Below are 72,089 nucleotides of genomic sequence, written 5' to 3'. Positions count from 1 at the left end.
TGGCACATGCTTATAATCCCAGTACTTGGGAGGCTGAGACAGCAGGATCACAGGTTCATGACCAGCCTCAGCTACTTAGTGAGGGCTTCTGCAACTCAATGAGACCCTGTATCGAAATAAAGAACTAAAAAATGTGGCTAGGGGTGTAGCTCAGAGGTGAAATTAAACTCCTGGTTTCAACTCCTAGCACCACAAAAAAAAAAAAAAAGTGGATGTTTGAAAACAAAAACCAATGAAATATATAAAACTCTGGCAAGTCTGAGAAGAAAAGGGAGAGCTTATGTGTCATAATGATAATTTCTTTAATATGTTCTTATCATCAGAGATAATTAAGCAGAGTTATTTGGGGGGCTTCTGGTAGCTACTTCTGTATCTTTTTTTACCCTGGAGACACTTTCCCCTAACTTTTGGAGCTAGCCACTTTCTTGAGATAGTAAAGCACACCCCTGCATGCATGCCTTTTGTATGCAAACCAGCCATGCCCCCTATCTGTCTCCCTTATAGGGTCCTTATACTCCAGTCCTCTATCTGCCTTCCTAATGACCTCAGAGTCAGGTAAGAGGCAACTAGGGACAGCCTCTGTGTCCCAGAGCTACTGAAGTTGTTTAAACTACTCTGTCCTAAGCCTATCTATTCTGCTTCATCTGTTTCTTCCCACGGAAACACCAATAAAGGGTCCAGCCCAAGCCAGGCGTGGTGGCGCATGCTTGTAATCCCTGCGCTTGGGAGGCTGAGACAGGAGGATCGCACAGGTTCGAAGCCAGCCTCAGCTACTTAGTGAGGCTTTCAGCAATTTAGTGAGACCCTGTTTCCAAATAAAAATATAAAAAAGGTCTGGGAGTATAGCCTGGAGGTAGAAAGCCTCTGGGTTCCACCCCTAGTACCACCAAAAAAAAAAAAAAAAGGGTCCAGCCCAGGTTTCCCCTGCTCCCTCTGCCTCCTGACCAGAGATGCTTCTCCAAATGCACCCCCCAACACACACACACACACACACACACACACACACACACACACACACATGGAGAGACCCCGGCGCAGGCCAACTCCTCTTGGGAACTGTGATAGTCTTTTCAGTGGCAGTCATGGCCTCACCACACCCAAACAATGAAACTGACATTTTAGAACAACTTCCTCACACCATTCCAGAGAGAGAAAAAGAAGCAAATAACCCAAAGGGAAAACATGAGAGATGGACAATTATCTTTAATCATAGGCGCAAAGGGTCCTGTGGAAGACCAAGACTGTTATTAACAAGAGAGGAGCCATACTTAACTATCTCCTGGCGACACTTTGGAGTGCTGGTGGTGAGTTTTTAAATCCTCCGAGTGTTGGGGATGGAGTAGTTTACATGTCAGGGTGAGGAGGATTTACCTAGAATCAGTCTTCTCCTCTGCAACCCTAAATACAAAAGGAAATATGACAAGTATAATAATATTTACAAAGTTCCAAAAGGAAAAGATTCTCAAACAAGGGAACTATCATTCACTTGTGATAGCAATTAAAAGACATCTTTCAAACATTTAAGCATTCAGAATGATACTGCTTATTCAAACACAAAGAAAAATTTGTCCAAAGTAATGTTCCAGCTGAGCAAGAAACAAGAGGAAAATAAGATAATAAATTGGAGTTCATTTATTTTTAAAAATTGATACTAATGTGATTTTTAAAGTATTAGGTTCATCAATGTTAGAAACAAACTTATAATAATAATCCAAAATGTCATTATATCAAAAAGAAATAGGAGGTAGAAGTGGGGAGAAAATTCAAAAGCTTTTTGATATTGACAAATAATGTGTATCCTTGTGTATGTATATATTTATGTCTACACACACATATATGGAGAGAAAGAAAGAGAGAGTTTAAAGGAGCCAGTGGTAAACTAAAAATAGAAAATATGACTTTCGTGTGTGTGTGTGTGTGTGTGTGTGTGTGTGTGTGTGTGTTATACTGAGGATTGGACCTTGACCCAGGGGCATTCTACCTCCAAGCTACACCACCAGTTCTTTTATTTATTTATTTTGAAACAAAGTCTTCCTAAGTTGAAGCTGAAATCCTCCTGTCTCAGCCTCCTAAGTATTGGGATTACAGGTGTGTGCCATCATGCCTGGCTAGCTAATTTTTAAGTACAAGAAATCTTAAGCCAAGAAAACTTGAGCAACTGGGCAAAAGAAAAAGGAAAATGTAAGAAAGAATGAAAAGAAAAAATCATTATTTTTGTATGAGATTAATGATTAAATTCCCTCAGTCTGAAAGCTCAGGACTAAATGATGCTGGGAACTCAACACCATTAGGATTCTCCCTTTCTCTCATCTCTGGGTTTCTTGTGTATCTCCTTGATTCTCCACACTGTTACAATTCATTTCTTCTCTTTCTCAGTCTACCTGTAGGATGATGGCCCCTTTAAATCTAGAAAGAGCCAAAGCTCAGTGACAGCCACCAGTCCCAATTCCAACATTCCAGGAGGATTCTGATTGTCCCAGTGTGGATTGGATGCTTATCTTTGGAGCAAAAAGATAAGCATCTGATCCACTGGCTGGGGTCAGGTTCTTACATGACTTCCTCTAAAGTAGACCACCTTCTAGGAAGGGGTGGATAGTCTACTCGGTATCTACTAACCCAAGGTCCAAAGGAAAGTATGAATTCAACATTAATATCAAAGTAGAATTCACAGCCCACGCCCCAAAAAGCAGTAAAAGGGAGAAAGGGTTAGCCTATTTTGGTAAATATTGCAAACCAAATGAGAATAGAATCATGAATCTGTGCGCCAAATACAGCATCAAACATGCATAGCCCAAAGGTTGGAAATTAAAGAGAAATTAAACAAAACCACAATCATAACAGGACTCACCATTTCTGAGATATCAAGTAGACACACATTAAGTAGAAATATAGAAAGATTAAAATTGTTATTAAGATTTTGACTTAATAGAGCTATATCAGTATGTGTTCCCTAGAAACAGAGACTATTCAGTTCAGATGGCCAAGGAGCAGTTATAACATTTGATCATATCTTAGGCCACAAGGAAAATCTAATTTAAATCCACAAAGGAAAAATAGCACAATACATAAACTCAAACCATAATGTAACAAAACTAGAAGTTAATAACAAAAGGAAAAACAAAGAAACAATAAAATGAAGGCACTCTGGAAGGGGTGGGAGATGGTTTTAATAGCCCCATAGTCAAAGAGGAAATCAAAACTATAATTAATGATTGTCTAGAAAACAATGGGAGCTATAGCAAAGGGAAAATACAAAGCTCTAAAAAGCAAAATCCATGTAGTCTGTGTTTTCCTCATGAAACAGAAGAAATAAATTAAATTAAGTGCTCAATTCAAAAAACAAGTAGAAGAACAGAAAAGCAAACCTATTAAAAGCTAGAGAAGGATTGGAAGATAATGGGTGAGTAATAAAATAATAAAAGTATACAGAATAGATACGAGAAATGCAAGAGTTGAATCTTTGAAAAGATTATAATTAGGATAATCATAGCCACCATTTATTGGGCATTCAGCTAATGGTCTAGCACCACGATTAATATTATTAGAGAAGTGACCCAGGTTGCTCTGCAGAAACAGGAGAGAAGGAGGGGGAGAGAGAGAAAGGGAGAGAAAGAGAGAGAGAGAGAGAAATAGATATTGATTATAAGGAATGAGCTCACATGATAATAGAGGCTGAAAAGTCCCACGATCTGATCTTTCCTCCTATTACAGGCAACTGTAGAACAGGGTTCTGAGGTAGATAGACCTGGGTCAAAACATTTAACTCCCCGTGCCCATTTCCCCTTTCTGCCAATAACCTTATGGGCAACTATGAAAAACAAAGGTGCGTAGACATTATACAACTGTCTTTAGCAGGACAAATCAAGGGAAAGAAAGATGCACAGACACATGGCACAAGGGAGAGAAGCACGCACTGCACACAAGAGAATTTAAAATTAGGAGAAAATACAGCACCTAACTCAATGAATAAGAGTATTCTTCTTGTTGCTCTTTATTGGAAGTTTGTGTTTGTTTGATATAGTCAGGATCATTCACGTCATCCAGTTTTCTATATGCTCTTTATATCTTTTAGAAATATTGAAACTTGAAGAAAGTCTGCAAAAACAATACAAAAATCATAAACCACTTAAGGGCAATTTGCCAATAAAATGCCCCCTTGTTCCCCAGGACTTGAGTATACCTTTCCTTAAAGCAAGTTCATTCAGCCCACATAATCACAGTATAACCATCTGAATCGGGAAAATAACACTGATACACCACTACCACGCGATCCACAGACCTCATTCAAGCTGCCTGTTGTCTCAGGAATATTCACAAACAAGAGGTTTAATCCAATCACGTTTTGCATTTAGTTGTCGTGTCGCTTTAGTTCCCTTCAGTCTGAGATAATTCCTAACTCTTTCTTTGAATTTTGGCCAATACAGGCCAGCCACTTTGTTGAAAGTTCCTCAGTTTGAGTTTGTCTGACATTTCCTCATGATCAGATGCAAGATACATCTCATGCTATTTCTCTCAGTGCGTCCTATCAGGAGTCACACAATTTCAATTAGACCCTAATCACTTAATTAAGCGAGTGTCTGCCACTGGCAGTGATCCTTTGTCTCTTTGCAACCTACGAGTATTTTATAGCTCCATACTTTGAGGCAGCTTTAACATCTCCGATATTTCTTGGCTGAATCTTTTGTTACTATGATGGCTGTCAAAGATGATTTTCTAATTCTATCATCCCTTCTACATAGCTGGCATTCTACTCTTAAGGACAGGTTTCTTTATTGTCCCACTTATATATTTACTTATTTATTTATGCCAGTATGGACTCATGGATTTCTGGCACAATAATATGTTCCAGTCTCACCACGTGCTTTTCCTGCCCCAGTCCTAGAATCTTCCATTTCTCCAAAAGCCACGGTTCTTTTAATGGTAAAGGTAATTAAAAACAAAGATGTGGGTGTTATATGTGTTCAGTGCTATTAGGGTGTTTCAAGCACACAGAGTAAAGACATCTATCTAGCTATCAGCTGACCTGAGACAGGTGGTCCCAGGATCGCCCCAATGATCCCTACCTCCGGGAATTCAAGTTCTTATCTAATCCCCTCAAGTGCCCACTGGACCTGGTGCCTCACTTCTGATAGAAGACAGTAAAAATGTTGGGATGTCAGTTTCAAGTTTATATTTAAAAGATTATGGTATTAAACTTTGATGTTCTCTCTTGCCCTGGGGAAGCCAGCTGCCATATTATGAGTCTTCTAAAAGGCTCACATGGCAAGGAACTGAGGGTACCCTGAACCAACAGCCAGTGAGGAATGGATCCTGTCGACAATCATGTGAGCGAGCTTGGACACAGATCCTCTCCTCATAGATCCTTCACATGAGACCACATCCTGGCTGACATTTTGATGGCAGCCTTGTGAGAGACCTCAAGGCATCTAAATAAGCCATTTCTGGATTCCTAATACACAGAAATTATGAGAAAACATATTCTATTGTTTAAACCACTACAGTTTGAGCTAATGTATTATTCAGCAATAGAAAACTAAATACACACACAGATACATATATTTATTTCTATTTGTATTCTATATATTCAAAACTATGACTGCATACCTATGCCTCCAACCCCAATTCAACATCGCAGGATTAATTCTAGTTCTCTTACTTTGACTTTTTATAGTTTAAGTCCCTTTACTAACAATGTGAAACCTGTATTTCATTAATATTAACATACTTATTTTTGGGGTCAGTATCCCCCACCACCTTATAAGTAATTTCACTCCTTCCCAACTCAGGACAGTCTAACCCAACTCAATTCTTCCTCACCCTGCTCAGATCCTGACATCGCAAAAGACAGCCATGTTCACATCTACCAGGTAGGAGCCTCTACCTCTTCCAGGACTACCCAATGGATTCTAGAAAAATCATTCAAGAAGAAAAAGAGGCAAGGGGGCTGAGAGCAGGTGATATAGAATCCCAAGATTGATTCTGAAAAGAACAGAAAAATAGTAGAGAAGTAAACTTGGGGGAAAAAAGTGAGAAACTGTTAAAGACTTACTCTCCAAAAGGTATTTTAGACTCTAAAAGAGTAGTAGATTGTTCTCATATTATTTAAACTATTCCAAGACCCAGAGAAAGAATTAGGTATTATCTCATCAGTAAATAATTATCAAAATCCAGCAGAACTTGAGACAAAACCCCAGTAAAGAAGCAAAAATTTCACGTAAATAATAGTAAAATAAATTTGGCAATATATTTCAAAAGTAATGCATACCCAAGTAGCCTTAACTCCAGGAATGCAGAGATAGGTCAATGTTAGGAAATCCCTTTACTTTAAATTAGAGGTAAAAGGCCAGGCATGGTGGTGCATGCTTGTGATTCTAGCATTCGGGAGGCTGAGACAGGAGAATCACGGTTTGCAGACAGCCTCAGCTACATAGTGAGGCCCTTTGCAACTCAGTGAGATCCTGTTTCAAAATAAAGAATAAAAATAGGGCTGGGGGTGTAGTTCAAAGGTAGAATGCCCCTGGGTTCCATCTCCAGTGCCACACGCACACACAAAAAAAAATTAGAGGGAAAAGTAGATAAATGGGTATAGCAATTGATATCAAATGAATTTCTAAATTCAGACCCTTTTCCAAGTGTATGTCAAGGCTTTTTTCCAACACAAGGGAAAGAATCTAAGTCAAAGTTAAGCAGACAGAGATGTCTCCTGCAGGCAAATAAGTCAAAGACAAAAAGGAATAATCAGGACAGGAAAAAGCATATCTATCCATTACAAAATGAATATTCTAATCAACAATTTTCCCACAAATTAACAATAATCAGCTTGAAAAACCAATAGGAAAGATCCCATTTAAAATTTCAACAAAAGGCTATCAAGTCACTAAGGAATTAAGTCTAGTCAGGTGCATGGACTGAAAAAACTTAAAACACACTGCTGTGGACATGAGAAGGAGAGGTGAGTAAGGGGGAGACACGCTCTGTGCTGGGAAAGAAGATACGTATCGTAAACATGGCGTTCATCTGCCTTAAGTAAGTCTGCAAACTCAACGCATCCCAATTGAGTATTTTAAAAAATTGGTAATATAAGCCGGGCGTGGCGGCGCACACTTGTAATCCCAGCATTTGGGAGGCTGAGACCGGAGGATCTGGGTTCGTGGCCAGCCTCAGCTACTTAGTGAGGCCTGCACAATTTAATGAGACCCTGTTTCAAAATAAAGAATAAAAACTAGGGCAGCGGGTGTAGCTCAGAGGTTGAATGCCCCTGGGTTCCATCCCCAGACACCCACACACACAAAAAAGTGAGCAATATAATTCCAAAATAAACTGGAAAAATCAACAGAAGCCTCGACTATTTATTTGTTTATTTATTTATTTACTGCTGGAGACTGAACTCTGAGACATTCTACCTCCAAGCTATACCCCCAGCCCGATTATTTTTCTTTTCTCTTCTTTCCTTCTTTCTTTTGTTTTCTTTCTTTCTTTCTTTCTTTCTTTCTTTCTTTCTTTCTTTCTTTCTGGTACTGGGGATGGAACCCAGAAGCATTCTACCGAGCTACAAAATATTTACAAAATAAATATTCTAATGAATAATTTTCCCACAAATTAATAATAACCCCCTGGCCCAACTTTATTTGAAAACAGACTCACTAGGTTGCTGAGAGCTTCCCTAAGTCATCAAGGCTGCCTTTGAACCTGTAATCCTCCTGTCTCCGCCTCCCAAGTACTTCGGTTACAAGCATGCGCCATCATGCCTGGCTCTGATTTTATTTCTTATTTGTTAACAGGGTCTCTCTAGGTTGCTGACAACCTCATTAAGATGACGAGACTGGCTTTGAACCTGTGATCCTCCTGTCTCAGTCTCCCAGCTACTGAGATTACAAGCGTGCGCGCCACCAAGCCCAGTTCGCCAAGAATTTTTTTGAAAAGGAAAATACTTGAGACGTTGCCTACCACCTCAAGAATTTAACATCTATTAAGTGCTTATGCTGTACACACTTAACACTGAGTTAAGAGTTTCTACCACATTTTAGATTTTCTTTACTCCTCCCCAAAACTCAATGAAGCATATCTGCAGCCTAGAGATGTTAAAAAATGTTTTCCAATATCACAAAAGTACTAAGTACTGAGAGTCTGTATTTGACCCCAGGACCCATTACTTCAAAGGTTAAAGTTTAACCTCAGTGCTAATTAAGCATGTTACAAAGCTAAAGAAATTAAAACAACATGGCCTTGAGAGGTCTTAACTGATCTCCTTAGCAGTATATGTATCTAACTCTCAAGACTAAAATTAAATTTTTTTTCTCATGCTTTATTTCATCCATGATTTATTATAGTGAATGGTGTGGGAGATAATTTATTTTACTACTTTTCTCAAAGAAAGAGTTATTGACTATATATATAACAATTCTATTATTTTTCTTCTTGTAATTCATTGTTTTCTTTATTATTTTTTCTCTCCTTATTTCCTTTGGTGCGTTTTTGTTCTTCAGTTCCTCGAGTTGAATGCTTATTTTTTTGTATTTCATAATAAAGCACTTCTTACCCATTAATTTTTCCTAAAGAACTTTGTATTCTCTTTAAGTTCAGGGGAAAAAATCCTGTGGGGCTGTTTATCAGACTTTTATTAAAAGTATAAATTAATTTGTGGTGAAATGCCATTTTTACATATTGAATCTTCCCAACATCGTGTCTCTCCATTTACTCCAGTTCTCTTTCATGTCTTTCAGTAGCACTATAAAAGTTTTATTCCTGCGGGTCCTCCACAGTTTTCAATTGTTCGTGCCAAGGAAATTTCTCCCCCAGTAGTTAATGCTATTTTATATAAAAGCTCTTGATTTTACTGAGTTCATAACTGTTTCCCTTATAAACTCTTCTTCTGTAGCTTTCCTAGTATTTCCAAGGTAAAAAAAAAATGCTGTATATAAATCATGATAATTTCATTTCCTGTTTCCTAGTTTGTTCTTTTTCCTGCTTCTTAAATAACTGCATTAACTAGACTTCCCAGAACAACATCAGCCAATCCTGGTTATAGAGAACACCTTTGTCTTACTTCTGCCTTTAATATAAATGTTCCAGTGTTTCATCCTTTAAGATTACACTTTTTATTTTAAGAGAATGATAAATTCACATGCATTTGTGAGAACATAGACAAAGAGACCTCATGCAGCCTTTACAAAGTTTCCTATAGTTACATCTTACAAAAGCTATATCATAATTAGGATATGAACACCGATCTGATTCATAGTAAGATCTGCTCATTTCAACTTGTATTGTGTGTGTGTGTGTGTGTGTGTGTGTGTGTGTGTGTGTGTACATCTTTTAATTATGTGGGATTTTTATGTGTAGAATGTTACAGCCACCGGCCAGGCGCGGTGGCGCACACTTGTAATCCCCACGCTTGGGAGGCAGAGACAGGAGGATCGCGCAGGTTCGAAGTCAGCCGCACTGGCTTAAGAGACCCTGTTTCCAAATAAAAAATATAAAATAGGTCTGGGAGTGTAGCCCGGAGGTAGAAGGGCTTCCAGGAACCCCAGTACCACCACCAAAAAAAAAAAAAAAAGAATGTTACAGCCACCAATATAATAAAGATGCAGAAAAATTCCGTTGCCACACGATGCTTCTTGCTTTCAGAGCTACACCTTCTTTCAGCCCATCATCCCCTATACTCTATCCCTGACCCCTGACAACCACTAACTATTCTCCCCTCCTATAATTTTGTCATTTCAAGAAAGTTATATAAATGGAATCATACAACATGTAATCTTTGGGGATTGGCTTTTTTCATTCACCATAATTCCTTGACAATTCATCCAAGTCATTGTGTGTAACGATGATTGTTTCCTTTTTGTTATCAAGTGGAAGTCCATGGTGTGGGTATGTCATGATTTTCTTAACCATTGAAGGACATCTGGGTTGTTTCTACTTTGGGTTATTATGAATTGACAGCTAGTGATGTTGAATGTCTTTTTGCATGTGCTTATTTGCTGTCTGTATATCCATTCCATGTGAAAGGTCTGTTCATGTCTTTTCCTCATTTTCTAATTGGATTTTTTTCTGTTGAGTTTTGAGAGTTCTTTACATATTCTAAATACTGAGCATTGTCAAATATGTGATGTGCAAATATGTTTTTCCCAGTCTGTGGCTTGTCTTTTCATAAAAGTGTTTCATTTTAATAAGGTCCAATTTATTTACATACCTACTTACTTATTTTATTGTATGGATTATGGCCTGGTACTAAATTTAAGAACTATTTGCCTAGCTTCAGATTGCAAGATCTTCTTCTATTTTTTCTGAAAGTTTTATAGATTTATGTTTTACATTTAAGTCCAGGATAAAGAATTTGATAAAATCTAGCATTCATTCATAATAAAAATTCTCAGCAAATTAGGAATAAGGGAATAACTCAACCTAATAAAGGGCATCTATAAAAACCTATTGCTAACCTTTTACTTAATGATGAAATATTGAGTGTATGTTCCCTAAGATCAGGAACAAGGCAAGAAAACATTGGTTTGGTTTTGTTCAGTATGGTACTACATGGTTCTACTTCTGAAATAAGGCAAAAAAAGGGAAAGAGGCATATAGTTTATAAATAAAGCTGTTTCTATTTGTAGATGACACAGCTGTCTATATTGAAAATTATATACAGTCTATAAAAGATTATAATAATATGTGAATTCAGGAAAGCTTCAGGATAAATGGTCAACACATAAAAATAAATGGTATACATAAGTAATATATAATACATAAGTATTGTATATAATACATAATATAATACATAAGTCTATGTATTAACAATGAATATATGGAAACCAATAACATCATATCATTTACAATCACTCCAAAGAAAACTGAATACTTAAATGTACATTTACCAAAACATAAATGGTAAAAATCATGGGTCTGTAATTAAAGACATATAGATGCCAAAAATTTTTAAAAATGATAAAAGAAAACCCCCAAACATACCATATTCATAGATTAGGGGACACAGCATAGTAAAGAGATCAGTTATATTTCATAATGATTCATAGATTTAATGCAATTCCTATTAAAACTCTAGCAATAGACAAGTTTATTCTAAACTATGTATAGAAGGTACAAGCCCTAGAGTAATCTTGAGAAGGACAAATGGAGTGAGACTCGTTCACTAAGTTCCATGTTGAACATCTTCAAGTATCTTTTTTGTTTTAAGAAAGAATGTAGGTCAGACTTTTGCTCACAAAACTGAAAAATATAAGTATTTGCTCACTTTCTTTTGGGGAGTTAGTGTTGCATATGAGAAGTATGGGGCTGAGAGTAGCCCAGTGATAGAATACTTACCAAGCATGCACAAGGTTCTGGGTTCATCCCCAGCTTCAAAAGAGAGAAAGAGAAGTATGAAGTCATCTTAACTTGTAGATAACCTACTTTTTCACCTCTTGATTTCTACAGAATATTTTTATCCTAGTAAATACAATTATTCCCATATGTCTAGGTGAGGTCATTTTATTATCTCACCTGGAATACAGTAAAGCATTTCTAGATACATACTTGGATTCTCTTTTGGCTTCTAAGAAGCTAAAAAACAAACAAAACAAAAGTCTGATCATTGTCTCTGTTCCAATTATTCTGTTTTCCACTCAACAATGATACCTATTATTCTTTGTTCAGGTCCTTGTACAAGTCAGGGATCTGAGTTGTACAAGTTGTACAAGGACCAAGCAATGCAAAATAGCTTCTTAAGTGTGAAAGCATTTGTTAAAAGGATATTAGGAATCATACAAAAATATCTATAAGTCCAAGACTGACTCACACTCAGAAAACAGGCAGCACAGAATGAGGCTCAGCAGTGGTCAGAATGTCACCCAAGTTATGCCACAGAACATGCCCAGCGAGGACTCCAGGTGTATTACCACCAGAGCCTAGGGGCTTGGCTCACAGCACTGTGGCTGCTGGCTAGCACCAGATGCTGGAGGTGGCAGCGTCCAGGACTGCTGCTACTCTGGACCCAACACTGTCACCCTCAGAATTAATTCTTCTCATCCTTTTCCTCTTTGCCATAATCATCCTTTTCAAAGTTTTAGATGGGTGTGCCTGATAGCTGCCAAAGGTTATGTACTGTACCTAGAGGCCTGAGAACATGCAATTCTGGCCTTTTCAGATTATATGTATTGGGCAATTTCTGTTAACAAGACACAGCAAGAGGAATTCCACAAACAAGGAAATGGGATTGCAATGACGTTGTTCTCTGGCCTCCACCTTCTCACTCTTGATTTCAGCTCTGTTCTCACTCATACTTTCTCTAGGAGAACTACTCATGTCTGTCTTCTGCATCCCTATTCCAGTTTTCTAGAGTGTTATTTCTGCTTCTTCTCCCTGCCTCCTTTGATGTGAATATTAATTCTTCCAGTCTCTTTCTCGTTCTTCTTTGAATCTTCCATTCCTGGGTAGGTTGACCACAGTGACAATGGCCAATTCCTCCTGTATGTTCATGCACCTCCTCCCAAGAAATAGAGACTATTTCCCTCCCTTAAAGTCTGGGCTGACCCCAGGACTTTATTTAGCCAATAGAATGCAACAGAACTAAAGTTAGAGGACTTCTCATCCTAGGTCTTAAGAGGTCTGGCAGCTTCTACTCTCTCACTTTAGGGATCCAGCTGTCATATAAAGAAATTCAAGCCATATTTGAGAAAGAGGGTCCCATGATTCTCTTGCCACCAAGTGGCAGATGTGCAAGCGGACCATTTTAGGTGTCCCAGCTCCAGCCCAGTTCCTATCGGAGTGCTATTGCCTCATACCACATGGAGCATTGCCCACTTGATCCTGCCCCTATTCCTTCCTACAGATTCTGAGCAAATAAAATGGTGTGTTGTAAGCCATTACATTTTAGGGCAGTTCATTACGCCATGATTAGTAGCTTGAGGCACTCTGGCATCTTAGCTGGTTCCCTTTTCATCTCACTTTATTTTATCTTGGTCTTCTTTCTCCTTATGATTTTCTTTCGTTATTCACAGAGACCACATTTCCCCCCATTTAGTTAAGGTTCCAAACAGTTTTCTAAAATTGTATTCTAGTTACTCTCTGTACCTCTGAGTCATCAAGACGAAGTTTCCTTTCTCATGCTCTACAGTTTCTGTTTTTTAATAGACCAAGTTGAATGTTTTATTTTCTTAAATTCATTTTCAAAATAAAAGATATATGTGATATGTATCTTTCTATATTTATATATCTCAAGATGCTTTTTAGTAACAGACAAATGTATGATTTCCCTTGGTCCATCCCTATTCATTTGGAATCAGTGAGTCTCCTTTTCATAGCAACAAGGTGGGTTCTATATCCTATAGAGATTTTATCCCAGTTCCCAAGGTCTGGTTCTCAGAATTTCTTTTATTATATGGACTGCTAAGGTTAGTACACCAGGTGTTTGTTTGTTCGTTTGCCTGTATATGGTGCTGTTTTGCCATACTGGAGTCTTAATCCACTCCTAAAACTTCCTGAAGCTTGAAGTCCATGGTTCCCAGCATGCATTGCTACCAGGTCTGACAATACCACTCTTCTCACATGTGAGAGTTCTGTACTTCTTTCAATGCAAACCACCACCAATGGGGTCACTGCACAAAATCCTGTTGTTTTCCATCAGTTAAAGACTCCTAATGAATCTAGAAGCATAGGGAAGCAAAGTAAGCAGCTCACACACAGTAGTGAGATAGCACCCCAGTTTCTGAATTAGTCTCAGGGTGTGTTTAGGCAACCAGAGAAGGGAAGAAATGCTCTGCTTTCTTTCAAGAGAAACATGAGTATGTCACTTGTTTCTAGTTTTGTGGTACAGTTTTATCATTGTTGTGTTTAGTAAATTCCTCTTATGGTCTAACAGTATGTTGCTCATCAGCTTTGGTTTTCAATGATGTCATTCATACATTTTCTTCTCTAAGTTGTCATGGGACCTAAAAGGAAGGTTATAAAGGCCACAGCAGAGATTGCCCATTGAAAGTCCAAGTTTACTCATTTAAGGTAATTAATTGTAATGGGGGCTGGGAATTCTGCCTCCGTCGAAATCATTGGCAGTCAAGAACAACTCCGATAGAGATCCATATTAGATCTACGGGAGTTAATTGTGTAAGTGGAAAGATATTAAGGAATTTAAGTTCCACTTTCTTAAAAATATTTAGAGAAAATGATGAGAAAGAACATTTACTAGGTATGGGAGAATTCCGATGGAAATTTTTTCTAGCAAAAGTCAAGATCATGAATCAGAAAATTATGGATTATGAAAGGGCCAAGTTGTATGCTTGCACTATTTCAGGATAGCCATCTTGAATGCCATAGTTGGAATGTTGAAGTCAGTATCAATTGTTAAATATAGGCTAATAAATTCCCAAACCGCTGAAACTTTGAATCCAAGAACAGAGGAAAAAAGAAATAAGTAGTCATTCAGAAATTAGGGAATTGAGTGGAATGAGATTAAATCATGTGATACAGTCCCAATTCTCTTCCACTAATGTTTTGGTTATTTATTGCTGCATAATAGCCACCCCCAAATTTTATGTCTTAAGACAACAAGTAATTTATTGCTTATTATTCTATAAGTTTATTGAATCTATCTAAATAGTTCTTCCACACGTTAATGTCGGCTGGGTGCCATAGTCACCTGAGGGTTTCACTGGGCTGGAACATCCAGGTAACCAACTCACATGTCTGATGCCTCAGTTGGTTCCACTAGAAGGCTAGGCCTATCTAAGGTTGTGGGATATCTATCTATTTATCATCTATCTATCTATCATCTATCTATCTCTTCATTTAGTCTCAGACCATCTCCTATATACTTGGCCTTTCCACATAATCATTTTCCACAGAATCCACAAAAGGTAACTAGACTTCTTACACGGTGTCTCAGGACCACTAAAAGTAGAAGAGTAGACACTTCCAACCTTATTAATGCTTAGTCTCAGAACTATCACGGCATCATTCCCACCATATTCTGCTGGTTAAAGCAGTCACAAAGATAACTCAGATTTAATAGGGGTGGGAAGGGTAATTCTACTGTTGCAAGACAATTACAAAAACAAAATCTCAGTGGCCATCGTGTGTGTGTGTGTGTGTGTGTGTGTGTGTGTGTGTGTGTGTGTGTGTTACAGGGGCCTGAATCCAGGAGCATTCTACTTGTGAGCTACCCCCTAAGCCCTATATTTTTACTTTGAAACAGGGTCTTACTAAGTTGTGGAAGGGCTCACTAAGTTGCTGAGGCTGGCTGTGAACCTGTGATCTTCCTGTCTCAGCCTCTCAAGTACTGGAATTATAAGTGTTTGCCACCATACTTGGCTCAGTAACCATCTTTAATGCACCAAATCCACCAAGTTATAGAACACTGGCATCATCTATGTGTGATATAAGCTCAGTGGTAGAGTCCTTGCCTAGCAAGTACAGGGCCCTGGGTTTAATCTCCAGCAGTAAACACACACCATGGGCTTTGGCTACTGTAAAAAATATCCAGGTTAGATACTGGATATTTGGTTACTCTGGCTGGACCAGAGTAACCAAAAGAAGACTAAGTCTCACTGATGAGGGAGTGAACAGATGACTTCAGAGGGATCACACACTAGACCTAAAGAGCAGAGTTCAAGCTCCTGTGAGACCCCATCCAGCACACAGAGACCTTGCCTGTCCTGACGGCCACCCCTCCTCCCCCACCTTACCACCACCTTTCCCTCCTCCTCAGCCTCCAAGACAGAACTGGCAGTCAGTTCCAGGGGCAGATTTATGGCTCACTGAATAATGCAGCAGCCCAGCTCTCAGGCAGAAGCTCTGGACAGCCCATAAATCAGTGCAGACACTGTGCCAGGCTGCTTAATCAGCTGTCCCGAGGGCACCTCAGCCGAGGAAAGGAGGGCATTTGGTGGCATTCAGGACCCCATTAATAAGGCCCACAGCTACAGCTGTCGACCTTTTCCTACCAGACCAGACCCACAGTCTTCACACCATGGCCCCAAAGAGGAAAGACCTTCTGGAAAGAACAGCAGAAGGACAGAGAGGGAAGAGACACAATTCTTGGTCCAGGAAGCTCCAGCATGCACACACACACAATAGCATGTCTGCTCCAGAGCTCAGGGCCATTGTGCAAGATTGAAAAAGTCACATGTTCATTGCACAGGAGGTCCAGCAGAAGGAGTACAGGTGTTCATGGGGTTTGAGGTCTGGGGCTGAGGTCCAGCCCACAGAGCCCAGCGCCAGCTCAGTTCTATACCCAGCCAAACAGGGCCACCTATTTGATTTGTTCAGCGCTCCGATCCTTGCTTATAGCAGCAGTGACGGGCATCCACCTCAGCATCCACCTCCTGTCTGGCGCCACCTTCCCTAATTGAGGACTCTGATCCTGCTCCTCCTAGAACCTCAATTTCCCTAGCTTCCCTGGCTCAGAGGTTAAGGCCCTATGCCCCAATGGCCTACCATCCATAGGAAATTTTAGAGCAGTCTGCCCTAGACTCTGAATTCCCAAGCTGTTACAAAAGGGAAGTCCAGAGCTGACCATTGCTCACAGTTTGCTGGTCTGTAGATACACAGAGCCCCGGACTGAGACAGCTTGATGCGGGTCATTCCAAGTCTCCTTGGAGACAGGGCAGCCCCTTGCTATGAATAAGTAGACAATAGATGAACCCCAAACCACTAGCAAAGTGTTTGCATTTCCTCCAGTGTGTTTATATTCCAAATAGTCCATATTTCCCACCAGGGTTCCTCAGGCAAGTTTTAACCATAATCTAGTTTAGACCTCAGATTAAAGGATCATTCTCAACCCACTAAAACTCTGACTCATACATCTACTAATGACCCTTATTCTGTACTGGAGTGGAGCATATTGCTCATAATAAAAGGGTATGTTTGGGGCTTGGGGGGTGCATGCACAGGGGAGCAGACATCTGAAAATAGCGTTAGGAATTTTAGAAATGTACAAAGTTCCCAAACCATGTCTCCTGTCACATGACCTATTCGGTGTCTCCGGAAATCCCACACGGAAAATTGGACCAAAGCAGGGAGACACCGCTTCCCCAGGGAGGCTGGAAGGCTGGGAGGCTGGGAGCAGAGCCTCTCCAGGGATGGTGGTTCCCTTAGACATATGGTTTAATGAATGAGCCAGGTTGTGCCCCGGGAAGAGCCGCTGAGGCCCCACAGGTCAGAAGCTGGAGGGGCCGCCTGCCCTGACCACAGCAAATCACTTCCTGCCTTCTTGGCCACCCTCCCTCCTTAAGACACCACTGACTCCAAGCGTGACATGACTCAGCGCCCAACCCAGAGCCTCTGACCAGCGTTTATCGGCAGCTCTGGGATGCCTAGGTTACCAGAAGACACCACATTTACTAATCCCCACTGGCTCCTCATGAAATAATGTAACCCCTGCCCTCAAGGAGTACCTGTCCTGTGGCTGCACCGTTAGACACTATAGCCAGACCCTCAATAGCTATTCACCCATAACCAGGGCGGCTAGGACTGTGCGGAGAAGCCAGGTCTATAGTCCCTTCTTTAACTGAGTCAAACCATAATTTTGTTGCTAAATAGATGCATCTGAAGCCTACTGTGTGTGGAGGACTAGTAATGTGTGCTGTTCGGGGATCAGTGATAAGGACCACCACTGAGGGATCCCAGCAGGATCATGTGTCGGCCCATGTCAGCCTGAGGGCAGCCTTGAAAGGCAGGTGTTATATTATTTATATTATTTTTAACTTACTGACATCTGAAGCATGGAGAGGTTAAGTAACTTGTCCAAGGCCACATAGCAAAGTAATAGACCCCATACTGCCTGAATCCAGAGCTCAAGTTCTAAGCAATGGCATATCTTCCTTCTCCATCTACTGGTCCCCTCTCCCAGGAGTTCACTGTCTATAGGAGAGAAGGAACCCAATTAATTAGACTACTGAGCACCCAGCACTAAGCATGCTAACTTTGCGGGACTCTGGGGCCTGGCCTGGAGCTGGTATCGGTTTAGGAAATTGCTAAAGGAACCAGGACCTTCCCCAAAAGGAAGAAGTCTGTGAAAAAAGATCTCAGAGGGATGAGAGGGTGGCAAGATGCTCTCCATAGCTGTTGTCTAGAAGCAGGTGGTGAGCAGGCTGAGGCCGAGCCTGAGCCTTTGGTGCCAGGCCAGGGTGTGTGGGCTCTGTCTTGTGGGCAGTGGAGAGCTGTGGGAGGCTTCAAGCAGGGCCATGACATAACCCCTCATGCAGAGGGAGGCTCCACATGGGAGGGGGCATCTGCAGTTGCAGAGGCTGAGGCTCCAGTGGCAGCTTCTCCAGGGCCTGGCCTGGCCTCTGCCTGCCCTGGGCCTGGGACAGGGCTGGGGGAGCCGGCCGGCTGTCTCCAGATGATTAAGGAGCTGGCTGCAGCTCCCTGGTCCAGGGAGGCTCCAGCCAGCAAAGCACAGTCTTCTCTCTTTCCCTTTTGGCACCAGATGCGCCTATTGATGTTTATCAGCCCGTGTTTATTATTCTTAACGCTGTTCAGGATGTTCCTCCCAGCTAGGGAGAGTGAGGCAGGCCAGCGGGGACAGTGTGGGGCAGAGACCTTGAACCTTAGCCGCACTGCCACCCGGGGTGGGTGGATGTCAGGTCTGGAAGACTCAGAGCTCCGTGAGGCCCGCTGCCTCGTCAACAGAGAAGCTGAGGTCAGAAAGGGGATGTGATTTCCCAAGATCGTGAGCAACTTAGGTGTGGGGGAATCTCTGTGAGAAGCACTAAACCCAAAGCCAGCTGCCTACGTTCTCAGAGGCCCTGGTCAGCACTGTGTGTTTTGTTCAATGAACCTTTTTCACGTGTGGGCTCAGAAGGACTGAGTAGGAGATGTTCAGGAGCTGGAGGCTGAGATGGGGTAGGGAGTCAAGATGCTCTGGGAAGAAAAGGAAAAAAAGGTTGGGCAAGAAGCTGGAACATGGCCGGGCGTGGTGGCGTACGCTTGTAATCCCCGCGCTTGGGAGGCGGAGACAGGAGGATCGCGCAGGTTCGAAGCCAGCCTCGCTGGCTTAAGAGACCCTGTTTCAAAAATATAAAATAGGTCTGGGAGTGTAGCCCGGAGGTAGAAGGGCTTCCAGGAACCCCAGTACCACCACCAAAAAAAAAAAAAAAAAAAAAAAAAGCTGGAACATGGAGGTACTTTCAAGGCTGGGTATGTGTGGAACACAGAGTGAAGTGGGCCGAGGCAGAAAGCATAGCACAAAAACAACAGTGCCGACTTCCTTCCAAGCTGGAGAACTCCCTGTGCGTGTGCAGTGTGCAGAGGTGAGGTGACCAGGCCACCTTCGTTCCTCCAAATTATGCTGAGGCTCCTTCCTGCTGCCTAAAACCCACCCACAGAGCCATCCTTCTAACACTCTCAGTGCACGCACAAACGCAGTGGATCCTGATTGCGGTAAGAGGGAAAGATGGAAATACTGTTCTAACTGCTTGCTGAGAGATCTCAGGTCTCCCTCCAGAGAATGAGGCTAGTGGGTGTCTTTATCTGTCTGCTGCTGTTGCTATAATGGAATACCTGAGATTGGTTTACTTATGAAGAGCAGAAGTTTCTTTCTTACAGTTTTGGAGTCTGGCAAGTCCAAGAGCAAGGTGCCGGCAGCAGGGGAGGCCTTCATGGTGCAGCCAAATCTGCCTTGTGCCCGGCACTGGTAGTTTGTGGGGTGTGAAGATGAGTAATAAGTGTCTCACATGGGAAAAGGCAGAAGGGCTGAAGCCATTCCTGTAAGCCTTTTACAGAGGCACTAATCCATGACCTAAACACCTCCCAGGAGGACCCAGCTCTTAATACTGTTACAATGGCAATTCAATTTCATTTTACTGTTGCAATGCGATTTCATCAAAATTAACATGAAATCTGGAGAGGACAAACATTCAAACCAGAGTGATGGGGCTGAGACACCAGCTTGAGAAGAAAGCTGGCTTGTGAGGTCCATGTCAGGGAGGTAATGTCCATCTCAATCCTAGGATAGGCAAGACAAAAGACTCCAGCCCAAGGGCTGCAGCCCAGGGCCCCAGCCCCTCTAGGCTGAATCCAAGTCCCGCCCCCTCTGCCAACAGCCTGAAGTCTCCAGGCAGCGCAGTGCTCCACTCCCTGAGGGAGCCCAGTGTTCACCACAGTCCCAGGACAGGGGCACCCTCCCAGCCTCCATCCCTCTTCTCCTCCCAGGCTATCTCCGCCCTGAACCTCCCTAGAGTTGATCTCCCCTCTAGAGTCCTCCTCAAGCCGCCCCACTGGACTCTGAGAACACTTAAGTGGTGAAGCTCAGGAATCAAACACAGAAATTGTGTCACATTTTTTCATACTTGTCTCTCACCTGTCTGTGGCCTGGGGCTGGATGTGTTCTTCCTTTCTGATCTGCGAGTGGCCATTGACCCCTCTGAAACGGGTGAGAAGTAGTGACTCTGCCCTGCTGGGCTCTTCCTAGATCTGTCAGAAACTGGGACAGGTTTAGCTAGGCACTGGGATGACCTTCTGCCTTGAATCGGTCCCAAGAAGTCGATCCTAAAACCCTAGGGTTCTAAAACCCAAACCCATCATCCTCAAGGCTGAGGGTTTTTTGTTCTGTCTCTCAGACTCTGAGTACCAGGTGCTTGATAGGAGGCAGAAAATTATCTGTCAAGAGCAATGACAAGCAGAGCTGGAAACCAGCAAAGTTGGCATCAAATGTGGAGAGGGCCACAAAGAATGTGGGAAGCACGGGCTGAGTGTCAAGGAGCTGGACCAGCCCAGATCTCATGGGGCATTGAGAAGAGGGGTAGTGGCAAGAGGAGACAGTTGAGACAATTGCCAGTGACAGAGCACACACTGGTGAGCACTGGACCAGGAGTCAGGAGCTTGGGATTCACGGCTGCCTCTCCCACCAGCACCGAGGACTGTGGATCAAGCTTCCGCCTCCCAGGACCTCATCTCAGCGAAGACTTTGGCTCAGTTTTCCTAGGAGACTTCCCAAGCCTGACCATCTGGGATTCCACTGTGTTTCAATGTTCCTGCTTCACAATTGCAGTACATGAGGAACCCAAAGGAGAGAAGGTGCATTTTCAGCCTCAATATCTCAAAACCAGGCCCTAGAAACCCACATTGATAAATATTCATGACTCTCAGAGGACCTGAGATGCCCAGTGTAGGACAGAGCAGGAGCAGGAAGTCTCCCAAGTAGCCAAGGTAGCAAAGTTCAAAGAGACCCATGCACGGAGCTTCAGACAGTCATCTGTGTTGGGTTCCAGAAGAAGGCAATGAATATGGGGCAGAGCTCAGAGCAGGGAGGCAGCCCCAGCACGTGTTCCCACCCGTGCCAAGGGCTGTTATAAAGGCAGGATTCATTCATTCTCTCTTCATCCTTCCATCATTCACTCCTTTGAGTTCTCCCCGGCTGTCATTTGCAGGCCAGGGTCTGTGTGGCCAGAGAGGATTCTGTGCGTAAGATAGCCCCTGCCCAGAGGAGTGCACAGCCAAGCTGGGGATGAGCACAGCAGGTGGGAGCAGTTAAGGGCCACCAAGAGTTCAGCAGACTCAAGTGGGTGTCTGCACTGGCAAGGTGGTTCTGGGGAAGAAGCTCATAGGACAAGCCGGCAGGTCTCCTGGTTAGAACAGCACCAGGCCAGCAAAGCCACGGGAGGGTTGTAAATGCCACGGGCTCTGACCGGTGTGATGGAGAGGGGGATGGCAGTGCCCTGAGCCAGCATAGTGGTTGTACGTGCCAGGACCTAGAAGACATGGGAAGAGCGTATACAGCCTTTGGTCGCTGCTGCTGCTGCTGCTGCTGCTGCTGCTGCTGCTGCTGCTGCGTGTGCAGGAAACCCAGGCACCTGGCTTTCTGCTTGGAGCAACTAGGGAAGTGGTGTGGAACACACAGGAGTAGGTTTGGGGGAGATGATGAGTTCAGCTTTCTTTGAATCACACCCAGCTGTGCTTTCTTCAAGCATAAAAGGTTTCATCAACAGTCTGTGAGTGATTTATTGTTCCCCACTTCTGCATCTATTATCCTTTGGAGCCTGTGCTGTTTCTAGGTACCCAGTGGTAAGGAGAGCGACTCGGGGAAAGGCAAGGAGAAATCCAGAGAGGAGGAACCCTTCTCCTCTCCTTCCTTTTGCCCCTAGAGCATGCCGCTCACAGCCGCGAGCTCGCTTCCTTCGAGCTCCCCCACCTCATTCCAATGACCGGGAGGTTTGCGAAACAGAGGGCCCAGGAGGAGCCTTCACTTGCCAGAGGTCACACTTCCAGACACTGAATGATTCCTGATGCGCACACTATGGTGGCCACGAGGCACTCTGCTCTGCCTCCCCCGGTATCATCGGACGTATCAGGGCAGAAGGGGCTTCATGGGTCTAAACCACATTGCCTCGTCTTAGCCCGTGGAGCTGGGTGGCCAGGGGATGCCTCTGGTGAATGCATCAAGGGTCTCCACTCTACCCCAGGGATTAAGAATATGGAAAAAGAAAGTCAGATCTGAGCTGCTGTGGAAGTGCCTCCTGACCTTCTCTACCGTGGTGTGGTTTGAGTTTTCCGGAAACCAAGCCCCCGACTAATGGTTCCACTCTCTTTTCTAATAAATACGTGGCCCTGGGCCCGGCTCCCTTCTCTGCTTTGCCATGAGGGACCCGTTATTTATGACTCGGGGATGAGTCATAGGCCTTGGCAAGGAGCTCAAGGCTCTCGGCCCAGTGTATTTTTCCACTCGGTAGCAAGCGAAGGAGGACGCTTGTAAATTCTCCCTTCAAAACGGCTGTGTAGGTATCTTCACAGGGATGCTTCTTCTGGCTTCACCATAAATCTTTTCCCTGTTGGGTGTTCGTGGTGGTCTTCAGCTGTTACCCTCGAGAGCAGATAGAGGCTCTTATGAACTCTGGACTCAGCTCCCACCCAGCCCCCAGGCCACACAAATAACTATGTGTCACAAAACTGCCACATCTTCTCTGGGGATTTTTCCCAGGGATGCTTGGGGCACAGTGAGTTGGAAGAGATAAGGGGTTCACGACAGTGAGTCCCAGAGAAGGAAACGGTAGAACATGAGAGAAAGAGGCCACAGGATATAGGAGTTCTGAGGACTCCCCATGAACCCCAGGGCCCAATCCAAATTCCTCAGCCTGACACCCATGACTCTGTGTTGCAGCCAGACCTCACCTATCCCAGGACTGCCCTGATGCCTTGCGCTGACTCTAAATCCCTGCTCTTCACTTGTGTGAAGGACCCTCCACTCCCTCCCTCAGAGCCCCTGCTCAAGGACTGTGCTGTTATGTATCGGGGGGAATTACAGGTGATTCCTTATGCCCTACTCATTTGTCTTACTTGTCCAAATGGATCTGGAGCTCCCGGGAAGGGAGTCTTATGTTTCGTTTCATCAGTTACACAATGACTAGGCCCTTGACAGGGATGTAGGAAAACTGTCAAGAACTATAATGGGGCTGAGATTTTACCCGACTTGCCAGCTAGTGAGTTAGCCTGCCAAGTCCATTTCATGGGTAGTGGCGGGAGACCCAAGATTCTTTGGTTCGGAGATAAAGGACAGTTCATTAGTCACAGAAGTAAGCAGTAAGTCTACATTTGTGCCGGTTCCGTGAATCTCAGTTCCTATAGCGGAGGCAAAGAGAGCCAGGTGATACTGCATACACAGTTGGTTACAGTACAGGAGAGGATCCCGGAGCTTATGGAGCCTGAAGCTTTTATAATAGGCAGTAAGCATGCCTAAATTTTGATCCAGGAGAAGACTTTATAGTTAGTGTTTTGAAGAAAAAAAAATTGTCCTTGGTTCCTGAGGCAGACACCCTGTCTATCTTCCCAAACGGTTAACTATACAAACAACCTTGACAGAGCAGTTAGGAACAAAGGAAGCCCGTGCTGGTAAGATGAGCAGAAACATAAGAAAAGCATAGACATTTATCTCCCAATAAGGGACTCGACTCATTTTTTTTAATTCATCTCAAATAACTATCTCTGGCATGGTCTGAAACCCGATCATAGTGCACCAGCCCAGTGATCCCTGACTCTGAATTGCATATCACAGTCTGGGGGGAAAAAGGTCATCTATAATAACAGACTGCAGCAGGCTCGCACGGCTCCCTGCCGAGTCCACAGCACTCACAGGTACAGACTCGGGACTGCCTGATGCACACCTGGCCCTCGGCTCTGCATAAGACAAGCCAGAAGTGCTGGAGAGTGAGTGCTCCTGAAGGCAGCCCACAGCCAAAGAAAGATGGCAAGATGATGGGCAAGTATCCCCCATTCGCTGGGATAACCCCAGTACTCACACTGACTGCTACTGAATAGCACTCCCCTTTGTGGCTGCTTCCCTTCCCCTTTCTTACTTCTGCACTCACTCCTGGGTGCTTTTCGGGATCACTGTTCTACTTGCACTCAAATCTTTGCCTCAGTGACTGCTGCTCATCCTAATTAGCCTCATACTAAGCCGTGCTTGAAAGTAAGACCTCTATTGTTCTCACAATACAAGGTAGAGAAAGTAAAGCTTCATATGCTTCTCTTGAGATATGCAAAAGTTATCAATTATTCCCTCTAAGGCTTGGACAGACCCTTGGGAGACAGGAAGGGAAATGCAGGATCAAAGAGGCCAAGATGCCCTCTCATGCAAAAGGGAGACATATCAGGATCATTGGCCATGGGAGTATTGTCTGTCTTCCTCCTGTGAAACTCTCCTTTTATCCAGCTCCAGGTCTATCCTTTCTTAGTCCAGACTCTTCCCTTGCAAGAACCTCCTTCATACTTAGGTATGAGTATCCAAAAAGAGCTATGAATGGAATTTCTAAAGCCTGGACTCTACAACTAGCCTCAAAGTCTTGAGCTAGCATGAAGACCACCTAAGGAGAGGAACGGGGTAGGAGGGAAGAGCAGCCGACAGTCACTTGAGAATTTCGTCCAAATCACACACCTAATGATTCTGCATGCTTCAGTTCAGCCACATTTATTTTCTGCTCAGGACCCTCTGCCAGCCTTCCTCCTCAGCATGTGCACTGGAAATTCTCTCTGCAACTCTAAACAAGCACACGGAAGCATACTAGGAAAGCACTAGCATTAACACTTAAACCTACGGCTCATCGTCATCACTGGCTCCTAAGTTAGCACATCTCTTTATACTTTTCACGCCGGCCATGTGTCATCTGAGCCTCCTCCTGTCCCTCCCCTCATAAGATAATTAAGGAAACAATATTATCCTCATTTTACAGATAATGAAAGTGTGGCTTAGAAAAGAAAACTTGATGGAAATGGTCTTAATTAACAGATGGGAAAACTGAGGCTCGGGAGAGCGGCTCCCCCAACGTCGCACAGCCTGTTAGTGTCACAAAGAAGCACCTCATTATACGGTTCTAGTAATAGCTACTGTTAGTTGGATTTTGCAGCGTCCGGGCTGTGCTTGTTAAGTACATTCAATGCATAGTCTTTGTAATCCCCCAAATAACCCTTCCAGGTAGATGAGATTGTTGACCCCATTTGACTTGTGAAGGCATCAAGACGCTCCTCAGGAAGGAGCCAGTCTTTGGGTGATGTAGGCTGGGTGGGCTATGGTCGTGCACAGAGGCTTCCTGGCCGGCCAGCTCCCTCCAAGCATGAGCTCAATCAGACCTGACAACCAGATGTCCGGGCTGGTGACGTCAGGGCTTGGGGCAAGGCCTGGGGCACAGCCAAGCTCTGGTTGGTAGCCCCCACCCAGAAAGTTTCCCATGTGCTGGGAGCCACATGGGAACCAGAAGGAAAGATCATGGCTCTTCCTCCCTGCTGAGGACACCCTGCTGATGGGCCTGGGGGGTTGGTCTTTGTACATCAAAAACAGCTTAGTATTTATGGGTCCCTGGATGGAGTAGGCCCTTGGGGAATGTCCAACTCAAGTCTCTGCTGTTCCAGTTCCAGTGAAGGCAGCTCCACCTCCTCGCCTCCTCTAGAAGGAGCCCCATGACTGCTCCAACCCAGTGGTGCAGCTACCACCATGGGGCCATCCCCTTCTTCTGTGGATCTGCTCTATGGTGTATACCCAGGGGACATCTCACTCCTCTCCCGGGACTGCCCCCTGCCTCAGGACATATATCCAGGCCAGCTTCACCACTTATAAGTGTTTTGGTTTGGGTACCAGGTGAAGTCTCGGGTCACTAGCAATGAAAAGTCTCCTGCAGCGTCCCTTTTCCCAAGCCCTGACACGTCCTTTCCAGCAGCAGCCCTTGAAAGCGTCGTCTCAGTATCCAGATGTTTGGTGTCCTACAACCTGGCTGATGTCCAGCCACACAGCGGCTGCATTAATGGACCGTGTAGGCAGAGAGGCTTCTGCTGGGGAAGATGGTGGTCAGTTTACTTAACTCAATTATAAACAAAAGCAATAATTAGCCTGGGCAAGGGAGGGAATAAATCAAACCCAGGCTCAAGCAACACCTGCGGGAAAGGGCTCCCCAGCCCAGGAAAATAGCGGCTGTAGTAAACAAACCATGAGTGACCTTGGCTCATGGACTATTAATTTGCTGATTGTTGATGGGTTTACACAGCCTAAAGTGGGAATAAAGCCACGGTCAGGCAGCAGTCCGGTTTTCGTGCATGTGAGCATGTAGTCATTGAATTAGCAAAGGTGGATGAGCCCTCTTTTATCTCGCCCTGGTGGAGAGAAGAGACATAGGCCCTGTCCCCACAGCACAACACCCAGTGGGGTCTGCACCCTCTACAGACTTGGAGGCATTGTGGGGAGGGGTCAGATTTGCTCTCAGATAGCTACACTGCTAAGCAGAACCAAATAGAGGAGACAGAACAATCGCTTACAACTAGAACCAGATTGGGGAGGGATGGGTATTATTCACTCAGAGAATCTGTCTGAGTCATAGCAAGAACAGGGATGCATTTGGTCTTCAAGAAAACTTCAAGCACCTCCAAAAAATACTTGCTCTCATCTTACACACATGTCCTTCCCTATTGCACAACAATGGCTTCCTTCACCCAGAGAAAACAGGACCTCCACCAGCTTTCAAGTTTTATATCATACTATTTGTATATCACTCATTGTTTAGCTCCTTTTTTGAAAAAAAAAATCTATCAGGGAAGGAATCTGATTGGCTTGGAATACAGATGGCTGATCTTGAACCAATGAACTAGAATCCAAAGGGTGAGGAAGAAAGAAGATGGTCCTGGTTTGGAAAGTCCATTGGAGGTGACCGTAAAGGTAAAGCTGCCCAAGACCAGCGAAGTGTGTTCTCTTCCCCAACATGGGTGGTAGGAGCAGAGAAGGGAGAGGACTTGGGATGAAAGGAGAGGTGCTGGGTGTTAATATTATAGTTAGTTGCTGTGCTCTATTGATAGGAATGAGAGAAAACTGAAAGGCAGTGTAAGAAGTGGGGACCCAGAGAGAAGAATATGCAAATGAGATGGGTGGATCAAATAAGGAGGCATGCAAATGAGGCCCCAGGATGAGCAGGCCTCCCACAGGTGAAGGAGGAAAAGCGCTCCAGGCTGAGAGAAGTGAATGACAAAAGACACAGAAGCCCAAGAGTGGGTGGATAGTTATGGCAAGAAATGGCAGGCCCAGGTGATGATGGAGGAGTTGAGCCTAAAAATGCTGATGGCCATCCCCTGAGATGTCTTGGAAAAGGGCCTGCACGTCATTATATGGTCAAGGGGAAGCCACTGAGGATTTTGAGCCACTGTGACTTGATCATTCATTTATTCAATAATCACCTCATGGACACTTGTTATAGTCCAGTCATTATGCTAATTCCTGGGACAGGATGGATTGAAGTGTGTGGTCCTCTCCTCAAAGAGCTCCAGGCAGGTGAGAGAGAGATTCATAAGTGGATTGCCCCAATTCTGGTATGGGAGAGACAGAGTGTGCCAGGGAGGCCAGGGGCTGGAGCTATGTCTGGGCCCTCCAAAAGGCATGGGCGGAGGTGAGAAAGGGTTTCCAGAGGGCTTGACACTCAGGCCAAGATTCGAGGGCTGAGCAGATGTTTGCCATGTGCTGGGGGGAGATGAGATGGGGAGGGGAGCCAGGAGGAACGGGATGTGCAATTTTTAGAGGTCACGACCAGAAGAAAAGCAGAAGGAGCTGGGCGGAGAAGTAGCAGTGAGCTGGGAGGCACACTGTGGGCAGTGGGGAGCCAAGGAGGATTACAAGTAGGAGCATCACTATCAGATGCACATTTTAGAGCATCTGGCTGTGACATAGACTGAGGAAGGCAAGGGATCGGCAAGCAAGGGGCTGCAAAGCCAGAGGATAAGAAGACATGAACTGTGGCAGGGAATATGGGGAGGAAGGAGCCTGGGAGATGGATTACACGGAGGGTACTGGAGAGAGACTAGGGATACCAGGCACAGGAGTGAAGCCACATGAGATGTTAGCAAGTTCTCCCAAGGTCCCTAACTGGGAGGTGAACATGGGTGCAGAGTCAAGAGGCAAATGAGTGCTAAGAATGGAGACTTGGACTCCATTACTGAGGGGAGGGGCTGGGACATACAGCCCACAAAACACACTGACCAGCAGCCATCAGAAGTGGTTGCCGCCTGGAATCTGTCCCTCCTCCTTGCAGGGCAGTGGGACTTGACACAGGGCTACCTGGCCACCGTGATAGTCCTTGGCAAGAGGTGCCATGCACTTGTGTGCTGGCCAGTGGATACCAGCCAATGTGAGCAGAAGGGAAGACAGACCTAAAGAAGGAAGAAGGAACCATCTCTTGGACCTGAGCTTTCCATCCCTGGAACAGGAAGTGCAGAGTGGAAAGGTCTGGTTCGGGAGGAGGTACAGGCCCATGGCTGGGGACGCACTGGTCCTGAGGCTACCCTGGAGAGTAGCCGGGAGACAGAGGCTCCAGTTCTCATGTCACCAGGGCTGAGGGGAGCATGGCTGGAACGCACCACAAGCCAGCGTCCATTCCCTGGGGTGACCAGTGGGGAATCTCGAGCCCTGAAGTCATCGCCACCCGAGCATCCTGGACCCCGCCATGGAAAAAGGGTCCCACAGGGGCGCCCGGCGCCAGCACGGATGAGCTCATAGCTGCTTGCTGTCTCTTCCTTCTTTTCCAGGCATCTCAGATTTCTAGAAGTCAGAAGCGTGTGACACACAGGGCAGAGGACAAGGAGGAGGCTGGGACATGGACTTGAGGTCGGATGTGTGGGGCAGGGCTTTGTCCTGGGCCAGTTACAGGAGTCTGCCCACCCCCACTTCCCATTACGGCACCAGAGGAGCCCTAGTTGATACTGCCTCTAAGAAAGTACACCTGTACCTGTGCTCTCCGATCGGCCCAGACTACTTGTCACGTCGATGTTTTGGAAATGGGAAGCATGGACCCAAAAAGGAATAGGAGACAGAAGGGGTAATGGGGGGCAGGGCCCATGGCGCTGAGGACAAGGAGTAGTCATGAAGCACTGCAGTCAGAGCATGGTGCTAAGGCTGAGGGATGAAGCCCTACCTCCTGCTTCACCCACAATTCCTTGCTGTGTGACCCTAGAGAAACACTTTTTTCTTAGGGTCTCAGTTTCCCCTCTCTGAAATAAAAATGCCACCTGATCTTTCAGAGTTTCTAGGATCCACTGGAGGCACGGAGGTGAATGCTTTGAAACCATAAAGCTCTCAAAGGAGACAGATTAGCAACAAGAAAAGGATTCTGAAATAAAAAGTAATAAATAAAAGGTCATTACATCACACAGCACCAGTGGTGCCATTCCCCTGGTAGCCTGTAAGCATGGCACTCTCCGGAACACAAGTTTGTTTACAGATGTCATGTGAACAGTGCTCTCAGAAGTGGTTCAGATCTACAAACCTAACCCTCTGGATGGGGAATAGCACTCCAGAAGGTTGCCTGGGTCGGGGATGGGATGGCCCTGGTCAGCAGAGCTTTCAAGTGGCTTTCTGGGAGTCAGGTTTTGGTAGCAGAAGAATCCTGATCAGGACATTCTCATCTAAACAAGTTCATGTTGCTTCCTAGTGGTGGCTGCAGCAGGAAGATGGCCCACTACCAGCCCAGTGTATCTTGTAAAGCTGAGACAAGAAGTAGCAATAAAGACATGGGGACATCAGATCTGGCACAAGAGGAGCTGAATAAGACACCCCTGGAGCACCTTCAGTACAGTGAGGTCAGTCTTGAGCTATCACCTGAGCTGTACTTTCAGGAATCCAATCTTTTAAAGGCTGCCACACTGGTGTCCCTACTATGTGGTATGAAGAAATTTGAGGTATGTCAGGTGTCCATCAAAGAACATCATAGTTTATAGTCCAATTTAGATCAATGAGTTGTGGAGAAAATTACGGAGGAAGGGGGTTGACTAATGGGCACGAATACCTATCTGGATAAACTTATTTACTCTTGCACACAATTTTGTGTGGCTTTACTGGTCAACACTTCTAGCCATCAGAACTTTTTGGAAATGGAGCGGGCTGCCCCGACATGGAGAGTGTTCCATGGCCAGATGTCTCTAAATAGAGTTCTTAGAAATGGGTCTCAAACTTCAGAGGAGCATTGGACACCCAGGTAGGTACTGCCAATCCTGATAGTCTATGATTCTGTTAAAATGACCTAAAAAGTCTTTTCATTCATATAGCCAATCTATGTCTCTCTATATCTTCCTCTCCTCTGAAGCAATACTGATAATGTCTTTGTACTCATTCACACATGAGTCCTTCAAAGATCAGAGGAGAGCTGTCACAGAAAGACTACGAGCTGTCCTCCAAAATCTCAAGTTTCTTGATTTGGGTAAACATTGAGATTATATTTCCCAGCCTTCCTTGCCAGTAGGGGCATTCACACGACTAAGTAATCTCCAAAGATATCTGAGCAAAACCAACACGCACCACGTCCTGGCCTGGCCTACTAAACACATACCGTACACCGCTCCTTGTTCTTTCCCTATCTGTTAACCAGGCTGTTGATGCCCAGGAGGACTTTGGAAAAGCATGTTGAGGATAGCAGAGTTATCTTCAGTGGTCTTCCTCATGTACAAGAGGCATGCAGTATTCTCCAAGCTTATTTGGCTATGGCACATTTTATTTTATGTTCCAAGACGTCTCAGTGAGGCATTCAAAGCCCTCCAAACTCTGTCTCTACAACCTTCCATTCGTATCTTCTGCTCATTCTCCATGTACTCTGAATAAACTTTCCAAATATCCATTCAATTTTGGGGAGGTCTGAGGACCACTGACAAGCAGGTGTGTGGACTTTGCCATGACTTGTCCTGCCTCTTGCCCTTCTTATTTCCTCCCTCTAAATTGTTTTCTCCTTGTCCCTAGATCTCTCCACGTTGAACAAGTCTTTCCTCCTTGACTGTATCAGTCTGCCATGATCTCTCTATTGCTATTTCGACCTTCTGTACCCTGTAAGCAAATAGTGATATCATAGTCCTTAATATATTCGCAGATACTTTAATTCTCTTTCCAGGCAAAAGAGAACATTACACTTCTCTTCTTCTGAAATTAGTTTTGAGAGCTGGGGCTATAGCTGTGACACAGTGCTTGCCTAGAAAACATGGGGCCTTGGATTTGATCCCCATTACAGGAGGAGGAGGAGGAGGAGGAGGAGGAGGAGGAGGAGGAGGAGGAGGAGGAGGAGGCAGGCATGGTGGTGCACGTTTGTAATCCCAGCATTTGGGAGGCTGAGCCAGGAGGATCAAGGTTTTCGGACAGTCTGGGCTACTTATTGAGGCCCTTTGTAACTCAGTGAGACACTGTTTCAAAATAAAGAATAAAAAATAGAGCTGGGGATGTCACTCGGAGGTAAATGCCCCTGGGTTCCATCCCCAGTACCCCCACAAAAAGAGAGAGAGAGAGAGAGAGAGAGAGAGAGAGAGAGAGAGAGAGAGAGAGAGAGAGAGAGCGAAAGAAAAGAAATTGATTCTGCTTTGGCTAATAAAATGTAGCCAGAAACGATATGTTACTTCTGAGTAAAAGCTTAGAAACACAGGATATATTTAACCATATTCTCTTTCCCTCTGCCTCAAGCCTGGCAAAATTACAGATAAAGGCTACATCATCAGCCTGGATCTTAGAGTGGAAATGATGTAGAGCAAAGCCACAGCCAACCCGCAACGTACATAGAGTGTGAGTGAGCACTTCTGTTATTGAGGGCTATAGGAATTTTGAAGTCTTTCATTACCACCCTTAACCTAGCCCAAGCTAACCAACATAGAAACAATGCATAATTCATCATATTTTTTTTCTTACTGCCATGGTGATCCTAAAAGCACTTAGAATTAGATCATCCATCAGTGCAGGTCTATGGAGGACTAAGAGAACAGATCCCCTTGTAACCCATTTTAAACATCTAGAATGAGAGTTAAACTTTTGCTGTAGAAACTCTCTAAGGTAGGGGCCTATTTGTTACTGCCCCAAAATCAATCTGTTCAGACTGATATCTTAGCTACCATACATATGTGTCCATCTTTTGATCTCAACAATATTCTTTATTGCTGCTACACCGGCCTTTCCCAGTTTTACCATCCCCACCACTATAAAATCCATGATCTCGACCAACATTCCCACCACGGCTACATGCAACATCAACATCACAATTATTCTCATTATCACCATTAAGGATCACCACTCGTTTTCACCTTCATTGCCATAATTATGAATTCCATTCCCATCGCTGTCATCTCCTCTCCTGTCACCCCATCATTGCCATCAACCCCACTATTACCATCTCGCTCACTGTCACCACTATCGCCTCTATCTCAACCCCACAACTGTGGCTAATAACCCCCTCTCTCTCATCTCCACCTTTGCGGCCACTAACACCTCAACCATCAATCACACAATTGCTTTCATCACCTCACTACGGTTATCTCCATCAACATCATTATTTTCTCTGTCATTAGCACCAGCACCGCCTCTACTACTTTGCCCACCACTTCCTCTATGCTCATTATTTTGTAAAAACTCTATTATTCTCATTATAAAAAGTATCGTTTGTCACTTTCTCTACCTCTATCAGCTGCACCATCCCACCACCACCTCCAGCTTCACAACTGCCATCACTGTTGGATTCTAGGAGTCATTCACAGCCCTCCCCTCTCCCCAGGATTTGCCCCATGCTCACAAGGAGTATTGCAATAGTTACTCAGTCTAAGAATACCTGATGCTACAGTGTGCTGGTGAGGGAAATAATGTACCAGACTGAATGTCTGGCTCACATGGGTGCAGTATGAGGGCTGAGGCCCGCTCCCCTAGGGAGAGGCCCAATCATCTCTCCTTCTTTTTGGCTTGAACCTTTGTTCCCCACTCCTCTCTCTTCCATGTGGCAGCCACATGGTCCTGGAAAGGCCTAGCAATGGAGCAAATGTGAGATGTTCCTGTGTTTCTCGAGCTCCCTTTTGTGGCTTTCTGCTGAGTATGGACACATCCAAGATTTGGGTTTGGACCTTGAGACAGTAGATGGAGCAGGTCTTTTAGCTGATTTTGGTACTGGGCCATTTGGACTGATTTATTTGGTCAAGACATTCTCCACATCATCTAGCAGGGCTCACTGGAATTGTCATTTTTATATTCTATTTAAATCTTTATTTTTTTATCAAAGTAATACATGTACATATTTTGAAAGTAAAATGCTCTGCAAGGTTTATAATGAAAAACACCAGACTTCTGAGCCAATTCTGCTTGCTAGTCTTTATTTCCACATTTCCAAAATGACATAGAAATGCTAATAGTTCTTGCACATTTTAGCTTTAGATTTTCTCTCTTGACCTTATGCTTATGGAATATGAGTATACAGCTCTTAGACCACCACTCACCCACACACATCACCTCTCCAACACACAAACACCTGCATGAATATTGATAGTGATCACAGCCATTTTCAGGCTTTACATTACCATTACTATTAACTCTCATTCACAGTCAAGTCACTTTCTTATATAGCTTTTTGGTTCTCCCAGAGTTAGTGGTTGCCATTTTGCCATTTGCTTACTTTTCCATATGTTATTTACTAATTTACCCCAAACTCTTTGGCAGAACTGAAATTTTCTTTTGACTGTATATTAATATCAATTTAGTTTTCTTTTGGGGACCTCCCTCCAGGAAGCTCCATCTTTATGGCCAATCTGGACCAACTATTTCTGCGTTCTGTGTATACTTTGATGGCTGCCATCTTGAAACTTCCCTTCATCATGATCTTAAACTTTCCTTTGAATTTACCCTGATTTCTAGATTCTTTGTCTCCCTTCTCTTTCTTGTTCTACTTTCTAATTAAGGCTGATAATGTTTCTCAAGTCTTTCTGGAAAAGGGTGATTAGAAAGAAGTTTTTGAAGGCCATTTATGTCCAAAATGATCTTTATTTTTATTGTCACGCTCAATTGCTAATTTGGCTGGGTAAAGAACTCCACCATGAAAAGCATTTCTTTCAGATTTTAGAAACATTGTTCATTTTTTTCTAATTTATATGGTAGCTGTTGAGAAAACTGACACAATTCTGATTCCAACAATTTGTAAAATAAACTATTTTTCTCCGTTCTGGAAACTTTTAATGTTTTCTTATCCAAAGTTTGAGATTTCACTGCAGTGTACCTTAGTGTAAGTTGTTTCTATTTCTTTATTTTTAAGTTTAGTTTGCCATGATCTCAGAAAATTGAGCCGGGCACGGTGGTGCATGCTTGTAATCCGAGCATTTGGGAGGCTGAGATAGGAGGATTGTGGTTAGCAGACAACCTCAGCTACTTAGTGAGGCCTTTTGCAACTCAGTGAGACCCTGTTTCAAAATAAAGAATTTTTAAAAAATTTTAAAAACGAGCTGGGGGCATAGCTCTGAGATAGAATGCCCCGGGTTCCATCCCCAGTACCAGAAGAAGAAAAAAAAAAGAAAAAGAAAAGAAAAGAAAAGAAAGTAATAAAATAAAAGAAAATTTCAATCTATAAATTCAGGTTCTCTGCTTTTAGGAAATTTTCTTGTATTTTTCCTTTGGTAATTTCAACCCCTTACATCATTTTATATTTTTCTAAAATTTAAATTTTTAGATGTTACTCCTATACTGAACATCTATATTTTTCTTTCAGTTTCTACTCGTTAGAGTTTCTATTTTGGGAAAATTTGTCTTGACCTTATCTCCCAATCTTTGTTTTGTTTTCATTTGAAAAAAAATTTTTTGGTACTGGGGATGGAACACGGGGGCATTATAACTCCTAGCTCTATTTTTTTAGTCTTTTTCTTTTTTGAAACAGGGTCTCACTGAGTTGTGAAGGGCCTCACTAAGTAGCTGAGGCTATCCATGAACCATGATCCTCAGGTCTCTGCCTCCCGAATGCTGGGATTACAAGCGCACGCCATCACCCTGGCTCTTCATTCTTCTTTATGTTTCGTGTGTGTGTGTGTGTGTGTGTGTGTGTGTGTGTGTGTGTGTGTGTGTGTGTTACTGAGGATAGAACCTAGGGGCATTCTACCTCCAAGCTACACTTCCAGAACTATTTTTTTCTCTATTTTGAAACAGGGTCTCACTAAGTTGCAGAGGGCCTCACAAATTGCTGACAATGGCTTTAAACCTATGATCCTCCTGCCTCAGCCTCTCAAGTACAAGGATTATAAGCATGTGCCACCATGCCCAGCTTTTATGTTCCTTTTTAAAATAATAATCTCAGCCAGGCGTGGTGGTGCACGCCTGTAATCCCCGCGCTTGGGAGGCAAGATAGAAGGATTGGGCAGGTTCGAAGCCAGAGCTGGTTTAAGAGACCCTGTTTCCAAATAAAAATATAAAAAATAGGTCTGGGAGTGTAGCCCGGAGGTAGAAGGGCTTCCAGGAACCCCAGTACCACAATAAATAAATAAATAAATAAATAAATAAATTCTTGTTGAAAAGAGGCACCACTTTCTCTTATCATTCTGAAAATGGTAATTAGGTAATTACTATTTATGTGTTGTTTTTGTCTTCGTTGTCTCCTCAAGAATCTTTTTTGATCTCTTTCTCTTATCTTGAAGGTGTTGCATAAACATTAAGTAATTCTTCTCTGTCCATATTGAAGGGTGAAGCACTAAAATGTTGATTGAAAGAGGTGGGAGGAGAAGGGAGAAAGTTGTTTTCAGGCGGGTTTCATCATCAGGTAATTGAGTGTGTCTGGTAGTTTTATTGATAGGCCAAGAATCAGTACCCGTGAATCTTTTTTGTGTGTGTGTGGTACTGGGGGTGGAACCCAGAGGCTTTCTACCTCCGGGCTATACTCCCAGACCCATTTTATATTTTATTTGGAAACAGGGTCTCGCTAAGTTGCTGAGAGCCTCACTAAGTAGCTGAGGCTGGCTTCGAACCTGTGTGATCCTCCTGTCTCAGCCTTCCAAACGCGGGGATTACAAGCGTGCGCCACCACGCCGGGCCTGAATCTTTTATTTTATTTATTTATTTATTTTTATTTTTATTTATTTATTTTTTTTTTTTATTTTTTTTTTTTTGTGGTACTAGGGTTCCTGGAAGCCCTTCTACCTCCAGGCTACACTCCCAGACCTATTTACATTTTTTACTTGGAAACAGGGTCTCCTAAGCCAGCGTGCGCGGCTGGCTTCGAAACTGGGCGATCCTCCTGTCTCTGCCTCCCAAGCACAGGGATTACAAGCGTGCGCCAGAACACCCGCTGAATCTTTTATTTTAGAAAAATCAGTCTTCTCAGATAAGTCTCTACCAATATCTTGCCATATAATATTAACATGGCTGCCAGTGTTCTGGGACCAGAACAAGGATAGAGCTGAGAGTCTTGGCTTTCAGGAGACAGACTTATCCTTATTCCCCCTGTTTTTAGATTGGTTTTGCACCCCTTCCTTAGCTATGCCTGGTGCCTTTGTGTCCATAGCCCTTCTGGATCAACATTTCAGAGTATCAACCTTCTGTTTTCTGCCAGTATGGAAGAGGATGACTACCTGGATGCAGAAGACAGGTATAAATCTGGGAGGAGGGGATTCTTACTGCTACTTTTAACAACTTATAACCAGCACTCCCATTTATTCAGCCCCATTCTAAGTCTCTGCCTGTGGAGTGACCTGTGCCTCCCATTCCCAAGTCTTTCTGAGATTCTGTGGCTAGAAACACTCGTGACCCATTGGCTCCTGCCATCTATGCCCACACCCTTGCAGGTTTGGATTTGGGTTAGATGTGGTCTGCTAGGTTAGGTACCACTCATCCATGCACTTTTGTTTTGGTTTGGTTTGGTTTTTTTTGCAGGTCTGGGGATGGAACCCAGGGACATTTGACTTCCGAGCTACACCCCCTGCCCTATTTCTTATTCTTTATTTTGAAACCGGGTCTCACTGAGTTGCAAAGGGCCTCACTAAGTAGCTGAGGCTGTCCACAAACCACGATCCTCCAGTCTCAGCCTCCCAAATGCTGGGCTTACAAGTGTGCGCCACCACGCCCGGCTCACATCCATCCACTTTTGAATTTCCAAATCGCTAGCTTCCCTTGCTTGCTGTTGTTTCCTCTCTCATTCTTTTTCCTGTTGGCTTATGCCTTTAAAAAAAATTTATTAATGACATTTTCATGGGGCTTCTGGAGGTAACCAAAATAAACATGTGTGTTCAATCAACAATGATTAAAAAGTCTAACGTTCTCCATTGTAGTTTAGAGCCAACGTAAGAGTTAATCATAAAACATTCTTCTACCTTGCTTTGCTTGCCTCTTCTGTACCTTATCTACCGGATGAGAACTGAATCATATCACCGTATCTCCCCAGGATGCTAAATCAAGTGCAATATAATGCATCACCCTAGACAACGAACATTGTCACTTCTAACCGGCCTTCTTCACCACCATCATCATCACTTTTATCTCCATCATCACCACTACTCTCCCCTCCTCTTCATCATGACCTCCATCATAGCCTTCATTACCATGGCCCCCACTAACCCACAACACCTTAACCACCTTTTCTATCAGCTCCTCCGTGGTTTCTATCACCCTCATTGCTCTCACATCACCACCACACCCTCCATCATTTCCTCATTATCATGAATACCATCAGTTCACTGTCACTCCTTCCCTTCCACCATCCTCTAGCATCATCTTCTCCAGAAAGGTTTTTTTATATTGTGTGTTAAATATATTTTCCTCCCATAGGGCTTGCAGTCAGCCAGGTTCAGTGGTATGTGCCTGTAGTCCAGCTACTCGGAGGCAGGGGAGGATCCCTTGCACTCAGGAGTCTGAAGGCAGCCTGGTGACACAGGAAGACCCTATTTGGAGGGGTGTCGTGTGCGTGTAGTGGGGGGAGAAAGTACAAGGGAGAAAGAGAGTTGCAATAATGATTTTCAGTAATGTGAAAATGGGTGATTTCTACCTCTGAATGCACAACATTCTTCTTTTGGAAACGAGAAGCTGGAAAAGAATTGACTGGTTTCTCCAGCTCAGGCAAGGTACATGCAGAGGGGGAGGGGCAAAGGGACCCCACGGAGCCCTTTTAAGGCAAATAGGCATTATAATACCCACTTTAGCATATCTTTTCAGGAGAGAAAAGATATGCTTGCCCCAGTTTTAAAGGAGGAAACTGAGATTCCCAGATGCTAAATAACATACTCAAGGCCACACAGTAAGTGGTGGAGCCAAGATTCAAACCCTGTGTGACTTCAAAGTCCATATTCTTTCCATTACACTATGCTGGCGAGAATCTCTGGAGCTTGGTGTAAGCACAATGGGATATGACTTTGAGCAAAAAGAGCTGTGGCCAGGGCCCCTAATCCCAGGAAGATCTGGTCTGGTCTGATGAGGCAGGAAGAAATCTCTCTCTCTCTCTCTCTATCTATCTATCTATCTATCTATCTATCTCTATCTATCTCTCTCTTTCCCTCTCTCTCAAAGAAATATCACCATTATCTGATTAAGAAGATTCAACCCCAGTCTCAGAGAGCCTCCACCCTGCTTGAAAGCCCCAGTCCTGTCACTCTTCATGGTACCCAAGCCCTGCCACCTCTCCCTGACCCCGGGCTCCCTGAGGGAAAGGAAGGGAGTGTGGACATCCAGTCCTGGGAATGCCTGGGGTCGGGAGAACTAAGTTATTTTGGGATTGTTTACATTTGGAATCTTCCTGATCTTTGGTCCCAGAAAAACACCCACATGTTGGAAACTCTTCCGAGTTATTCACTGTTGGGGTTTTTCTTCATCTCCTTCAGCTTTTTCTTCTTCTGGATGGAAAAAAAATCTGCTAGTGATTAGTCACAACCTGTGAGGCTCAGCTTTTGACAGCCCCACTGAGAAGAGAGAGACAAAGAGGCTCATAGAGGGTCCCCTGGGCAGATGCTTCTTGGAAGAAAATGTGGTTCACAGCATTGACCTCCCAGGGTGAGGGATGGTCTGTTCACCTCAATCTACTGAGGGACAATCAACCCCTCAGGATGCAGGGCTCTCTTTGGCTGTTCCATTCCAAGCCCTCACCCCAACTTCACTGGGGAGCACAGCCCAAACATGTGTTAAAAAGAAGCCAGGGGGTCAGGACCCAGGCAAGCAGCTATAAAGAGAGGAGAAGAAGAGCAGGTGCCAAGTACAAAGGATGCCTGTCCTGTGGAATCCTTTTGGCCACCACCTCTACTGACAACACAGAGCGCCCGTTTCAGTGTGAAAGTACAACCTGTGAGTGCCAATCCCAGGCCAGTCCTCCATGGACAGTATAGGATTTCTGGCAGGTTTTATCACATCATTGTTATCCTGGAAATCCCAGGGTGTGAGTCGGCCTCCTGGTTTTTTTGTTTTGTTTTGTTTTTTGTTTTTTTGTTTTTCTTTTCAAGAAGGCTAAACGTTGGGTGGAGCTGAACACTGTCCACTGGGGCCAGGACAAAGGGAGATTGTCTTAGCTAAAGCACTGGGGCTTGGAAGTCAGATCTGGTTCCAATTTAAAAATCTGAAGATTGTGAAACATGGTGGGGAAAGGGTAATAAAGGGAATTTGGGAAATCTCCCTTGGTGTAGGTCTTTTTAAAGAGGCTTCAAGGCAACTAAGAGAAATCAATTAACACAATAAGCAAAAACACAGCAAGATGGCTTAATATCAGGAGATGACAAAGCCATCCCAAGGGTGGGTGGAATCTGGGCAAATATTTTTTTGCCAGGCTCCTGTCTACATAAACAATTTGAGTCCTTCAAAATTAACATGTCAGCACCATTCTGAAAGCCCAGACTTGTGCGATCCCACATTAAAAATACTTCACCCATGAGGGGAGCAATGTACTCACCGGGTCACCTTCCTGGAACCAAACGCGGCTCTGGGGCTTCAATATGACAGAGGTCTACCGCTTCCTGGGGCAACTTGTCGACGCCATGCATTGGCTTAAGAGTCAGGGAGTAACTTTAGGAGGATAAACAGGGAGTAGGGCCCACATAGGTCCCATTCCAACCTAAGGGGGCCCCAGCCAGGTGACACTGCCAGCTCTGGTCAGTCCTGGCCACAGAGGGGGACCCATAGCATTTCAAGGAAGACATTTCAAGACATGGGGCCCTTCTTTTCTGGGTCTAAGGTTAGTACTGAGGTTGGAGGCAGTGGTCTCTCCATAAGGCATCTCTACTCTACAGTGGGGAAGCAAAGGGGCAGGTGTGACACCTGGTTTTCAGACCCAGCTCTGTCTTTTACTGGTGTGACCTTGGGCTACTCTCTGAGCCTCTCTGTACCTCAGGTTTCTCATCTAGAAACCAGCAGTGATAATGTACACCCAAAAGCAGAACTACTGTGAGGATGAATGTCCAGTTGTGCTTTGGCTATGAAAGGTGGATTTAAGGACTAATGGTGCAGGTCGGGTCTATAATGTTCCCCTGCCTCCAGGCCCTCAGGGCAAGGGTCCTGGCACCCGTCCTCTTTGCCCTTCAGTGCTAGTCCCAACTGGGGCCATGGATCTTTATCACTTGAGAAGCAGGGCCACTGGCCAGGCAACCTGGGGGAAAGCACAGGCCAGCAAAAGCCTCCCGTCCAAAGTAAAATGTTGAAGTCAGAGGGCCCCGGGTGTGCGTCCCACAGGAAGGGAGGAAGGCCAACTTTGGGCCATCAGAAGGACGTTCTTAAGGATGGTATAGAAATGCAGACACTGCTAGCTTGGGCTGAGAAGGACAGAGAAAGGGGGAAATAAAAGAAGGTAGTGTAACAACCAAAGGAGGAGGAGAAACAAGGAAAACATTCCCCCCAGAAGAGACATGAAAGTGGGTTTCCCTACAGGACTGCAGGGCCAGCCAGCCGAGGAAGACTGTTGGGTGGAGGGACATTCTGGTTTTGTCCTAAGAAAAGAAGGTGGCAGCGGAACCCTCAGGAAACAAAATGCTCCACCCTCAATTCAGTCCCACGTGCGACTGAGTCTTGGCGGCCGCTCAGAGCAGGTCCACACACCCTCCCCCAAGCTGCCGTGAGCCCGCGGGGTGCAGCGGGGGCGAGCAGCTGGGGAAAGTGGGGCTCAGGACTTGGATAAGTCCTCTCCACCTCTCTCTCCACTGATTACCCCCACCCCACTTCTATGCTCAGAGGAAACTCCCCTCCCATGACACCTGTTTTTGCCGCAGAGACAGATTGAGATGCTGGCAGATGATCGCAACCACCAAAGCAAGCTCAACAGCCCAGGGGCAGAGGTGGAGGAGGCTGGGTGCAGGAGCCCCACAGGGATCCCCAAGCACCTGTTGTGAAGAGCTTGGCATCCCCACAATTCTACCTCACCAGGCAGCTAGGTGATCCGCACCCCTGCTCTCCTCACACAGGAGCCCTCTGAATCCTCAGCAGGGAGGCGGCTCCCTGCCTAACCCCTACCTCCCTTTGGGTATGTCCCATCCCTCCATCTGTCCACTTTTTTAGAAACCAAAATGTAGTCTATGGCAAGACTTTTTTTTTCTTCTTTGCACATTTAGTTGAGAAGTCTTTTCGAGATACAAAAGTCAAACCCATTTAATTACAGTGCATTTTTAATGCATTCACATTATCAGAAAAAGGCTTCCCTGCATAATGGTGGCTCCAGAGGAGGGGCTAACTCTACAGGAACAATGGCCTAGCCGACTACGCAGCCCCATCCCAGTGACAGAATGTGGAACTGATACTGACCCCAGCGTGAGGAGGAAGAAGATCTAAAAATCTGCCAAGCCCAGAAATCTGGAGGTGGAGGGTTCTCTATAACTGTACCAGAGCAGTCACCCATCACTGAGATTTACAAAGTCAGGGGCAGGGTGGAAAGGACCACTAAGAAAGCAGGATATATAAAACCTCTACCCGAGGGACGGACTGAGACTCTGTGTGTGGGGAATGAGGCCACAGGACTGATGGGCTTAGCTAAATCTGGTGATATCAAGCAGCTGAGACTGCTCAGGCCAACCAATGTCCTTCCACCCAGAATGTCATTCTCCTTTATGGGAACAATATCCTTTTAGACCAGTCTCAGAGCGCACAACTCCAGAGAGGAAGGTTGGGCATTATTCCTGCTATTCTACAGATAGAGAAACTGAAGTGGAGAGACTGCATCATGTCCTCCCCTGATCCACCATGCAGGAGGCTGCAGGGAGCCCAGGAGAGCAGTATGGAGGCCTCAGGGGCTCCTGCCTATCCCCCACCCCCTAGTGGGGTGGAGGGGAGCCAGGGATGTCTGAGCCAGGTCTTGAGAAGATGGCTCTTGGCACGTAGAATGGCCCTCTAGTCACCAGGAAGCAGCACGACCCTCTGGACCAGGCACCTGTGCCCACACTCCCGAGGCCAGGGCGTCTGGCCTGGACCTGTTCTCCAGGAGAACTTGGGAACCAGCGCACATCCTGTCACTCTTGTCCCGGGTACCTGTGCCCAAATGTGTGCACTTCATTCTCCTTGGCGCTAGATTAAGCCCGGGCCCGGCCTTCACCATCAGACGGGGAGCTCACTAAAGGTAGTCTATTTTTTTATTTTTATTTTTTAGTGGTACTGGGAATGGAACCCAGGGACATTCTACCTCCAAGGGACACTCCCAGCCCTATTTTTTTTTCATTCTTTATTTTGAAACAGGGTCTCACTGAGTTGCGAAGGGCCTCACTAAGTAGCTGAAGCTATCCGTGAACCGCGATCCTCCTGTCTCAGCCTCCCAAATGCTGGGATTACAAGCATGCGCCACCACTCCGGATTCTACTTTGGGACATTTACTCCCAAGACTATTTTCTTCCTATTCTTTTCTTTTTAATACCCTGGTTATCTATTTCCAAGAAAGACCTGATGTTTGTCAGCTGATACTTTCTCCTCTTGGGTATTCTTTCAACTAACTTGGATTTCTTAAGACTGTCTGCCCTGACTGGGTCCGGGTCTGGGTCTTCCCATTGCCTGGACAAAGCTCAGAGAGGTCATGTGACCTGCTCGTCAGCGGTGTTCTCAATCCCAGACCTCTGGCCCACAGCCTGGGGTCTTTTCCTCCAGACAACCTTGGATCTGCCACCTCTTGCGGCGGCCTCATGGTGTTCGCTCCCAGTGAAATCCCAGGGCTGGGACAGGAACTGGGACAAAGAGGAGGAGGACACTGGGGCCCAGGCTTTGACCCCAAGTTCCTAATTATAATCTTTATTCCGGAGACGGCCACTTAAACACACATTCCTGATAACTGAATAATCTTTGGCACCAAGCAAAAAATAGCCTGTGGCCCAGACCACAATTGCACAGCTGGAGCAGGGTGAGCAGGGGCGACACGGGCACGACGGTGCAGGACAGGCCACCGAGGGGGGTGGCAGGCGGGGCTGGGTTGGGACAAGTGAGTGGGGCAGAAAATATAGCCAGTTAAATATAGCCTTGACGACCTGGACATGGTGCCAGACCTCTCTGCTGTGAGCATTTCCCAAATCGGTTTGGATCTCCTGCTCCCAAAAGAAGTAAGAACCAAGCCCTGGACAGGAAGAGCCAGAGGGACCTTGGTGATGACGGGTCCAGGGTTCTGGAAAAGTCTGCAACAAACCGGAGACCAAGAACAGCAGCTCTTCTGGCTTCTTCTGGAAGTGCCAGTCCAGTGGAAGAAGCATCACCATATCTTGAGGCAGATAACAGAGGGCATCTCATTCCCCAAACCAAGATCTGGATCCCAGGCCGTCTCCAACCTCTGGAGGACTGAAGCCAGAGGTCCCAAGAGGTTAGGAGGTCTCAAGCCAGAGACGGAAGTGGAAAAGCCCCCAGGGTGTCTTCTGAAGCAAACTGGGGCCTGATCTACAAGGGGGCCTCAGAGAAGGCGGCTCTGGCCTCCTTTCCTATGGGCCTCCCCTCCCCCGGTGGAGGACCCTGAACCAGAAGGCTGCATGGTCCAACACTCTCAGAAAACTTTGCTCTGCTCCTAACATTTCCCTGCCAGAACAACTCAGGGGCGACTTTGGGGCTGGAGTTTGACTCTGAGTTCTGAGGTCTGGAGAGTCGACAGTGCTCCCCACTTAAGGAGTTTGTAGGTAGTAGTCAGTGATGCAGACGACTCCAGACTTCAGCGCCTTCTGTCTTCATGGGGTTGTCTCTACATTCCATGCAGATCCCAGTGATGGTCTGAGCCATGGTGGAGAATAAGCCCCCCTCATCCACGTCCACTTAGCAGAAACCACCAGGGGAAATCTCACCCCGGTGTCTGCCGCTACTCGTCGAAATGGAGTCGTTAGAGTCTCATAGAGAATTAGTGAGAATGTTTCTGTGCTCGTTACTTAACACAGTCCCAAAGCATCATCACCTGTGCCTCCAAATTCCACAAGCTTCAGCACTTCCTTTCTATCAAGGAAATGATCCACACGTGGCAGACTTGCTTGACCTGTCTTTGACCTCCTTCCAGTTTGGAGGAATCCCCTTTGGATGTTTTTATAAAGATACCAGTCATACTGGAGAGTGCCCCACCCTAATGATTCCATCTTAGCCAATTACATCTGCAAATAAGTTTCCAAATAAGTTCACGTTCAGAGGTACTAGAAGTTAAGACTTCAACGTAAGAATCTGGGCTAGGGGATCACGGTTCAACCCATTATAAGAGCCATTCGCCCTTAAGCTTGCAAAGCATAATTTGATGCTAGTGATCTTCGATAGTTATACTGCTGGGTGTCCAGTGAGGATCTAGTGAGGGTGACACTCTTGCCCCTCCCCCTGCTTCTGTCTCTTTTATTTTTCTAGACGGGGTCTCACTAAGTTGTCCAGGCTGGCCTCAAACTCAGGATTCTCCTGCCTCAGCCTTCCAAATAGCTGAAATTACAGGCTTGCACCACCACACATGATTGATAATGTTGTGTATGAGGGGGTAACACTGAGAAGCAGGTGCGGAAGGAAACGATGAGTTCTGCTTTGAATGTGATGATTTTGCGGTATCTACAAAAGGTTCAAAAGGAAAACCCAGTAGGCACTGGATATACCCTGGGGAGCAAGGTGATCTCTGGCTAGGGATGTTGACTTGGGAGCCATGAATATCCCAAACAGTCATGAGAGTCAAGAAAACAGCTCATTGGAAAATATGCAGATGGGGAAGAAAAACAACAGATAGGGTCTATTTAAGGCTTATATTTAAGGTTTGGCCCAATGAGACTCTGAAGTAGAAATGAGAGGGGCCAACAGAGACAGGTAGAAAATATGAAAAGAGATGTCACGTGAGTCGGGGGAAGGCAGAGTTTTGAAAAGAGCAAATCAACTTCTACTTCTGGTAGTGGTGAGCCAAATTATTGGGATCAAACCTCTCACTGAGGACAACTGAAAGTGATAGTGGATTAAATTTAAGAACATAATCTTAAGACCATTGACAAGCTCATGGCGAAAGGAGAGATAACAAGGCCAACATTTAGAGGAAGGAGATGGCCCAGAAAGTTAAGGGAGCCCCCCAACCCTAAGAACACTTGCCCGTCTATAAGAAAAGGCTTCATTAACTGAGTTGTGATTGTTTATACATATTATGGGGACAGAATAAAAGTCCAGGACCTTCCCAAGTTCTAACAGACCACTCTGACATTATGCTGAGATTCTGAAGAACTGTACCCTTGAGGTAAGGATGAACTGGAAGTAAATACCTGCTCCCTCCTTCCCCTCCACTCACCACCAGCACGTACACCTGCCAGGATTGTACAGACAGGTGACTTGATGTGGGACAGAACGAAGGAGAAGAGAAAGAAACTGAATAACCACATGCAGAAAATTTTTAAAAATCAACTCAAAATGGATTACAGGTTTAAATGTAATAGCTGAAACTAGTAGAAGAAAATGCAGGGGGTCTCACTCGCGGCCGGCCGCTCTCTGCGCTCCTCCATCGCTCCGCCGCCGCCTGACCAACGCCAACTGCCATGGAAGAAGAAATCGCTGCACTCCTCATTGACAATGGCTCCAGCATGTGCAAAGCCAGCTTTGCTGGCGATGACGCCCCTCGGGCCGTGTTCCCCTCCATCGTCGGGCGTCCCCGGCACCAGGGCGTGATGGTGGGCATGGGGCAGAAGGACTCCTACGTGGGCAACGAGGCCCAGAGCAAGCGGGGCATCCTGAACCTGCAGTACCCCATTGAGCACGGCATTGTCACCAACTGGGACGACATGGAGAAGATCTGGCACCACACCTTCTACAATGAGCTGCACGTGGCCCCTGAGGAGCACCCCATGCTGCTGACAGAGGCCCCCCTGAACCCCAAGGCCAACCGCAGGAAGATGACTCAGATCATGTTCGAGACCTTTAATACTCCAGCCATGTATGTGGCCATCCAAGCCGTGCTGTCCTTGAACACCTCTGGGCACACCACTGGCATCATCATGGACTCCGGCGACGGGGTCACCCACACGGTGCCCATCTACGAGGGCTACACCCTCCCCCATGCCATCCTGCGTCTGGACCTGGCTGGCTGGGACCCGACAGACTACCTCATGAAGATCCTGACCGAGCGAGGCTACAGCTTCACCACCACAGCCGAGTGGGAGATTGTTCGGGACATCACCCTGGACTTGGAGCAGGAGATGGCCACCGCCGCGCCCTCCTCCTCTCTAGAGAAGAGCTACGAGCTGCCCGACGGGCAGGTGATCACCATCGGCAACGAGCGCTTCAGATGTCCCGAGGCCCTCTTCCAGCCCTCCTTCCTCAGTATGGAGTCGTCCGGCATCCACGAGACCACCTTCAACTCCATCATGAAGTGCGACATGGATATCCGCAAGGACCTCTACGCTAACACTGTGCTGTCCGGCAGCACCACCATGAATCTCGGCATCGCCGCCAGGTCCAGAATGAGATCACAGCCCTGGGCCCCAGCACCATGAAGATCAAGATCATCGCCCCTTCCTGAGCGCAAGTACTCAGTGTAGATTGGTGGCTCCATCCTGGCCTCGCTGTCCACCATCCAGCAGATGTGGATCAGCAAGCAGGAGTACGACGAGTCGGGCACCTCCATCGTGCACCGCAAATGCTTCTAGATGGACTGAGCAGGTGCCAGGCATCTGCTGCATGAGCTGTTTCTGAAGTATAAATTTGCCCTGGCAAATGTATGCACCTCATGCTGGCCTCATGAAACTGGAATAAGGCTTTGAAAAGAAATTTGTCCTTGAAGCTTGTACCCGGTGTCAGCACTGGATCTTGTTGCTGATTTTGACCTTGTATTCAAGTTAGCTGTTCCCTTGGTCTGTGTTTAATACCCTGTGCATATCTTTGATTTACGCCCTTAGTCCATCTGGCTCGGTCACCTGGTGGCTGAGGTGAGCGCACACCTGTGGGACAGAAGCCTGTGGCTTGGTGATCTGAGGCCGCAGAGCAGCGATCTGTGCAGGGTATTGCTGTCAGCGGACTGACTGCTCCAGGATTTCTCAGGCTGGCAAGAGTCCTGGACCAGCGGTCCCTTCCATCTTGCCGGCCTAACAGGGTGGGAAGGTCCGAGCCTTAGGAGCCAGTTTATATAAGGTTTTTTTTTTTTGTTGGTTTTTTTTTTTTTTTGGTGGTACTGGGGTTCCTGGAAGCCCTTCTACCTCCGGGCTACACTCCCAGACCTATTTTTACATTTTTATTCGGAAACTGGGTCTCCTAAGCCAGCACGCGCGGCTGGCTTCGAACCTGCGCGATCCTCCTGTCTCTGCCTCCCAAATGCAGGGATTACAAGCGTGCGCCACCACGCCCGGCTATGAAAGGTTTTTTGTACTCAATTATTTAAGAGATGACACAAATTTTGGTTTTCTACTGTTATGTGAGAACATTAGGCCCCAGCAACACTGTCACTAAAGAAAATAAAAGTGCTGCAGTACAAAGAAGAAGAAGAAGAAGGAGCAGGAGGAGGAGGAGGAGGAGGAGGAGGAAGAAGAGGAGGAGGAGGAGGAGGAGGATGCAGGGGAAATAATACTTCAGAACATTGAAATGGGCAAAGACTTTTTGGACAAGATCCCCAAAACATAGGAAACAAAAGCAAAAACATACAAATGGGATTAGATCACATTAAAAGCTTCTTCACAGCAAAGAAACAACAGTGTGATGAGACAACCTATAAATGGGAGAAAATATCGGAAAACTCTGTACCTGGCAAAGAGTTAATATCTAGAAAATCTAAGAAACTCAAAAAGTTTATACCAAAAACATAATTCAATTAAAAAAATGGGCACTAGACCTAAATAGATATTTCCCAAAAGAAGACACACAAATGGCCAACAGATATATGAAAAAAAAAGGCTCAGTATCACTTAGTTATCAGGGAAAGACAAATCAAAACCACATGAGATATCACTTCACTGCAGTTACAACTGCTACTATCAAAATGACAAATGATAACAAGTACTGGTGAGGATGTGGAGACAAGGGAACGCTTGCACATTGTGGTGAGCGAGGAGAGCCACTACGGAAATCAGGATGGAGGGGCCTCGAAAACTTAGAAATAGGATTACCCTCCGATCCATCAATTTTATTTCTTTATTTCTTTTTATTACTCCATCAATTTCATTGTTGTGAATTGTCTGGTGGGTGAGGTTTTCTATATTGTCTAGGTTCAATTTTAGTCGGTCTTATATGTTTAGAAATTTATCTATTTTTTCTAGATTTTCAGGTTTATTGGAGTATACATTTTCAAAATAGTTCCCAGTGATGCTCTGGATTTCTGTGATGTCTGTGATGATATCTCCCTTTTGGTCACTAATTTCACTAATTTGGGTCTTCTTTCTTTTTTTTCCCCTCCCCTTTGGTTATTTTGGCTAAAGATTTATCAATCTTGTTTAAATTTTCAAATAACCAAGTCTTTATTACATTAATCCTTTGTTTTTAATCCTCTATTTTATTAATTTTGACACTGATCTTAATGAATTCCTTCCCTCTTCTGGTTTTGTAATAGGTTTAGTCTTGTTTTTTAGGACCTTCAGATGGATTATGGGGGTTGTTCATTTGGTATCTTTCTGGCTGCTTATTTTAATTTTATTAATTCTTACTGTTGCATTGTAATTATACCTAATAGTTAGATTCATGGTGATGCACTCAATACATGCACACTCGCTTGGTTTGTTTTCTTGGTCACATCTCCCCATACATGAGAGTGAGATTCATATGACACATGTGTGTGTGCACATAACATTATTCTACACCCCTCCCCTTCCTCCTACAGAAAACAATCCTCCCTCCCTCCATTCCTTTCCGCTATTCTACTGGTCTCTGTCCTGATTTCCATGAGGTCTCTTTTCTTTCCTACTTTCTCTCTAGCTCCTGCATATTAGAGAAAACACGTGGCCTTTGATTTTCTGAGTCTGGCTGATCTCACTTGGCATGGTGTTCCCCGCTTCCATTCACTTTCCTGCACATCATACAATTGTGTTCTTCCTTATTGCTGAGTAAGGCTCCATTGTGTATACACCAAATTTCCTTCATCCATTCATCTGTTGGAAGACACCTGGGTTGGTTCCATAAGTTGGCTATGTAGGCACTCATAGTCATGTAGCCATAAACTTTCCTGTAGGTTCTCCTCTAAAGGTTTTAGTGTGTGTGTGTGTGTGTGTGTGTGTGTGATATATGCACACACTCTTGGTGCCCCCCCTCCATGTTTCCCTCCAATAGGGAGTACCCAGATTGACATTAGTATATATTCTCATGTATACATATAGTCTATGGTAGTATTTCTATTAATGCACCTAAGTCTTCCTCCACTCCTAACCTTATATCTCCTCCCTGGATCCCCTAAGGTTTCTCATCACCATATGGAGTTTCTCTTGTATCCTGATTATTTCCTATCCTGAACATCTTAAAGAAAACATATAACCCTTCACTCTCTGTGATGGGCTAATCTTGCTTAACATAATGTTCTCCAGGTCCTTCCATTTTCTTGCAAATGATGTAATTTTATTTTTATTTATTGCTGAGTAGAATTCCATTGTGTGTATTTCCCATAATTTTGTAATCCATTCATCTGTTGATAGACACCTAGGTAGGTTCCATAGTTTGGCTCATGTGCATTGCGCTACTGTGAACATGGGCATGCATATATTACTGTAGTTTTATGGTTTCAACTCCTTTGGAAAGATACCCAGTAGTGGTATGGCTGGATCATATGGTGGATCCATTCCCAGTTCTCTAAGGACTCTCCACACTGATCTCCATAGTAGCTTGACTAGTTTAGTTTTTTTTGTTTGGTTTGGCTTGGTTTGGTGGTACTGGGGTTCCTGGAAACCCTTCTACCTCCGGGCATCACTTCCAGACCAATTTTATATTTTTATTTGGAAATAGGGTATCTTAGGCCAGCGAGGCTGGCTTCGAACCAGTGCCATCCTCCTGTCTTCGCTTCCCAAAGCACGGGGATTACTAGCATGCACCACCCCGCCCAGCCTACTTTAGTTTTTTTTTTTTTTTTTTTTTAATTTTATTTTATTTTATTGGTGCACTGTATTCATACATCATAGTGGGATACAAACTTTTGTAGACATACATGCACACATTGCCCAGTCAGCCCCCACCCGATCCCCACCCCATTCTCTCCCCATCCCTCCCTCCCATGCTTGGCTTAGTGGTTGACATCTAGTATTATAGCAATTTATCCAAAATTAAAAATGATAATCTCACATAACAGTTTCATTTGTCTGATACCAAGCGTTTGATGATTTAAAGATAGTATTTCAATATTTCTTTTTGCTTTCTTTCTTACTAGAGCATATTTTTTTCTGTTTTTTTAGGTGAAACTATCATATATTTATATATTTATGTTTCAGAAAAAAATCTATCCTAATATGGAATATGAATTCTAGATACCCAAAACGATCTTGAAAAAGAACAAAGCTAGCAGATATATATTTTCTGATTAAATCATATAAAGCTATAATAATTGAAACAGTGTAGTACTGTTCTAAAGGCAGATATATAGACCATTGGAGTTAAATACAAGCCTAGAGCTAAATTCTTCCCTATATTGTCAAGTTATTTTTGACAAGGTTTCCACGAACATTTGGTGGTGGAAATAATAATCTTTTAACTAAATATTGTTGAAAAATAATAATTACATGGAAAAGAATAAAATTGGACCTTTACCTAATTCCATATACAAGTATTAACTCAAAATAGATAAAAGACCTAAATATAAATCTTAAGACTATAAACTTTTAGGAGAAAATCTGGGTCATAAAACCTCACAACATTGAAATTGGCAGTGATTACTTGGATATGATTTCAATGGCACAGGCAACAGAAGAATATACAAACTCCCTAAAAAATAAAAGAAAATATTGTATATCCAAAGACAATGTAAACAGAGTTAAAAGTTACTAATAGAATTGGATAAAATATTTCCAAATGCTTTATCTGAAGGTATATTAATATTCCAACTAGAAATCCTAAAAATTAACAACAATAAAGGCAAACAATACCATTTAGAGATAGGTAAAAGACTAACATAAATAATGAATCTCCACAGATAACCAATCTTAGTTGTCTGTTGGATGGAAACTCTTGTTTCTCTGGTTCTGGTGAGTGTTACCTATTTCTTCTTTGTAGTTAATCTCTTTAAGTATTTTCTCTAGCGCTGGTTTTGAAGACATAAATTCCTTCAGTTTCTGTTTGTCATGGAAGCTTCTTATTTCTCCATCTAATTTGATAGAAAGTTTTGCTGGATAGGACATTTTTGGCTGGAAGTTGTTTTCTTTCAGAGTTTGGAATATGTTACTCCAAGCCCTTCTGGCTCTCATGACTTGGTTTGGGAAGTCTGGAGTAATTCTAATTGGTTTGCCTCTGAATGTCACTTGGCCCTTTGTTTTTGTTGCCTTTAAGATTCTCTGCTTGGCTTCCACATTGGTCATTTTGACAATGATGTGGCGTGGGGATCCTCTTCTCTGATCCTGTCTAAAGGGAGTTCTATAAGTTTCCTGGATCTGTGTATCAACCTCTTGCTCTATATTTGGAAAATTTTCTGCTATTACTTCCTTGAAGAGATTGTTGATCCCTTTGGTATCACTTTCTTTTCCCTCCTCTATTCCAATTATTCTTAGGTTAGCTCTCTTAAGATGGGCCCATATTTCTTCAATGTCAGATTCCTGCTGTTGGATATTTTTTTCTAGATTAGAAACTATGCATTCATTTTTGGATTGCTCATCTTCTAAGAGCGAGATTCTGTTCTCCATGTGGTCTAATCGGTTGTTTGTGCTTTGAATTGAGGCCTTTACTTCATTAATTGCATCCTTTATCTCTTTTTGGCTCTCTCTGAGTTCTTTTCGAAGCACCTCCAGTATTTCTACAGTTATTTTCCTGATTTGATCTTCTAGAAATCTCTGATTTTCTGTTTTATCAGGTTCTGATGTTGTGGGGTTGTGCACATTCATTACTCCAGTGTTATTCCTCTTTCCCATGATTTCGGAGGTTTGTGCCTTCTCTGGGTTCTTCCCTTGGGTCACTATGGCTTCACTTAAGGTGCTCTGGATCTCGAGTCTGTATTATCTCAGACCCCACTACTCCTTTACTGGGTTGTATCACAGAGTCTCTGACCCAGGGAGTCGATAGAGGCTGCTTTAAACTATGGGGGGTGCCAGGTTGCACGTTCTCCTATGGTGTGATATCTCTGCCACCACCACTCCTGGGTCAAGTCCCAGGAGGCCCAATACTGCGATTTCTCCTCTGTGGCCCGCAATTTGACTCACTGTTCTTGAGTACGCAGATGTAGCTGTACTGGACTCGGTGAATTCACTGCTGCTGCCGCCGCCGGTGGCAATATGGCACCTCTGCCACGCCCTCGGCCATGAGGCTGGCGTATTTTTTCTTCTCTGGTTTTGATTTCCACTCTGAATCCCTGCAGCGTGTGCTGAGCTCAGCCACTGGGAGCTTTAAATGCTGTCTGCGCCGAAAGATCCCGCCTGGCTGTTCCGCAGCGGCTCACCTGGCTTGCTGTAGCTGTCCGTTGAGTTCGCCGCTGCCGCCGGCAGTATGGCGCTGCTGCCGCGTCCTCGGGCTCGTGTGTCTCCTCTGGCCCTGAGCTCTGTTCTCAGTCCGCTTTCTCTCTGGAGCCTGGTGGTTTTTTTTGTTTTTCTGGTGATGGTGTTTTCTGGCTATGAAAGGCGCTCTTTTTGTGGTAATGGAGATTGGTTGTTAGCGGGACTCTCAAGCCCCGCTTTTCTCGGTCGCCATCTTCCCGGAAGTCCTCCTACTTTAGTTTTGAGTCTAATTCTTTAATCCATTTTATGTTGATTTTTGTGTATGGTATGAAATAATTATCTGATTGTATTCTTTCACAAGTGAATATCCAGTTCTCCAAACAATGTTTGTGGAGGAGACTGTCCTTGATTCATTGTGTTTTTGGCAACCTCAGAAAAGGTTAGATCTTTAGGTACAGGTTGATTTCCGGCCCCTATTCTACTCCACTCTTTGGTGTGTCTGTCTTTATGCCAGCACCATACTGTTTTGTTTACTGCTGTTTGTAATATGTTTTAAAATCAGGCAGCACAAGACCTCCACTTTTGTGAAATCTAAAAAATAAAACACATAGAATCAGTGCACAGTTACTAGTATGAGGGAGAACCAAGAATAGAAAGATACACATCCTAAGGGGAAATGTTGCAGTTATGAAGAAAGAATAAATCTAAAATACAATATGAGGCCCACAATCATATTACTGTGCTATATATACCCTGGCAATTTACCAAGATAGGAGATTTTTAAAAATCTTATCCCAAGATAAAAAGAAGGACAAGAAAGGTAAATAGATGAAGCAGTATGTTTGTTAATTTGCTTGACTATAGTAACTGTTTCACTAAAATATGTCAAAACATTATGTTATACAACTAAAATATATGCAATATATTTGAATGTATCAAAAACACTTGTAACAATTAAAAAATAAAATTTTTAGAATAACAAATAGGCACAGAGTGTGGTGATACACATCTGTAATTTCAGTACTTGGGAGGCTGAGACGGGATTGCAGGTTCGAGGACAGCCTCAGCAAGTAGTGAGACTCTTCAATCTAGCAAGACTCTTTTTCAAAATAAAAATTAAAAATTGGGCTGCAGGTGTAGCCAGAGGTAGGATGTCCTTGGGTTCAATCCCCAGTGCCATACACACAAAAATAAGAATAATAAATAGGCATGTCTTTCTGACCTTAGAATATTCAAGTTTCTTAAATATTACAATAAAAGTACAAGCAGCTAAATAAAGCATAAACAAGTTGTATTTGATGAAAATTAAAATGGTTTGTGCATCACATGACACTATCAAGAGCGTGAGAAGACCATGTAGACCACAAAAGGATACCACTTTATACCTACTGGGAGGGCTGGGATTAAAAAATCAGAAAGAGCAAATTTGAGAGACATTGTGGAGACATCTATTAGTCAAGGTTCAGTAGAATAACAGAATTCACAGGATATGTGTGTTATAAAAGGAGATTTATCAAATCGGCTTACTCTCAAAAGCAATGTTCTCCAAGTGACCAGCTGCACACAGAGGGCTGGAGGAACAGGCAGCTGGTCCAGCAGTCCAAGGTCTGGAGTCTCAGAATAGCGGCTACCAATGATGCAGTTCCAGACCTAGATGGAAAGGCCAGGAAACTTCCCATTGAATAATTAATGCAAGTCCAGTTCAATAAGCAAAGGGGTTGAAATCCAACATCCCAGGCAGGAGCCAGTGCACCTTCACTCAGGGAGAACAGCGTTTGCCTTCACTCCACTTCCTCCTTATTCCATCCTTAATCCCATCCAAGTCCCCCAGAATCTTGGGCAGTGCCACCCACAGTGAGGGCGGGACTTCCTCCTCAATCTGCTGTTCGACCTGCCAATCATTTCAAAGTCACGTAATACTAGGGGTGTGTGTGTGTGTGTGTGTGTGTGTGTGTGTGTGTGTTACTAGAAAATGAACAAATGAACCCAGGCACATTCTACATCTGAGCTGCACCCCATCCCTATTCATTCATTCATTCATTTATTTATTAACTTATGGAAACAGGGTCTTACTAAGTTGCTGAGGGCCTCACTAAATTGCTATGACTGGCCTCAAACCTGCAATTCTCCTGTCTCAACCTCATAAAAACTGAAATTACAAGCATGGGCCACCGTGCCCAGCTCTTAGGTGTCCCTTAATCAGTTAAGTTGAAAATTCAGGTTAACCATCACAAGTAGGAATCCTCATACCCCGCTGACAGGATACAAAGTGGTGCAGCAGTATGGAAAACAGTTTGGGGTTCCTCAGAACACTGAATCGTTACCATATGGCCCAGTTATTTTTGTTGCTTCTAAATAAGAAAATTGAAACCATATTTTTCAGACAAAACTCCTATATAAGTGTGCATAGCAGCGTTATATCACTATAGCCAAACAGTGGCAAGAACCCACCATTTAAGAAATACATAAATAAAATGGGGCTTATCCATGTGATAGAAGATTATTCTGTCACAAAAAGGAACAGAGACCTCATAAACATTACAACATCCTTTGTCTTAGCCTTGAACCCAAGGCTTCCCAGGCAATCCTGCTACCACTAAGGTACATATGTAACACTTGCATAGAGCATCCCCGAAGGCGGCTTGATCCTCTACCCGTGCACATGGCTCCTTTGCTTGAATTCACCTGAGTGCTGTAGGTGTTGGTTCTTGGTCAACCTTCCTTCATATATCAATAGGTCAAGGTTGTTATGTCCAGACACAGCCCATAGTCACCTGCCTCACATCTGAAGAGCCCCAGTCATGGTAAATCCCACGCCAAAGCCTGGCTTCGGATGCCAAGCCCTGAAAGGGAGAAACCATGTGCCGTGGCCGCATAGGCTTCTTAGGCTCCTCATACGGCCGTGTACAGGAGGCGGTTCTGCTCCAGCTGTGGGCACTCATGTTGTGTTAGTTGTGCTTCCCCCACCCCAGGCCTTGACCAGGAGCTGGAACTCAGAACTGTTGGTGTCAAGACAGAACACTAATCTCCCTTGGAGGAGCAGCTGAGAAAGACTTCATGGGCGGGACCTCGCAAGGACACAGGCCTGGATACATGTCTCTTCCACCACTTACAGCCAGAGGAAACTGCTTCTTCCTGTTCAGCCCAGGTCTAGTCACATCAATGTGACCTCAGGCCGACCACAACCGTGGCCACAGACCTACCCTGATACTGACTGGCTGATCCCAACCCTGGCCAGGACCGACCTCTGACATAGCCACGCAGAACATCTGAATGCGGCCACGCAGTTGCCAAATACCAGCGCATTGGCCTCAGGACCTTGCGCTGGAGCTCCTCCCCACCAGGCACGCCCTCTTCGCCTCCTGCTTGCCCTAATTCTTCCACCTCCCATCCCCCCCGGGCTTGAGGCCAGTGCGGCTCCTTTGCTGAGGTGTTCCAAGATCTTACTACTTGACCTTGACCCCAAAAGGGTCACTAGAGGTTTTCTCTGTCCTACCTTCTAATCCAAGAGTGGATATAGGGCCTGCCCTTTGTGTCCCCTGGCAAAACTCTGTGGGGAGAACCTGAAATTTTAAAAATAAGATTTTTCTGTCTTCTAGCATATGTCATTGCTGGAAAGAAGTCTGATGATGTGATTTGAGTTTCTTTTTGTAAGTAATATGTTCTCTCTAAATAAGTCAGGAGCAGAGAGGGCCTGGGGCAGAAGAGGTACGAAGAGGTTTGTCTCTTGGGACAGAAGGGTGTACACAAAAGTTCAAGCCTAGGTGAGGATGCCTTGGTCATGCCAGCCCCTGCCCTTCCTGCTGTACCTGAGATCCAAGCGCCACCGACCATGCCCGCTCAGCACTCCCGAGCCTCCTAGTTCCAAGGACCAAGCTGCTCTCCACACACAGCCCCTGTTCTCAGAGACCAGCACCTCTCTCCCTTTTTTTTTTATTGGTGCACCATAGTCTCACATCACAATGTGGATCACCTTGACAATGGTATATATTCACACCGTGCTTGGTGCCCTCCCTGCTTCCCCCATTTCCCTCCCTCCCAATACTGAGTGTCCAGGTTAACAATGTTATACTCACATGTATGCACATAGTTGAATGTAGCTTTTCCATTAATAAACCTCCCTCTGGCTTCACTGAGTTTTCCCCTCCATTATCTGGAGTCCCCCTGGTATCCCTAATACTCCCTAGCTTGAGCATATTAGAGAAACATATGTTCCTTCTCTTTCTGTGCTTGGCTAATCTCACTTAGCATAATGTTCCCCAGGTCTTTCCATCTTCTCCCTTTCACGGCAAGAAACCATTCCCCATTTCTGCATGACTGGTTAGAGAACATTGCACATGTGAGCACCCGTTATGCAGGGTGTGTGCGTATCGGCGTGCATGCATGAGTGTACACGCATATGTATATAGAAGTGCAGGTGATGAGGTGACCTTGTGTGGGTACATGTGTATGTAGGTGTGAGGATATGGGTGTGGATGGTACCTATATGAGGATAAATATGTACAAGGTATCAGATGTTAGTGGGGTGTTTGTTTTGTGCATGGGTGTTCACAGAGTATGTGATTGTTCATAAATGTGTTCTCCCTGAAAGAGGCATTCTGCAGAGCCCCTCACCTGTATTTTAGTCACACCCCTTGGACTAGATGTAGCATATTCCCAGCAAAATATCAGGGACTGGGACCAGATCCAGGCTTCCTATACCTCCTCCAGAGCCAGAAGCCTGTCAGCAGTTCAGTACCCACGGGTGGCCTGGAGGAACGAGGATACCTGGAGCCTTTGGGGTGGTCTTGTGCCTCAAAGTTGTCCCCAATGCCAAGTCCAAGTTCAAGGGGAAATAACTGCCAGAGCACACCACCTGCAGCTAATGTCCTTCTGTCCCATAATCAAGGCCCTTCTGCATGCAAAGCACCAGCCTCTGCTGCCATCCAACTCTGCCACCCCACTGCTAGCTCTCTGGCCCACCTGCCCACACCACCCCTGCACACTCCCTCACAGAGAATGAGAAGAGGGAGCCTGTGTGTCTTCCACCCTCAAAAAGGTTTGTTTCTACAGGTGGGGTTCTGAGCAAGCCTGAGAAGGACAAAAATGGAGAGCACTCCAAGGAAAGATCCTGTACCCCTGAACTACACAACCTCCATCTCAGCCCTCCCCACCATGAAGGGAGATCTGAGGCCTCAGAAACTGCTGGGGGCTCTGCTACGCCCTGAAGCCTGGAAGGGATGGTTAGAAGGTAAACTGACTCCATTTAACTGGCTCTCAAGGCCTGTGATGAGGCTACAACACAGCTGACAGGTGCACACGCACTGACCCACATAACCTTCCTGCCAGGTGGAAGAAGCAAAAAGTAAGTAATCCTAGAAGGGCCATGAAGCATTCTGGGAAGGGCATGAGGCATCCTGGGAAGAACATGAGGAATCCTGGGAAGGGAGTGAGGCATCCTGGGAAGGGCATGAGGTATCTTGGGAAAGAGAGAAGGCACTTGGGATGGGCATGAGGCATCATGGGAGGACTGGGAAGCATTCTGGAAGAAGCACATGATTTGGATCAAGTCCCAACTAAACTTTTTATTCGCTCTGTGACCTTTGGCAAATTGTTTGGTTTTGTTATATAGGATAATAAAGTCATTTAAAATCCATATTGAAACATTATTGAAAATGAAAGGGGGCACTATGAAGTAGTCTATCCAGACAATAAGTATGAACCCCAATTGTTCCCGTTGAACCAGGCCATGTGATCACCCTGTCATCTATATTTTTTTAGTGATTGACGAGGATGGCGAGGATGATGACAACAACAACCAAAGACTTCCAATGAAAAGAGCCCTGGTACATTTTCAGATCTTCCATTTCCACCTGAAGCAGGGGCTGAGCAAGAGGAAGGAGGAATGGCCACAGGCAGCCCTGCTTGTGTGGCCTGAGCAGCCGGCCTCCCAGTGCCTCTGCCCAGACCTCCTGCCCTCTCCTGCCCGCTCACCTCTGCTCGCCCCACTCTACGGGGCTGCCGCAGCACGGAAGCTTCTAGCAGTGACCCAGGTCTGTCTCCAGGGGAGTGCCAGGTTCAAAGAGCAGATCAATTTTCCAGGCTGGTGGCCCACCGCCAGAGCGGGAATGGCTCTGCGGGCGTGGGGTCAGCCAGGTTATTTTCAACTTCTCAGTATGGGGTGAAGAGATCTTGGGCAAGAAAAATCTACAGTGTGAGGAGAGAGAGAAACTCTCTGATGTGCTGCACTTGGCTTCGCCTTCTAGCTTGGAACAGGAACAGGAGAAGGAGGAACTGGGGCAAGGAGATGGAAAAGCAAGGAGGAGAGGGGGCCAGGGAAAAATAAACCTGGAGAACCTATTTTAAAAGTCACTCTTTTGGGATCCAGCTCTCCCCACCACACCCCAAAGTCCAGGCTTTGGGCCACAGGGTGTGGTTACAAGGTGTGTGTGGTCAGTGACAGGAAACCCAGGGTGGCTGGGGAGGGGCTGGGTGGGCGGGGCCAAGCAGAGGTCACCACAGTCAATCCCCTGTCCCACCGCCCCCCCCCCCCAGTGCTTGGGTCCAGAACACGCAAAGGCCCGTCCTCCAGCACTTAACTGAGCCAGTGTGGCCTATATTTTTTATTCTACTCTCATTTTTTAAAAATTCCATTTGAAGCTCATGATTTGTTTTTCCAACCCACTGTGGATCACGACCTGTGGTTCTGAAAATCACCACTCAAGATGAGTCCTTCTCAAATCTGAATCTGCCTACCTAGGAGCCACCTGGATGCTTTTGAGTCCAGATTCTGGTCCAATTGGACCAGGAGGACCCCGAGACCCCACTCTTCTAGCAAACTCCCAGGTAATGCCAATGCTGCCCATCCTCAGATGTTTGCTTAGCAAAGCCTTCAACCACAGCTTCTGAACAGCTCCCATTTCAGCACAGGGTTTGGGAGTTCATGTGTGCAAAGTTAAGGGGAGGATGAAGTCACCCGCTGCGGGCTACTTATCACACAGCTTCCAGACAAGGTGGCAGCCTAATCATAGCAAAGACATTGCTCTCATTTGGATCTGAATATCCACCACAAAGCGCATGTGTCAAAGACTTGGTTCTCAGGGTGGTGCTACTGGGAGGCAGTGGGACCCTTAAGAGGTGGGGACGTTATGGGAGGCCTTGGGTCATGGGGATACGTCCCTGATGGGAATTGTGAGACCTGACCCCTTTGACCCCAGGATTGTGACATAAGTGATTTTGCTCCACTCCAAGTACCCCACAATGATGCACTGCTTCACCAGAGGCCGAAAGCAATGGGACCCACTTATCATGGACTGGAACTTCCAAAACTGTGGACCAAAATTAATTGCTTTTCTTTATGAGTTGATTACTTCAGGTATTTTGTTACAGTAACAGAAATCTGACTAACACAGAAATGCCTAGAAGTAGGGCTGTGGACTGTAATTTTACCTAGGAAAGTGTGGTTGCAGCATTTAGAATTGGTATATGAGAACCAGGCATGGTGGCACATGCCTGTAATCCCAGTACTTGGGAGGTTGAGATAGGAGAATCTGAGGTTCAAGGCCAGCCTCAGAAACTTAGCACGACCCTATCTTAAAATAAAAAAATATTTTTATTAGAAATAATAAAAGTGAAGCTGGGTGTGGTGGCGCACGCTTGTAATCCCCACAGTTGGGAGGCAGAGACAGGAGGATCGCGCAGGTTCGAAGCCAGCCACACTGGCTTAAGAGACCCTGCTTCCAAATAAAAAGTAAAAAATAGGTCTGGGAGTGTAGCCTGGAGGTAGAAGGGTTTCCAGGAACCCCAGTACCACTGAAATAACAACAACAACAACAACAACAACAACAATAAAGGTGGAATGTCCTTCGTTCAATCCTCAGGGTCAAAAAATTGATTTATGGATGGAATTTGGAAAACTTTAGAGAAGTAGGCTAGAGAAAACTTAAAATGCTGTAAGCAGAGCTTAATGGACAAGTCTAGTGAGGATTCGGAAGCCCAGAATGGTGCTAGAAAATGTGGACAGTGCCACCGTCCTTTCTCGGCGTATACGTGCATGAGAAACGCTTGTATTATCGGCAAGCTTCAGGGAAGCAAGCCCCAAGGAGGAAACATCATCTCTGGCAAAAATACTCCCTGCTCTTAGATTTCTATACTAATAAGCTCCAATGATGTAAAATGGGATCCCAAGAATTAGGACTGGGAAGAAGTTGAGTCCGTGAAAGATAAATTTTCTAGTAGAATGTCTGAGCCCTCAGAATTTCTCTGTATTGTTCCAGCTGTAATAAAGGGCAGTCAGAATTCAGAGGCTGCAAAATTCCTCTAGGCCTTTCCGCTGGCAGGTCCTTTGATCTAAAGATTAGCTCCCAGCACCTCTCTGCCAGCAGGGGAGGCTGCAAACCTACCTTTTGCCCCATTTCCCAAAGAGATGTAAAACTGTCTCTGGACTCTGGGCCATTTGTTTCCCTCTTAAGAGATGCTAATAAGCTCTTCTCTGGCCTTGACTTAACAAAAGCCTACCATTTGTGACTCAGCAGCAGGACAGTAAAAAACCCAAAAGTCTGCTTCAAGATTATGCATTAAAGAACAATTATAGAAATCCAATCACCTGTGTTATAATGTTTTTGCCCTGTATACTAACTGTAATATAAGTACTGCCTTATAGGGGATGGTGGAGCAGACAGGACCGGACAAATCTGCACTGCAGCCCTATGGATCTTGATAGGCAGAGGAGGGCCTGAACTAAGCCCTAGGGACAAAAGACTCTGAAAGGATTAAAGGAGATCCTAAGAAGACTGAATTTCTCCAAAACGGACTTTTGATGTGCTCCCCCCCCCCTTCTGGATTCGTACCTTGCCCCCTAGGGTTTACCTGTGAGGCCAGAAACCTGATTTCAATCACAAAAGCCAAGTAGGCCAACTGTAATCGCCCAGTCCCAGACGAATCTTAAACTGTGATGCCATGGATCTTCTTTTATCCTGTTTATCTTGTTTATACTTAATGCCTATAGAAACAAGAGGCAGTTGTCCACATCATTTCTTCAGATTCCTCTCTCCCAAGCCCCCGGGGATGAGACCCCACACTTAAGGGGACTTGAAGGAGCTCTTACTTGCTAAGGGGGAGGAATCGCTGTAGGACTTAACCCCTGCAGAACCGCAACCGAAGCCTTTGCCCACCTTTCTGAGAATCTTGGTCCCGAGTGGACTCAGTGCCCGGCTGAGCCAGTCCGTCGCAGACAGTATGAAGTTTGGGGTGGAAATGAAAGCTAACACAGACATGATAGGATATGATGGTGAAATGATGCTCTCCAGTGACTGGACCTGGGGGCTAGGCAAGGATACAGCTGCCAGTCAGCATCAGGAACCTCACAAGAAAAGAGGGAAAGGAGGGAGGAGGAAGGAAAGAAAATGAGAGGAAGGATTGGAAATTATAAATTCAGGACATCACTCAACACTCAAATATGCAGGGTTGACAATATCACAAGCTGGAGTTACTCACTGGAGATCATACATGAACTGGGGAGAAATCCCTAGCTGCTGGTCCCCTTCTGGGTACAACAGTAGTGTTGGCCTTACCTGTGTGGTACGCAAGTCAACAAGAGCGGTGCAGCAAATGATCAAGACAGCAGGCCCCAAGACAGCCAGCCAAGACAAATGTGTTTGGGAAACATTACACATAGTCTCCTCAGTATCACCTTGGAACACTCTTATTCCCAGTGAAGCATCAACACTGTTTGATTTTCTTTAATTCATCCTTTTCCAAATTAACTCAGCCATGGAGGCCTGTTTGGATTTTTTTTCTTTTTCAATTTTAATTATTATATACTAAATTGTCCCCCCCCCCAAAAAAAATCATATGTTGAAGCCCTAGTGTGACCGTGTTTGGACATATGGCCCTTAAAGAGGACAGGGAGTTTAAACGAGGCAGAAGGGTACGGCCTGACCCCACAAGAATGGCTTTAGCAGTGGCTGGGGAGAAGCTTGGGTCTGAGATTCCTGGAGACAGAGAGGGACCCACAGCAGAGCTATTCTGCAGAAATAGAAGGTGGAGGGGTGGGCGGCTCACTTACCATCCTCCCCTGCCTCTGCACCCATGATCTTGCTACCTGTGGGAAGCTAGCTGGATTCTCAAGGCCTTGACATTTGGAGCAGGTCTCAGCAGCCAGCCTCTCCCAGCCTCCTGCTGGCGAAACTCAATGTGGCCTGGAGGGTGAATGGGTAACACAATTTAAGGCACTTACCCGGCCCCATGCACACGTGTCTAGGATGGCTGATGGAGGGGGCCCTCTCTGTCTTTGTTCCCCGTTAGTAAATGGATGCTGGCCAGATGCTCTCACAGTCATCCCCTTCCCAGAATTCCTCACCAGGAGAGAGGAGAGACAGGCCCTGGGTCAGATGCTAGAGGACCAGCCACACCATCCAATGACTGTGAGGTCTGGGGAGTCCTGGGACTCATCACCTGAGATAGCTTGGAGGTTGCTGGGGACCCAGCCCCCAGCATCAGCTCCTCACCACTGCTCTCGGGCAAACCAGAGCTGAGCCAGCTCTACTCTCTGTCCCCACCTCACGCACCCCAATAAATGGGGGCCCTCATACATTTCATTGAATGGAAGGGATCAACATCCTACTTATCACCCCAGGGGCTGGGTTGGGGGTTGACACCTCTGTCCTGCCTGTCCTGCAAAGCAGGGGCAGAACTGTGAAGGCCAAGACTAGGAGAGCCTGTCCTGCTCTGTGTCCTGCTCAGAGCCATTCTATGAGCTAAGTTTGGTTTCCCATTTTGCATGAAAACTGAAAAGGATGAAAGACCTGCCCGGCCCTGGCCGTGCGGGCAGACTCTTCCATCTTCCCTGCGTAGGTGGTAGCAACTCCCATGTCTACTGGCGACTGGGGGAAAAGCCTTAAACAGGCCACACTGCCTCCTCCAGGGTGCAGCAAGCTCGGCTTATTCTAGAGAAGCTGCAGGACAGGGGCTATGGGGACAGAAAGCGTAGGCAGCAGATTAAAATCCTATTGCCACCCACCACTGTGTAGACATCAGCGAGCTGACCAATGGCTCTGGCCTCTGGCACTCACTGTCAAAGTGGGGGGCGGGGCTAGTACCTGCCCCAAAGGTTTACTGGGAGATGAAATGAGTATTTGTGGAGCCTTTATAACAGCGCCCGTCTTCTTGTAAGTGCCAAATAAGTGAGTGGATTAATTAATTAGAGTCCACGTGACTTGGTGCAACCCAGCAGTCCCAGAAGAAGATCGTCACTGGGGGCAAATCTGAGTTCGAGCCTGGGCTGAGGCCTGGAATTTGACCCTCTTTCTCTGGCATTCATTGAATGATGATCTGGACTGGCAAATCCTCCAGGAATTGCCCTGGTTGGGGGAGCCTGCTGAGATCAAAGCCACAGCTCTCCCAACCCCCTTCTTTCCCCAGTACAGATGGCAAAAGCCCCAAGCCTGGGGCAGCAGGGAAGGCCTAAGCGTGGTGGCATGGTGAGGCCGAAGGGAAGGGACAGTGGCAGGCAGAGACACCTCACCTCTCCCTCCCCTGTGTCTGTGGCCACAGCTCAGTTCCCAACAGAAACTGGAGAGGCAGCTCACCCACAGTGAGGACCTGCTTCCCCTCCCCTGTCCTGGCTGTCTGAGGCCACAGGGAGGGGCTGGAGTTTGAAGGCCCTGGCTGGAGGCTCGATGTCTTCCAGGTGTGGGGGCCGCCCAGCTGGACCAGCAGGTGTGGGGAGGGCTGGAGCAGCTGCGGGGTGTCTGGAAGGCATTTGGGCAGCTAATGAGCAGGGATCTAATTAAAACATTGGAGGAGGAATCTGGGCCCAAGCCATGTGGTGCAGGAAGTGTAGACGGGGGCTGCCTGAGCCGGGGTTCCGTGGGAAGAGTGCTTGGCTGATGACCCCAAGCCTACCCAACCCTGCCTCTTTCTCCACAACCAAAATCATGTAGATCCTAAAGTGGCAGCCATTTCTACACCGGACCACTGTTCCGGGGCTGAGGGCTGAGGGGCCGAGGCCAGGATCTGCCAAGCGAGCCCTCCCGTCCCGCCCAGCCTGCACTGTTTCCAGGGTCAGGTGCACCTTTTCTCCTTCAGAACCCAGAATTCAGCCGTTCCCCTGAGAGCTCCAGTGTGAACCCTCCCCGAAGGCCCAAGGTGTTTCTGAGAGCTGGGGATGGGCTGTAGGGGGAGGCTCTCCAAACTGATAGCACCCTCACCCCATAGAAGTGGGCCGAGTGAGGGCATCAGCCTCTCCACCCTCAGCTGCTCACCGTCAGCAATGTCCCCACCACTGTCAATCTTGACTAGCAGTGGCCTCGATGCTCCTTCTGCAGGTGACCCACTCAATCCTTCCCCCGGTTGTGGTCCAGTGGACACTGGCTTCTCTACACACAGTCCAGACCCAAAGGCGCCCCACCCTGGGGCTGCCTACACACTGTTCTTGGCACGTCCTTGGGGCTCCCTATGGAAGGAAGTCTCCAGGTCTTTGGCGAGGCCGGCTCTCCTCCTCCTCAGCTTCCCTGCCCCCTCCCATCTGCTCCCAATAACCGGAGCGTCTCCCAGCATGCCCTTCCCCTCCTGGTCCCTGAGGGAGGACTGGGGAGGCACAACACCCGCATTCTGGTCCCTGACTCAGGGTGTTAACGAGAACCAGGTTTTCACTCCAGCTGTGGGCTGTGTCCTGAGACAGGAGTTTCCTTTCTCCTGCCGTCTCCTTTATTCTTCAAATGGCCCAATTTCCCCCACACGTGCTGGGGGCTGGGAGGAGAGAGGCAGGTGGGAAAAGGAGGGCTTCTTTCTGGACAGGAGCGGACAGGGAGGGGAGGAAGGTGGAGGAGGTTAGTGCGGGGAGTCTGGAGGTGCCAGAGGAAGCAGACGAAGCCACCAAAAGAACCCAAGTTTTTGGGGAGAAGGGAGGCCAAGCAGAGGTCAGACTCAGACCTGGAGGCAGCCATGCTAGGGAGACCCAACACTCCCTCACGTCGAACCTGGGCTCCGTGGCCCTCAGCCTCCCCCATCCTCATCCCACAGGTCCTGGGGATCACAGGAGCCCCCTGAAGCCTCCCTAGGGACCCCACCCTCCCTGGCCCAGAAGCAGCCTCAGATACCCTGCAGGGTACGGGGACCCTTGCTAGCCCAGATCTGTCTGCTGTCCTAAAGACAGGAGCACCTCATCTGCCTGCACCCCCACGGCCTTCTGGGCTCTGCCTACGCTCAGAATCTGGTGGTTGAATGAAAGCAGGAGGGATGGCACTCACAGATGTCTGGTGGCCTAAAGAAGGGAGTGGAAGCTGTCTTCTGGTCGCCCTGCTTGGCTGTGCAAGCTTAGGCAGGTTTCTTACTGTCCCGGGCCTCAGAGGTCCTTCACTGCACAGAAGGGAATGAGGGCTATGACGAAAGGTCCACAGGGGATCGACTTGACATGGGCAGAGAAGACAAACACAGCTGCACTTGTCTGTAGCGGCTGCAGAGGTTGGGACGACCAAAGATTGAGCTGGACTCTGAAGCCAGCAATCTGGGTGGGAAAGAGATAGAAGGGGTCCTCCTCCCCCAAGGGGGTGCCATTTGGCCTACCCAGCTTTAGGTGTGGATGGGGGGGTGTCCTCATGCTGGATTCCCAGGAAGAAGAAATTTCACACATGCCTGTTTTACTGATGCAGGATGTACTACAGTGAGAACATCAGAAGTTCTTAGCATCTCTGCCATTTCCTCCTGCTGCCTGACTTACCTGGGTGCAGGTCTGAAAGTCAGACAAGGACAGAGTGTAGGACTCCAGCCTTGGCTGCTCCTCTCTGTCCCCAGCTCCCACCATTCCATGGCCCCAAAGCACCTCCCACCACTGGGCCCTCACCAGGAAGGACAAGCACCTGGATACTCAGTCCTCACATCTAGAGTGAGCGTGACAACTGCAGAGCCAGGTCCAGAGTAGAGCAGGGGCCCCGCCCAGGGTCCTGGTTGAGGAAGGCGGCCTGCTGGGGATGGAGTGCTGGCTGGACCCCTCTGAGGTCCCCAACCCTGTTTCACCTAGGTGCACAGAGTCATTCTGCAAAGGTTAAAAATGTCCGTCTCTAGCCCTAGACCGAGCCTTTACCCTGACCTCCAAGGCCTCCCCACTCACTCTCCATGCCCTCCTCTGTCCTTCCCAATAGCCCCCTGCTTTCTAGATGGCAGAAGGGAGAGAACTGCCACCCCACTGGGAGAGAACTCTGGACGCCCAAGACCCCCGGTGCATACTCGGAGCCTTGGGCTCTGGAACAAATAACCCCTCTGACCCCCTCAAGCCTGAGGTCCAGCCGTTCTCCAGGGAGCCCCTCGGACCTTACCGTGGGCTACCTCAGGCCGGGAAAGGCAGTTGCCCGCAGGCCTTTCCAGGACAGAGCAGCGCTGTGGGCGCCGCCCCTGACCACAGCTGGACCTGCTGCTCAGAGCCCGCACGGGTGGCACTCCCTCAAGCTCTTGCCCAGGGATTCCGTGCGGTGGGAGGACCGTGGGAAGCCAAGGCCTGGGTGCCTGGGGTTCAGCCAGCTGACTGTCCTTGTCTAGCAAGAGGGGATGCAAGAGACAAGTGGGAACCCACAGTGGGCTCTCCATGGGGAGGGAGGAACTCACACCCTCACTGGAAGGACAGATTTCAGGGCTCTGCTTTCTCTGCCCCTTGACTTTCTTTACTCCTCAGAGGGCAGGAAGATCATATCATCTACCAGAAAGACTTCTCACCATTTCTGCTGCGGATTCATTTTATTTTATTATTAATTAATTAATTTATTTATTTTTGGTTACTAGCAATTGGACCCAGGAACATTCCCCTTTTGAGCTAGACTCCCAGCCCTTTTAATTTTTTACTTTGAAACAGGATCTCAATAAGTTGCTGAGGGTGCTGCTAAGTTGCTGAGGCTGGCCTCAAACCCACCGGACTCTTGTCTTAGCCTCCCAAATCTGGGATTACAGGAGTGCACTACCACAGCCGGCTTGGGGGTTGTTTTAAAGGACAAGCCCTGAGAGGGCCTTTAAACACCAGCCCTCTGGTGGCAACAGGAGCATCCTCCCACTCGCTTAAGACCAATCCTAGTCTGTCACCTCCTCCAGGAACTCCCCTTCATGCATAATGCCCTCCTGTGTTCTCTGGTCCCCTGGTCCTCAAGGGTTCAGACAGAGCTGCTATTTCACTTATCTTCTCTGGGGCCTCACACCCAGTCCCCATCAGCACTATAGGCCCCCAGTGAGCACCCTTCCCCCTGACACACTCCCCAGGAGTTCAGCAGGATCCCCGATCCTCTGGAACCTGCTGCTCCCACCTCCACTCTTCTCTGCACTGCAGCCCAGCACTCAGGACCCTGGCCACATGCTGCTTTGCCAGGAAAATCCCCTGTTCCTACTGTTCTGGAACCCCCAAACAGTGCTCCTGATCTTTCCGGGAGCCCTCGCCAGCCTGCATGCCCACCTTCCTCTCCTTCTCCCTCTCCTCACCATGCTCACACACAGGAACCGTGCCTGCCGAGGTGCCAACTGGCCCTCCCAGATCCCCTGTGTGCCCCCGAATGCCCTCAAGTCTCAGCGGCCCCCATGTCTGTCTATCTATTTGGTTTTTGCAATGGTCCTAAGGTCCCCACGGCATGGCCAGTGTCTGCGCCACTTGACTTGTGGGCTCACTCGAGGCCAGGGCTCTGCCTCCCCATCACAATGCGTGTTCTTGAAGGGCAGAGGCCACACTTTCTTCATCAACCTTTGACCTGTGCAGAAACAAGGGCTGTCTCCCCATCGGATCTGAGGCTTCCTGTGAGGAACCCTGCCTCTCCTGGGGCTCAGAGGGACAAAGACTCTTCCTGCTCCATCACTGTATTGCTAAAGGTCACTATGACCTTTCCAAAGGAGAGGATGTGCCTCTCCCGTTAGATTGGGAGCTCAAATCCCTGATGGAGAAGAAGTTCTACCTACATAATTTACACCACTCTATATAAAATTAAAATGTGGAGCCCCTTATTAAAAACTTACTATGAATTTTGAAGAGATGATGGCAGTGCATTAAATCCAGCACAGGACCCTGTTCTACTTACTGCCCAGGGCACATGCCCATGGAGCCAGCCCCGCAAGGAGGGACTGCCCTCCCACGGAAGACCAGGTGAGAGACGAGGAATTAAGAAGCCGGGCAGGTACAGAGCCAGAGGGCCTGGGAAGAGGCCCAGAGGTGAGCAGGAGGAGCCCCAGGCCTGGAGGAGGGACACCCAGGATCACCTCCCAGAACAAAGAGGCATTCATGAGCAGCCTGGCTCCTCCGCAGGCCCGGACGCCAGGCGCAGACTGCAATCCATGCTCCACTCGCTGAGCCCAGCGCTGGCCAGGGCTCAAGTGGGAGAAAGTTGATACCGCGAGGTGGCCGCGGTGGAGACATCTATTTTTACTCTGGCAGGCAAGGAGGCAGGTCAGCGGTGGCTTTACGTGAGTCCCAGAGCAGCCACCCCAGGGACCAGCGAGGGCTGAGGATGGGACAGCCATCAGGGAGGAGGTATGGGGGGTAGGCCAGAGCAACCGAGGCCACCCAGGCAGCCCACCGAGCAGGGCCGGGTCAGGCATGCCACGGGCCAAGGGGCAAGTCAGCACATCCCTGGACAGGCCCCAGGACGGTCGCCACATCCCTCCTCAGCATGACTCATATCGGCCTCTGCCCACAGACAGGGTCAGTCAGTAACCAGGTTGGAGATGAGTGCAGCCCAGTCCCTACTGTTCCTAGTTAAAAACCACCACCTCCTGCCTTCTCCCAGGTCCCTGAGGATGCTCTGGTCCTCCAAAGTCAGGAGGGCAGAGGGGAAGACAGAGAGGTGCCTCTGGCTTACTGAGGTGGCCAGCCTTTATAAATAAGGAACTGGAAAAGGTGGCTGCCAAAGAGAGTGGGGGAGTGAGATTTCAGGCTCTACCACCTGGCGGCCAGCTTGCGGAGCCCTTCCTAGCTCCTGCGTGAAGCCGGCTTGTCCCCAGCACTTGCCTCCTGCCTCCGCGGCCAGCGTGAGGCCCCACCTGCCCTCCTCACAGGTGGGACCTCTTGTGCGGAGGTGTTTACGTTACATAAACCCAACCCCGCTCTGCAAGACAGTTTGCGGCTCTCCCTGAGTAATGAAAAAGCAAATGCTTTCTCGAGCAGGGCCAGGCTGGGCTCCTGGCCACAAACCCCAGATCCCCTTCTGACTCCCGGCTTCGTCTGGACCCCTGCCAGCTCGGGGAGGAGGAGGAGGGACACCTCCACCTGCCTGCTCACCTCCCTCTGCCTGCCCGCGAAAGAGGGGAGTCAGGTCCCCAACCCCAGGTAGTGGTCTGAGGATGCCATGCAAGCCCCTGTGAGGCCTGGGCTGATGGAGAAAGGCTTCTATCTGCCTTTGAGTGGCAGTTTCGCATCCTCTTCACCAAAGGACATCTGCGGTCCTTGAGGCCTTCAGTGCTACACCCAAAGGCCTCTGGCCCACTCCACGGCCCTCTTGCCTGACCCAGAACTCCCTCAAGCATCACGCTGCTGTATGGTTCTGATCACTCCTTGTTTACTAGCTGCTTAATCCCAGGTCAATTTCCCCTCCTCCCTCACAGCCTAGAGTTCCCTTGTTCTGGGTTTACACAGGAGAACAATGACCCCTTCCAGGTGAGAAGAAAGGAATCAAAGTCCCTGAAGCAGGATCTGCCCTGGAGGGGGTGGGCAAGCCGAGTGCGTCGTACCTGGCTGCACTGCTTGGTTCCTACACAGCCCTGAGGAGGGCTGAAGTCTACGTCTACCTCATTGTCCTTGAGGATGGGGCCCTGAGAGGTGTGTGGTGCACAGCTTGTATGGCCTTATGAGGCAGCCCTGCCAGCTTCCGAGAAATTAGGGACAGATTTGGGTCCCCCAGGGGCATTGCTCCCTCTTTATAGGTCTTCTGAGCAGCCCTGAGGCATCCCCTAACAAGTCCAGCCTGTCCGATGGGGCATAGCCATTAGGGTCTAGCTCATAAACCAGAGGTCTGAGCTTCGAGGGAAAGAAAGAAGGGCCTGGCCCCAGCCCCCAGCTGGGGGAGGAAGGGGCTGCAGACAAATGGTTTTTACACTTGGAGTTAATGAGGGTCAGGCAGGGGCACCCACTGGCAGGAGGGAATAAATGAAAGGAAAGGGGGGCAAGAGGAGAGGGAGGGGTGGAACACCTAGTCATAAAAACCTCTTAGAGAGGCAAGCTCACAGACACAGGTCAGCACCACTCCCACTTCCTGTCCCCGGGGCCAGCCTGGTGCGAAGGGTGCAAAGTTCTGGTCCCCAAATAGCAAACCCCTATGGGTAAAAGCCTGAACCTGCACTCCCCACAGATGCTTACCGATCTTTCTGTTCAGCTTTCCCCTGAACGACCATGGTGAGTTCATGTCTCAGGCATGCCCAAGGTTTAGGGAAGGGTGTAACTGGTCTAAGTCCCCTTGACGTTTCAGCCTGCCCGTGTCACCGACCTCTTGGTGGATCTGATTACAGACAGCCCTCTGTATCCATGGATTCTGTGTCCACAGATTTAACCAACTGTGGATGGAAAATGGTTTTTAAAAATTGCCTCTACTGAACATGTACAGATTGTTTTTCTTGTCATTGTGCCCTAAATAATACAGTATAAAAACTATTTGCATAACATTTACATTACGAGTAATTTAGAAATGATTTAAAGTACACAGAATATGTACGTAGGGTATATGCAAATACCGTGCCATTTTATACAGGAGACTTGATTTGGGTATTCTTGAGGGTTCTGGAACCTATCCCCCAAGGGCCTTTGTTTTTTAACTTCTTAATGCAACTTGTCAGCTAAGCCCTTGTTCAAATAGCTGTATGAATCCACTCTGCTGGTTAATTTTGCTTGGCCTTGTTAGTTTACCTCCAGTCTGCCCCTTCTGTTTATATTTCTAGCTTATCTTCCATCAGATGGAAGTTCCACAGTAGGAGTCTTTTAAGCCATGTGTCCATTTTTGAGATTACTTTAGTTAAATCCAGACCATGTTCTCTGTAAATCCTCATAACCAGATTCGCACCGACTCAAAAAG

The 72,089-nt window shown here is 46.4% G+C and overlaps 1 pseudogene across 1 annotated transcript; it reads left to right on the top strand.

Moving 5' to 3' along the window:
- Positions 1 to 46,086: 46,086 nt before the first annotated feature.
- LOC308273780 (actin, cytoplasmic 2-like) lies at positions 46,087 to 47,193 on the top strand (annotated as a pseudogene). Its single transcript has one exon. The product of its transcript is annotated as an actin, cytoplasmic 2-like (transcript).
- The last annotated feature ends 24,896 nt before the right edge of the window (positions 47,194 to 72,089 follow it).

This window comes from Muscardinus avellanarius, assembly GCF_963383645.1.
Source record: "Muscardinus avellanarius genome assembly, chromosome: 15".
In the NCBI taxonomy this organism is placed as follows: Eukaryota; Metazoa; Chordata; class Mammalia; order Rodentia; family Gliridae; genus Muscardinus; species Muscardinus avellanarius.
This window is presented reverse-complemented; position numbering and strand designations above follow the sequence as displayed.